This window comes from Microplitis mediator, chromosome 7 (genome assembly GCF_029852145.1).
Source record: "Microplitis mediator isolate UGA2020A chromosome 7, iyMicMedi2.1, whole genome shotgun sequence".
In the NCBI taxonomy this organism is placed as follows: Eukaryota; Metazoa; Arthropoda; class Insecta; order Hymenoptera; family Braconidae; genus Microplitis; species Microplitis mediator.
This window is the reverse complement of record NC_079975.1, coordinates 11,398,242-11,470,330: the sequence shown is the minus strand read 5'-3', so window position 1 is coordinate 11,470,330 and position 72,089 is coordinate 11,398,242. Positions and strand designations below refer to the sequence as shown.

Here is a 72,089-nt window from a genome sequence, read left to right as displayed (position 1 = left end):
CGAACATATAATGTATCGTTGGCGTTAAATTAAATTCCACCACCATTTTTTTTTTTTTTTAGATCAATTTTCTTACAGTACTGCTTATAGGGTTATACTCAATAATCCGATCGTGAATAACTAGACAGTAAGCAGTTGTATTAGGTGGAAACGGAATAGCTGACTCAAATTCTAAACGTATGTCTACTGGTCCAGACTTGATCGCTTCGTTTTGCTTAGAGCAGTCAATAACGCACAGTGGCGCGTTATCCAAAAATGTTTTCTTTGCCAGCAGGGGTTCGGCTTCTTTATCGTAATATGAAGACTGAAAATTCGTATACATGCTATACAATAGCGCATACTGATTTTGATCAATCATTAAATTAAGATCTCTATAAGGATAGCTCTGTGAATTTAAAAATAATTTTATATTCCTAATGCTACAGTGGTCAAATTGACTAGCATTTTTTCTCGCATCATTTTTCCTTGCTGATTGAAAACCAAGCACTAAATAGCGGGGTTTTTCAAGCTGAGTTGATGTTTTGACAGCCCAGATATGTCGCGGTGTTGCAGGTAAAAGTGGATATTCATACAACTCCCAAGTTCAAAAACTTATAGGAATAGATGGATCACCAGTAATATAATTTAACACTTGAATTCTTTCTTTATCGGATAATGTAACATATGGGACTATCCATTCAATTTTTTGTAGTGTAATTTTAACATTTTCAGCGGCGGCTCCTTCTGCAGGATTCTGTATGTATGCATTGATATCGGTATTTGAAATGGTTAAAACTAACTCTAGCTGAACATTTATAAGAATTTTTTGATAATCTTCAGCAAATCCACTCAGTAAATTCAGTGGTATCAAAATATCAAAATAACCAGCTGCGTTGGTTAATTGCGTATCGTCATTAGACAGCCAACCTACATTCTCTAGAGCACTTAATTCACTGGGGCTAAATGACAAATATCCTTTCATGAGACTTGTAATGCCAACATTTGTATTTCGATCAATTTCAACGCCATTCATAAATAAACGTAATTCTTTAATCATATGACAAATTCCCATGTTAACTAGTCTCGTAGTTTCAGCGACTGCAGTACCATCATTCTTCGTAAATTTACCAATTATATGTAATGAACTTTTACTTGGAAGTATGCATAAATTTTGATTTTGTATAGTAATACGAACTTCATCGTTATTATTTAATGTTGATGATGCATACGGTTGATGTGCATGTAATTCATAGTGCGCAACTGATTCATCGAATACAATTGGCCTCTGAATGTTTAAGATTGTCGCCGTCGCCGCCATGGTCGTGTACACTCGAAACAACAAAAGTAAATTTTTATTTTTTTAATTTTCCACGTAATTTTAATCCTAGGCTCCGGAGAAATTGAATGTTCTGATGTGTTAGCGGTTTGTAGGGTTTCCGGTGACTGATGTTCATTGGCCATGTTGATGACTTTTTATAGCCACTACCGCTTTTTGTCTCAAATACAATACCCATTATTATTATTATTAAAGAGATTTTACATGTAATCTTATAGTTATAGTTTCACCTCTAAAGTTTGCTAAATTTCCATCCTGATCTACTATCCGTAGTCTTAAATTATGTATAGCGTCTACGGAGACTGGAAGGTAAATGATGTGTGATGGTAATTCAACGATCTTAAATCCTGGTGGTACACCCGGGAAAAATTCATGGATAGTATGAACTTTACGTTCATTAATGTAGGCTCCAGAAGTGATATTACACTCGATTCTGAGAACGTTGAGTTTCAAAATTGTCACCGGTAAATTTGATAAGTGAGTTTTGTTTGGTTCAAGCATACGATTTGTAAAACCCAAAAGCCGACCAATAGAATCGTCAGGTATGAAATTTACAATCTGATCGCATTTGATTTCACTTCGTAATTCGTTGTTGTTTGCTTTTATGCTGATACTTAATTTTGGTAATGTCTTCTGTACATACTTTTCAATATCACCAATTTCATAACTTCCTGTAGGTATCACCACAACTCTCTCATCAACTGAACCAATAATTTCAAAACCCTTTTCAGTCCTTATCCGGGGTACCACATCTGATACATTAGTACCCTGCACATCTCTTTTTCTTTGCTTTTTAATAGGTGGTGAGATTACATTAAATTTATTAGCTCCCTCATCAATATTAGGTATTGAATTAAATGTTAATAATTCTATTAATCCTAGGACATAATTTTTTTTCGGTGCTAACTCAATTGGAGGAAAATAATTAGCCTCCAACACCGAGGATGTACCCGTCAACGTTAACGTGAATGACTCAGCCATGACTGATGTATTATATTCTGAATACCACTCATTTATAGTTGATCGTTTAAAAACTTAAGACAAAGATGACCGCAGATAATTGTATCAAACTCTTGATATCTTTTGTGGTTATATTTTACGCTACCAACACCGAGATATTCCATAAGATCCTTAGGTGGTTGTAGATTACCAAAACTATCAAAATAAATTACTTTATTACCTCTTTTCTTGTATGCCACCCAATGCGTTCCAGGTCTATTTTTATCATCAAGGTTTACAATAGCTGCTTCGTATTTATTAGGACCCGAGTTTGGTAAATCATTTCGCATGAAAACACCTCGAAAGTATGGAATTTTCATTTCTTTAGCATATCTCAATAAATCGATATTTGTGAGTGCCCGGTGCGGTAGCTTTACTTGTTTTTTTATCTACTTTTTTAACCCCTTTACCAACACGATATGGTCTTAAATATAAACCCATTCCGCGCCTGTAAGGCTTCAAGTATAATCCTTTACCCATAGCTATTTCTTCCATTTTGGAATTGTGACGTTTGCTCTCTTCTAACTGTTGTTTAGCAGCACTTGCATCATTAACGGCTTTCGCTATTCCTGCTGCACCACCAGCTAATGCTCCTGTAGCACTAAGACCAGCAAACAGAAGTATGAGGAATGGAAGTACTCCACCAATTTTTGATGGTACAGGCAATATACGAGGGAATCTAATATTTTTTTTTCCACCAGATTTTTTAACCTCTCGACGAGCACCTTGAAGAGCTGATTTGATTGGATTATCCCCTGGATGTATAGAATTTTTTGCTGCCGTTACAATTTTTCTCAATGCTACTTGAGGTTTTTTCACTCCCTTCCCCCTCTTTTTCACCCGTTTCCCCCTTCTCTTCATCCCCTTCCCCCTCTTCCCCCTCACCCCCTTTTTCTTTAAGCCCATTCCGAATCTTCGCTTCATTTTCATAATTTTATTTACACTCCAAGCGGCAGCTTTTTCACCAAAACTTGAGTCTCCCGCTTTTACACGTTGCCAGGCTTTTTCAGCAAGAATTTTATCAGCTGCGTGTCGTGCTGTTAAATTCTCACGATTCTGCGAGTACGCAATATCATGTTCTTTACATGCGGCGTCTAAAGGATTGATACCAGGATCACCACGAGCTAACCTTTCAGTCAACTTTGTACCTGGTCCACAGTACTGATACCCGGGTAGATGTAATTCAACGGGTAGCTTATTGATGATCCTGTTGACTAAGCCTTTACCACAAGTTTTTTTACGTCTGCACTCCATCATAGCAACATGATCACTAACTAAATTTATATAAAAGCTGCTACTTATATTTATATAACTGAGTCTGTGACATTATAGTGAACCATCAACATGGATTTAAAAAAACAAGAGGCTAAGCTACCGGTAATAAATTTTGATAAAATTTTTCAAGGTTCCGGGTTGGAAAATAAAAATAAAAGACATGGTGCATTATTGCCCAACAGCTTACGCGCAATATTTTGTGGACCTTCAAATTGTGGAAAAACAAATGCTTTACTTTCACTTATTATACAGCCCAATGGATTGAGATTTGAAAATATTTATCTCTACTCAAAATCGTTGAATCAACCAAAGTACAAGTTTTTGGAATCTATACTTAAACCAATCAACGGCATTGGATTTTACCCGTATAATGAGCATGCAGAAGTAATAAAACCCGAAGATGCAAAACTAAATTCACTAATGATCTTTGACGATGTAGCCTGTGAAAAACAAGATCATATTAGAGCATATTTTTGTATGGGTCGACACCGGAATATTGATAGTTTTTATCTCTGTCAAACGTACACCAGAATTCCTAAACATTTGATACGTGATAATGCTAACTTTTTAGTACTTTTTCGCCAAGATGAGATGAACTTAAAGCATATATATGATGATCATGTTAATACAGATATGTCATACAGCTTATTCAAAGATCTTTGTTCAACTTGTTGGAATAATGATAAGTATGGTTTTGTAGTTGTTGATAAAGATAGTGAAGTAAACAGTGGCCGGTATAGAAAAGGATTCGATTCTTATATCAGTATAAATCAATAAGAGAATAGTAATTATTATCATACGCAATGTAAACTTGAGTCTGTCAACATGAAGCGTGAGGAGATAATAAAGCAAAGGGATATATTGCGCAAAATATCTCAGGCTAGCGATGCTATCCGACAGAAACATAAAATGTTAAAGTTGGGTAAAGATACCGCTGAAAAGGCCATGAGTGAGATGTTTAAGCCAATAGTTACACCTTTGCAAAGTCTAGTAGACTCATCACCACCAACATCAAAACAAAAAATTAAAGAAGAGATCAAACAAGAGATCAAACAAGAGAACTCATCGTTAAAGGATTTATCTGAGCATGGCAACGATGATGATGATGATGATGGTCAGAGTTTATACGATAGTATAATTTCCCAAAATAATACAGGTGCAAGAAGCAAAAATCTTGATGACACACTTTTATCAAGAACACCTACTTCAACAAGTACGCCAGCTAAAACGGGTGATTTATCGAAAAGTTACATAAATAAATTCAATAGCTTCAGTAATGAAATAGATTCACGGTATGGTGTACGCAGAAAGTTTAATAAATTATTTATCGGTGATTCTAATATTGCATTTAAGGATAATAAAATTATGGTTCAAGATAAATCATATCCAATGACTTCTGGGCTATTAGAACTATTATTTAAAAAGTCACCCATTGACTCGCTTGTCACACAGAATGACCGAAAGAAATACTTTGAAATTCTTGAAAAAACTAATACCCACAGAAAACATTACAAAGCGGATGGTGAAATTTTTATCGATTCAACACCGAAATTTGATAATTATATTGCTGATTTTCTCGCTAAGCACAATTACTCATCATCTGGAGGGGGAATACCAAATTTAATGATAGCAAGAAAGAAGAAAACACCCATAGACTATGTATATTGGGATGATCCTAATGAACTGATTGATCGTCTTCGTCTTCTCATGGCTTCTCAAGCAGCTGGTAATCCGAGTCATACGAATGAAATAATTTCAATTATTGAAGAGTTACGAGAGGCTGAAATTATTTATTAAGCTCCCGTAAAAATATTTCGTGTTATTTGAATACTGACCATTGTTGCGGATAGACTTATACCATGAGTATTGATATTTTCGGACGTGCCTTACCATCGGGTGTAGGAATAGTTGGCCCACCAGGACGACCTGGCCAAGGATTCAAACTAACTGCTGATGGTAATTATGATATAAAAGACAAGAGATTGTGTCACATTGGCCATCCAATAGAAGATAAAGATGCCACATCTGTAAAATTTACACGTGAATTCGTCCAGAAAGAGCTGGTATTGATGTATGATATGATAACAAAAGACCAGGCAGAAGTCATTTCACATTTGCACGCTCAAGTGGTAACATTAGAAACTACTGTCAGTAATTTAGAAAAAAATTACCTAAAATTGAAAAAAGTTCTATATGACAATATTCAACGAGTCACAGAGTTAGAGGGAAACATATAGACTAGAAAAAATGGAAGATAAGAAATCGGTAATAGCTTATGAGCTTCACAAACAGGCTCGCAGAAATTATCATCGTCGTCATGTTGAGATCCGAGGATTGGATGAGACTTGGCAAGCGGATTTAGTAGAAATGATACCGTATTCAACATCCAATAAAGGTTATAAATACTTACTTACCGTCATAGATATCTTTTCAAAATTTTCTTGGGTAGTTCCTATCAAAAGTAAAAGTGGCGGTGATGTTACGGGAGCTATGAAATCTATCTTGCAACAAGGGCGGATCCCTAAAAATTTACACGTTGATCAGGGAAAAGAATTTTACAATAAAGAATTCAAGGATCTCATGAAGCGATATGGAATAAATTTATACTCCACGTTTAGCAACCTAAAGGCATCAATATGTGAACGTTTTAATCGAACGCTTAAAAATAAAATGTGGCGAGAATTTTCCGCACGTGGTAATTATAAGTGGATTGATATGCTGGAAGAATTGGTAAACTCTTATAACAATACCAAACATCGTACTATTAGAATGAAACCTGTTGATGTAACTGCTGAAAATGAAAAGCAGATAATGAAGAATATTTATAAACCTCTTCGAGTTGCGGCAAAAAAACGGAAGATTAAGTTTAAAGTTGGAGATAAAGTTAGAATAAGTAAATATAAACATGGTTTTGAAAAAGGATATACACCAAATTGGACGACTGAAATTTTTACTATTAAGACAGTGCAGAAAACTAATCCTACAACATATAAACTAGTGGATTATCAAGATCAACCAATTGAAGGTGGATTCTATGAGGAGGAGCTTAGCAAAGTAAAGTACCCCGATGTGTATTTAGTTGAAAAAATTATTAAAAAACGTGGAAACAAATTGTACGTTAAGTGGCTTGGTTTTGATAGTAAACACAACAGCTGGATTAATAAATCAGACCTGTAATATTTATGTACATGTTAAAATAAATAAATAGAAAAAATTTTAATATTCACAACACATTTTTATTTATAAACCTTAAGTACTTATTTCATAATAATAAATTTACAATTTCTAATTTTTCTAATCAATAATCATTTCATCATCATCATCATCATCATCATAATTAGTAGTTTTTGATTCTTTGTATCCCCAAGGTAAAGTGTCCGTTGAATCATCAATTAATTTTCTTTTATTATCATTCCAGCTTAATGCTAACTTAAATTGTTTAATAGTTTTTACTTCATGTTTACGGCTTCTTATTAAGTATTGATGTTTTGTTACATTAATATGTTCGAAAAGACAATTTTTGAAATCATCAAACGTGATAGTCCTTAAAGTTGAACCCTTCACACCCTTCGCTCTTTTTTTAGCTTGATTGTCATTAAAAATTTTAAACGCATATAGTTTTGCTCTTAAGCCAGTAAACTCTGACATTATTTTTCCATTGATTTCATCTTTCATCAGACCTACAACTTTTTTATTCTTCAAAGAAATACCGTAAACATTATTCTCTGGGTAATCTGAAGTATCAAATTTATGGATATCACGTTTGATGAAATCATAAATATTTGGAACCTTAAATTCATAAATTAAACTATCGGTGTCAGTGTACAATAATTTTGATTTATCATTTTCAAAGTTTTTTTTAACATAATTATAGTGAAAATCATAAATGAAAATCTTTGATAAATCGAGAATACAGAAACCAACGTAAATTGGCTTATTAAAGTATACATTTAAATTTTTCATTTCAATAATTACCATATTTTCATCGAAAATATTAAAACTATGGAAATTTGGTTTTGAAATTAAACTTTTAGCACCATATTTACCCGTCCATGAATTAACTAATCTGACATCTGTGTGCTTTCTAACATTTTCCATTGTCTTTCCGAAAACCGCGTTATTCATCAATTTATAAAAATTTTTCTCAAACACATTTCTTGCATTTTTTCTACAGTCAGTATTTTTGTCAATGTAAGGTTTTAACCATGCTGATTGTTTAAATTTTAAAACTCGATGAACTTTTACAAGCTCCATACCTAGCTCCAGACATTGCTGCAAGTTTCTAAAATGAATTATATATTTTTCTTTTGGATGTAAAGTTGTTGCTAATTTTGATCGTTTACTATCAGGAGGTACAAAATGTTCGGGACACAATGGTAAGTCTTTATGAAGATCATGTAATTCTATTGGATAATTCAAGTCCACCTCCAAAATAAATCCTTCACTTTCACTACAATTAAAAAGAGTTTCAATATTTTCCTGTGTGCATTGAAAATTTTCTACCCATTCAAATGATCCTTGCGGTAAAGACATACACATTGCAGCCCCATATAGATTGTTTACATCGAAATACATCAAATACGATTCATCTAAATTTGGATTAAAATCATTTCCCATAAAACGATTGTTAGCTCGAGCATAACGATTTACGCACTGCGATACACCACCTCTGATACCTTTTTCTATAAACAGAATCATTTCTGGGTCGTCTAATAATTCTAACTCGACGCCTGTGTGCTTCAACATAGCATCAAAAGCAAGTCCCGGAGCAGTATAATAATGTAAAGGGTCTAACTCATATGTTTCATAACAACTCACGGAAATTTTCAAATATGTCAGCTAATAACAAGACATCTGTTTTTAAATATAAGTCTGAATACTCGCCAAGTGTTTGAATACTGAATTTATTCCAAACTTGTTGAGCATGGTTGTAGTCCTCATCAGACACACTCTCATCATTAAGTTTAGAATAAAATAATTTTTTTTCGGGTAATTGTTTATCATCCAGTCTTTCTATTGAGTCGATATACTCATATGGAAATACACCTTTACGTGTAACTAATTTAAATTTCTCAAGATCAGGATAAAAATGATGTGTTATATTTTTATCATCATCACTAAGATATGATGCTAATTTTTCTATACAAGAAGCCATGAAACGAAATGAATCAATAAATCTTAACTCAACATTTGTATTTTCGATAGTTTTAGTAAAAGATATATATTTTTCTTTATTTACTGGTAAAATTGTAATTGCACCATTAAAAACCGATACTAAAGATTTAATTATGAAATGTGAATCATAACCAGATAGATTGTGAAATATTACCGGAATAGTGTGGGATTGCTTATAGTTTAAGTTACATGAATTGTGTGCAGGACCTCGATATTTTCCAGTAAAAGGACAATGGTCATAACATCTAATTTCATTGACAGATACAAATGGTTTACCGCATATGTGACAGTCTTTTGATGTTTTATGATAATTTTCTTCCACAGCACTAAGTGGATTCATTTTTTTAATATCATTTTTAATTATATTATGAAGTTTTCTACCTAAAATTTCCAAGTGTTGGACAAACCATTTAATGCAATCAGCAGAACGATTTATTTCAAATTTAGATAATGAATTATCATAACTACAGTGGATATAGAAAGCTACACTGTGCGGGACATGCTTTTGAACTTCATCAGACTCAGATTTAAGCGTACATTCAATATCAGCATAAACAACATAGGGTACTGAATCTTTAAATCTATAATTTTTAAATCGCATAATTTTCTCATCGTTTTCTGGTAATCTCATTCTAACCTTATTATTATTAAAACAATCTAGTCGATGCTTCATGTAAGCAGTTTCATGCTTAAAATGACAAATGCAACGATCACAAAAAAATAATTTAGCATGAGATCGACTTAACTGACTCTTAACTAAGCGCGACAAATTTTTTATCCAAGCGAAATGAAATATAGGTAAATAATTGCTAGGATTGTCACCAATGTCAATACTATTAGTAGTTTCCAACATTAACAAGTGAATTGTTGCTTTATCTGAATTGATATTATTATCGCTTAAATATAATGGAACAATATCGTTAGACTTATTTTTTTTTCTTTTAATAAAATGTGACTCTAAACCATAAACATTTATTGATAAATTGTTAAGTTTTTCAAAAGTACTTATATCTTTTAGTTTAATTGGAAATTGAATACCTCGATAATTTAACACTGTACTGAAATGAGGGTAAGATGATGTTCTTTCAGGATTGGCGGGCGTATGTGGATATATAGCGGCGTTGATACACCACAAAAAACAATACTCATCATTATTATTGATATTCAGCACCGCTTTTTTTTCCTTGAAAATGATTAGGAAGCTTGATGAATGTAGAATATCCAGCTTGCAAAGGCGCGTACCTTAAAATTTTTTTTAATTATAAGTCAGAGACAAAAAAAAGAAAAGATTTAGAACATACCTTGAAATGTTGATAGTTAGATTAATTATTTCATTTAAACTCCAACCTGAATCTTTTTCATTAAATTCTTCTACTTTCTGCAGCAAATTATCGTAGACATTATTATCAAACCAATCGTTAACTGATGTTGCGGGTAGAATTTTATCACTTTTGGTTTTAAATGATTTTGATTCTTCTATAATCGCATCACTTTTCATATTTTGAAAATTACTCAATAGTGTAGTACTCACTTTGAGGCTCCCTTCTTCATTTAAAATATTTTGAATTTTATCCAGCACAATATTTTTGGCATCTTTCAAAAATTCACGTAAATCAGTGTGACCGAGATTTACTACGCAGCCAGTTTTAATACGATTTTGGAAGGCATTTTCTAAGTCTTGCCATTGTATTAAATTTCTGTTGTTTAAATCACCACCACCAATAACTTGTCCACTTAACTGGATAAACCTTTCGTTGTACCAATACAAAAGTGAAATATTTGCTTGTACACACCGTTTCTCGTGAACACTAGATCGCGGATCAGACAATATTGAATTAAAATAATCAATATTATCAATACAAATGTTTGCCCATCTTAAAGATACTTCATTATTTACCGGTTCACTCTGACAAAGTTCATTATATGCTTCAGCTACTGTTGTTATCAAGTTTCTTATGGCCCGAGTAAGTGTTAAATCTTTGGCAGAATCCATGATGAAACTGATATCGATTCAAAAATATTCTAATACTATATGTGATTCCCCTAATTTTGCACGTTGCTTTTAACGCCATCTACTGAGGCAGAGGCTGACTAATCGTTGGTTAAAAACAAAAAAATGACCATTACGATAAGTTTTTTATTATTCAATAACGCCTGTATTACATGTTATCATATGATATCATCTGCGTCATGTAATATTATAAGGGCACCATCTATTCAACTATTAGCTCACTAGCTATATAGTTATTAAAAAAAGCGTGAAATTTTTTATTTATAGTATTATTAACATTATCAATATAAATGACATATACTATGCAGCAATATTTATTTTTCTGAGAATTAAATAAGAGTAATCATTGGTGAAGGTGATGATAGATACTAAGCAGAGAATAACAATATTTCCAACTCGAAGGACCTGATTGGTTGCGAAGTTTTCATGATATAATAAAAAATACTATTTTAGCTAAAATATTAGCATTAATTGATTAGTTTCTTCTTGTACATCTAATTGATACGGTGTTTTAAAATGGAAATTTTATTAGACGTGCAAGGTTTCAGAGGAGCTGAAAATAATTTCATTATCAAAGAACTCGCTTCTCTAACGCTGAAAAATACAATGAATGTTGAAGAAACATCACATGTATTGTTTAAACCACCTTACGCTTGGGAATTATTGTCTCAACGTTATCAGCGATTAAATGACTGGCTAACACATTACCATCATGGAATTACTTGGAATGCTGGTGATTTACCCTACAATAATTCGGATGCTGTAATAAAGTATATAACTAAGAATCACGAATATATTTACGTAAAAGGTGAAGAGAAAAAAAACTGGCTACGTCAAATTATTGGACCTAATAAGACTATTGTTAATTTAGAAAATTTGGGCTGTCCTAGAATCAAAAATAAAAAATTATCGATATGTGATGATCATAAAAAATTTAAATTAACTAGCAACTGTTGTTGTGCTTTGGAAAACGTTAAAATCCTGAAAAAATGGTATATAAAGAATTATATTGGAGAGCCGTCACTAGAAAGGTCTATAAAAATTTTTTATCAGTTGAAAAGAAATATTGAAGAAATGAAAGCGGAGGATATTAATATGTTGCCGAAAAATTTTATCATACAATTTGCTTCTGATAAAATCGATAAGGTTTGGGAAAAATTACCGATTGCTATGAAAAATGATAGAGACATAATCGGATACAGACTCTGTTATAATCATTGTAATCATACAGCAGTAGACTATGATGAACTTTTTAATGAAGTTCAGTTGATTAAAAATTGTAAAGAATGTAATAAAGAAATAATTTAAGAAATACGTATCTATAAACGAACGTTAAAGGAACATGCTTTTAATTTTAATCATCACTCTGTATATTTATTATTTTGATTTTATGGCCTTAGTTGTGACGCTATAGAATATATTCGAGTGAAGTCATTCAGCATCACTTTTCTGTTCTGTCTACAATTGAAACGATCGGTAAAAAAAACTAAAAGTGATTCCAAGTGAAGAAAAAATATTTTTTTTTTCAAAGTTGAAAATTATCTAATTAGTTGGTTATTTAGAGTGCGTAATTAGTGTGTGCTGATTTAAAGAGATTTTAAACAAAAAAAGTTCTAAGAAATTAAAATATTTATCATAAGTATTTCATATATTTTTTCAATCTTTTTATTAGAACATCAAATTAAAAATTATGGGGAATGCAATAATATATGAAGCCATATTTCCTCATGAATGGTTGCAAAATAGCAACATTAATGTCATAATCACTAATATTATTGAAGAACTAAAATCATTAGATGTTGACGAAAAATTTGACGGTGAACTTATTGTGTACAATAATTGTCCAACTATTTTAACGATTATAAATGAAAAACTATCATGGTGGTTTAAAATCCCTGGTGACATACAGCCAATCCCAACAAAATATTTTTTTACTGGTGATCTTTTATCAGAATCTTGGTCGGATCTTGAAGTCCAATATAGACATTCAATATCAACAATACAACGAAATGGTTTTTTTATTAACAGATTGCTCGAATATGATTGTGTGATACCATATTCATGGATGATGGGATATACCATTGAAGAACTGCAGCAAAGAATTAGCAGCCAACTATTCACATTTATTCTCAATGATATAGAAATAGATGGAGCCGCAATTACAATTAATGGTGTGTCTGCAAATTTGAAAATAATCCATGAAAAATTCTCATGGTGGTTTCGTTTTATTTATGATGAAACAACCGTACCATCGTTGAAAAGTTATTTCATGATAAGAGTTTTACGTGAAACATGGCCAGATACGTTGGGGAACCACGATGTTGAAGTGCAGCAATTAAATAATTTATTGACAATAGATGATCTAGAAGAAAGTGTTAGTATTGAGGTTGATGAGAGTGAGTTAGATGAAGATGATTTAAATCAATCTGAGCTTAATGTTGATGATAATAATTTAGATGAATTTGAGCAAAATCTTTATGAATTCGAGCAAGAACTCATTGAATTTGGTGAACAATTAGACGCGGCGGGATATGATATTGAGTGGTCTGATGATGAACAGTGATTTTTTTTCTTTTTTGGACATAAAGTAATTTTTTTATGTGAACTTCTAAAATGATTTTTTTAACCGATATAAGCTTAAAAGATTGTATTGAGATTATATATGTATATGTATACATACATATATATATATATATATATATATATATATATATATATATATATATATATATATATATATATATATATATATATATATGTATGCAATATAAACCAGAGTGTTTGGAGATATATAAACAATGTATCACCAGAACTTCAGTGACATTCAAAAATCTATTTAGTTGCTCTAGAGATTCAGTGCGCACAAATCGTTTTCAGTGGGTGCTTAAAAAATCGTAATATCATTTAAAACTATTTTTTTAAAATATTGGAGAAAAATGAATTTTGTCAATTTAAAGGAATATTTTAATTTATTATCGAATGGTGTAGACGTTGATGTAAGTACTTTTTAATATATGTCTTTTCTGAGTGAGCTCCATTTTACTATCATTAATTGAGTGATTGATTTTTTTTAATGTTTCTCTTGTTTTTGTTCTATCTTAGACTCTGATAATGATTACGAATACGATGGAATTTTTATTGTATGATCGGGCTGATCCATCAATTAGTTTGGAGCGATTCAAAAAAATTCATGAGGTGGTTGATTGTTTACCGGAAATTTTTATAAACATTGTATTTCAATTGGAAGAAAGTTGGGCTCATAGAGTGGCAATGAACGCTAGAGGAGCATTACCGGATGACATAATGCTTCTTCCTTTCGAAATCAAACGTCATCCTGAATATGATGAGTTTTGGGCTCGCGTCGATAATTTAATATTTCAAAAACAGAATAACATAACTGATAGACCTGTTTAATAAGTGAAAAAAATAATTATAATTATAAAATAATAAAGTAAAAATATGATATTTACATGCAAAATAATAATAATAATCAGAAAAAATATTTTCATACATTTTTTATAAATATAATAAATTTTTTATATAATAAAAAATAATAAAAATTGACAATTGTTTTTTATATATTTTTTTCAGTGTATTAAAGTATTTTATATTCATTTTTTTTTTAATTTTATCCGATTTCAGATGTTGTGATTGAAAATCTTGTGATTTTTATTCTAAGGTAAGTTAAATTATATTTTTAATTTTTAGTATTAAATCCATATATATACATCGAGATATCGATTATTGAAAGTACTTATGCTGGTCTTAAAGTATACTATATATATATATATATATATACTAAATTGTATGCACGCGCATTTAACTCGGGAGGATGACAGATTATTTATTTCGATTTGAAGCGTTAAGTGATATATTCTAGATGCAACGTTGTATGGACTTTTCTGAATATCTCCTTATATATATATATATATATATATATATATATATATATATATATATGTATTATTTTAAAACATTTCACTTTTTTTAAGTTTTTATACCATTCTTAAAATTAAGATGTTCAAGTTTTAGAAAAATTACATTTTTTTTTACTTTTTTTATATAATTAATTTTTTTACTACTTACCTTTTTGTTAAAATTTATATTTTTAATTACTAAATATTTATATATTTACTATTATTAATGACTAAATAAGTAAATACTAGAAACTTTGTCTATTTTCTAAAAAAATACTTTAAAAGTTGAAATTTTATACTTACCTACAGATCAGTTTTATAATCAGAGAAAAAATCAATGTTTGCGGGAAAAATATTATTTTAAGTTAAAATTAATTTAGAAAAATTTACTTTCTATTGAACCTATGAATGTTATATTCTTTTATTTATGTTTCTTCATAGATTTATAAAAAATGTATAAAAAATGTATTATATATATATATATATATATATATATATATACATATATATATATATATATATATATATATATATATATATATATATATATATGTATATATATATATATATATGTATACATTTATATATGTACATATATATATATATGCATGCATATAATATTTATGATTGAATGATGAACTCAAACTTATTGTATCGAGTTCCATAGTATTGAAGCTGGAGCTTCTGATTTTTCGCCAATTCATTCAACTTATCCAGCTCATCTTTATGTTCATTTAAGTGGATCACCGATCGATTTGGTAAGTAAATGTTGAATTCGTTACCGATGTTAACGACAATCTTTGGTCCATATTTAGTGGCGACATTTTTCAACTCTATTATTTGATATTTCTTCTCTAACTCCAATTCACACATCCTCTTCACCGGTAACAGTCCCTCAAGACTACCGATTTCGTTTAATTTTTTCAGATCCATTTTGACTATAAACGGAAATATTTTTTATATTTATGAAATAACTGATAGAAAAAAATTAACAAATTACGAACTTTTAAAACTTACTTGAAAAATAAGGTGCTTCGATTATAGATGTAGAAGAAAAAATAATTAAATGTAAAGACACTAATGATCTTATTACACAGTTGCTACGTTGAGTTTTTCGAAAATGTTTAAGGATTGTTATAAACTGTTGAAGAACTAAACAGCGAATGAAATTTTAGACTCAAAACGTCCTCTTCATCACCTACCCTACCCTTTCTACTGTACTATCAGCAATCATACTGCGTGCAATCTATGAGGGCAGCAAATTTTAACGATAAGAAACGAGATTTGCTTCAGAATCATCAGATGATAATTATTACAAGTTGGTAATTTATCATCCTGCGGTCAACCATACTAACATTCATACCGACACTTGAAAATCAATATCAAGTGTTGGTAACAGGAGATCGTCGGATAAAGACGTCGTGAAAAACTAGATGTCGCTTCTTCTCGCATATACTCGTACTACTAGTAATTTGAATATATATATTTTCATTAGGTATAGTGTACATGTGCATTTCGGTTGCTCACTATCGATTCTGGCCCGTATTTTGGAATCTTGACCAGAATAGAGAGAGTGAGCAGCTGACTGCATATATTTTTTCTATTTTACCGACTGATGGTAAAGATAAATCCTATCTTTCCAGCTACCGATAAAACAGCAAATCATCATATCAGCTGTATATAATAATTATTGCCCATCGGTTGGTAAAAAAGGAAACCCAGAATGGAAGAGTTTGAAAAAATAGTCGAGAGAAACTAGATGGCACTTCTTCACGTAGAAGTCACTTCTTCTCGCAGATACTCAAACTTTTGGTAGTTTGAATATATAGATTTTCGTTATATATAGTTTCCATATGAATTCCGGATACTCTCCTTAGATTCTGACTAGTTTTCTGTTACATTAGCTAGAATGAGAAGGAGAGCGTTCGGATTCATATAGTTTATTCTGTTTTACCGACTGAAGATAAAGATGAAGCCTAACCCACCAACAGCCGGTAAAACAGTTTGTCACTGCATATATCCACTGTCAATTGCTGATGTCCGGCGCCGATATAACATTCTGATATCCACCACTGATAGCACATTCTGATATCCACCGCTGATATCTCATGTTAACATCCCAGCCGCCGATAACACCATCTGCCGGCAAACAGCCGTCGGTAAAAGCGCGTGCACGCGGCCACTTACCGATGGTCGGTATAGTAGAATGCGATGTTATCGGGCGGGTGTAATCCCCCAAAATAACTACTCGTTTTGACAAATAATTTTTCACCAGTCGGTAAACGGCCATTTAGGGTTCGCATTTTAGACATGATAAAACGTGAGTAGCGCGCATGAGTTGAATAAAGATATTTAAGGACCTGAATGAATTTATTACTAATGCCTAGGTTTGCCAATTTATTCCAAAGCCGCTGGTGTGGAACCATGTCGAACGCACGTTTGAAGTCTACAAAGATCGCGTAAATATCTTTACCCTTGTGCTGAAGTTGAAGTTGAGTTGTGGCAATTAACGTGAAAACTGCGTTAGTACAACTTCTACCTTGCCTAAAGCCAAATTTCGACTCTGGGAGAATATTTTCGCCAATTCAAAATTTTTCTAGGCGTGTTTTTAGAATGGAGGTGAAAATCTTTGTAAAATGATCAACAAGCGCAATTCCTCTATAATTCTCCGAGACTCCCGGGTCCCCTTTTTTATAGATCATTGTTAGAACTATATTCGACCAATTCTCTGGGCATGTTTCTTCTTCCATGATTAAGTTAAAAAGGCCAACTAAGTACACTTTCCAGTTATCCGGTAATAACTTATAGGCTTCGTTTGGTATTTGATCTAGACCAGTTGCTTTACCTGCTTTTAGATTATTCAGGGTTTCTTCTAATTCAGGTAGTGTAAATTCGCCATCCAGACTTTCATCCCCGGGTATACCAGGTACAAAATCAGATGGAGGTTTTGCGATGTAGATGTGTCTGTAGTATTCATTCCACGTTTTTATAGGTGGTCGGGTTACCGAGCTGTTACATGGCCTGAACTTCTTTATAGCAGCCCAAAATTTTTTTGAATTTTTACGTCGTTGAACGCCTTTTCTATCTCTATTCTATATTCAGCTTTCTTATCTTTCACAAGTTCTTTAAATCGTTTTTTATAAATAATATAATTAGTTCTGTCTTCTTCTTTGAAGCACGAGTTAAAGCATTTTTTTAACAAATTGCACAGAGTTTTTTTAGAATTAATGTGCTGTAGGTCAAACCAAGGCGCATTTTGATTTTTTCTGCTTGAGCTCTTGTCCACAACGATGCCACTAGATACCGCAGCCTCAAATATCCCAGAAATTAGATTATTATACATTTCTTGTACATTTGATATATTTATTAGTGTGTTGTTATCATCTGAACTACTCAGATTACTTACAAATTTTTCTACTTAATTACTATCATTAAAACTCCACTTCTTTTTATTACATGTATCCCCAGATTCTTCAGGTCGTTTCAAATCCTCGTAATCATATCTGGATAAGGATAATTTAACAGGAAAGTGATCGGAGTCAGTTATTTCTTTGATTACTTCAAAGTCGTTCACTGCATAAAGATGATCAGCTTTAATCCACACCAAGTCAATAATGCTCAAGCCGGTACCGCAACAGAAAGTTGGCTTGGCAGGTCTATCACCCGGTGTTCTTCCATTAATTAGCGCAAATCCATTCTGGTTCATGAAATCCATGAGTCTTCTACCTCAAGAATTTGTTTCATTATCTGACATCATAATATCGAACATACAGACAGTGCCAAAAAGTGGTTCCATAGGCAGATTATCCTCAGCTCTAACCCAGGCGTTAGAGTCACCACCAATGATAAATACATTTATACTTTCATCTTGTACAATTTTATCTATAACATCTTGTAGATTCTTGAAAAATGATTCCATACAGGTGGTGGGCTTTAAATAAATATTACCAACTACTGTGGTCTGAGTTGAGAGTTTTGTTTTAGTAAACATCCATGACGGTGAGTTGTTGATGCATTCGACATTGTATTTTGCTATCACAGCCAGTCCCCCGCTTGGTCTTCCAGCAGACTCTTTTTTCTCAACATTCCTGTAGTACAATGAACACATTGATTGAATTTTAGGCGGCCCATTGAATAGCCAATTTTCTGATAGACATATCATATCATTATTGAGAGGTTTGCATGTTTAGGTTTCCACTATATTTAAATGGTGTATTACCGTACGAAGGACGGTGTGGCTCGATAAGTTATAGATCAAATTGAACGGAATATAGTATAGGGCCGGATAGCTCAACTGGTAGAGCACTCGGCGCGTTACCGAATTGGTCTGGGTTCGATTCCCAGTTCGGGCTATCTATATTTTTCTCAATTTATCTATAAATTGTCTTATTGAGAGGTTTGCATGTTTAGGTTTCCACTATATTTAAATGGTGTATTACCGTACGAAGGACGGTGTGGCTCGATAAGTTATAGATCAAATTGAACGGAATATAGTATAGGGCCGGATAGCTCAACTGGTAGAGCACTCGGCGCGTTACCGAATTGGTCTGGGTTCGATTCCCAGTTCGGGCTATCTATATTTTTCTCAATTTATCTATAAATTGTCTTATTGAGAGGTTTGCATGTTTAGGTTTCCACTATATTTAAATGGTGTATTACCGTACGAAGGACGGTGTGGCTCAATAAGTTATAGATCAAATTAAACGGAATATAGTATAGGGCCGGATAGCTCAACTGATAGAGCACTCGGCGCGTTACCGAATTGGTCTGGGTTCGATTCCCAGTTCGGGCTATCTATATTTTTCTCAATTTATCTATAAATTGTCTTATTGAGAGGTTTGCATGTTTAGGTTTCCACTATATTTAAATGGTGTATTACCGTACGAAGGACGGTGTGGCTCAATAAGTTATAGATCAAATTGAACGGAATATAGTATAGGGCCGGATAGCTCAACTGATAGAGCACTCGGCGCGTTACCGAATTGGTCTGGGTTCGATTCCCAGTTCGGGCTATCTATATTTTTCTCAATTTATCTATAAATTGTCTTATTGAGATGTTTGCATGTTTAGGTTTCCACTATATTTAAAAAAAAATTATTTAACTTATTGAATCTTCAATTTAGAATTGAGAAAGGTAGGAGCATTCGATCATTTCGAGTTGGGTCCGAACCCACGCTCTCAAAGACCGATACCTTTACGGTGCATAAGAGTACCCTACCTGGTAACCTTATGACCTGGATGAACCCTAAATCACCACCGTCCATCTTACGGCATCAAATTATTTCCTGTTTAATTTTTTATCTTATGGGGAGTGTAACCATGTATGTTCCAGAAAATTATTTGTAAGCAACTAGAATCCCGGGCATCGTTTATTAGTTTTTTTCTTGCCTTTCTGGGCTTGGAGCCACTTTGGTCTTATTTGTTAAGATTAGTTCACCTTTACTTCGGTCCCAGCTCCAAACATTGTTATTAACAATGATTTTTCCAAAGGCTACCTTTACTTTGCAGTTTTCTTGCTTTTTCTGCCTAGCAAAGTCTCTGATTTTTTTTTGCATACTTCTCTCCTCACTTGTCATGTCATTCTCAATGTAGATAATCGAGTTTACTAATGACTTACTTTTATTTTTCATAATTTTTTCTTTGACTGCGGCAGAATTTAATTTAACTATAATAATATTTTTGTCTTTCCTTGTGTAGCTTACTTCATCTATTAAGGTTGTATCAATTTGAAACTTCTGAGTGAGAAAGGAGCAAACCTTTTCTTTTTCGTCTCCATCTGTTCCAAGGCCTTTTATGATTATATTATTAGCAATCTCTTTTTTTCGCTGATATTCCAGAGATCGTTCCATCTTTGAAATCCGAACTAGAAGATTATTTCCATTAACAATAATGCCTGAGGACTCCTGTAAACTGGACAATAGGTTTTGCAATGCCCCAATTTTGATGTGAATGCTTTCATCTGTGTTTGAGATAATTTGTGCCTTACAATTATTTAATTCCCCCTCGAGGATGTTTAGCTTGTTCATAATCATTTGTTTATCATTATTTTTTTCAGTCTCTAGCTTTTCTATGGCTCCTTTTAATTCTTGAATTTCACCTCTAAGCGATGCCGTATCTTTTTCAATCCTTTCTTTGATTGAGTTCCCGAGATTAGTTGATTCTTCGCACATTCTCTTCAGTTCACGTATCACATCCGCAATTGTTGCCTCTTCATTACAAGACATATCGTTAGTCGTGCTGGAGTTCGTTGCTGTGTTAGATGTAGTACTTGGAGTACTAAACCGGAACATTATATCCTTGTTTACAAAAAACTTTTGAAAATCGTATTTAATAATATTGTGATGTGTGACAGCGTTAGATTCTTTAGTTTTTCTTTTCTTGGTCTTCGGCGAACTGTCAAAAAGTGGCGCCTTCTTTGGTCGGCCTTTCCTTTTCTTATTGTTTTCACTTTCTCTCTCTTGGACTTCACTGTTTATCCCTTCTTCTTTTGCTGAAGCTGGTAAACTAGTTTTTGCGTTGATTCTAGATTCTTGTGGTTCTATAGATTGAACTAAAGTTGGCGCTTTCTTTCGCTTATCTGATGCAAGCGACTGACTCATGCTTAGCTTACCAAACTTGGCAACCGTAGAAGATTCTAATGCCGAAACATAACCTCTTTGGTTATGCAGTTTTTCATCTAATGTATCTACTTAAATAACACATATCCCAACTTGTTTTAATAGTCAAAATGTATTAGCATGTATTGTTAACTAAATTTTCACTTCGGACTCAATTACATAATTTATCAACTTCGAAAAACTACACAAAACTGAGGACGAAATTTCTGATACGTCTGTTCACTTTACTAGCACAGTAGCGCTCCTCCCCCCATACCCAATTATAGTGACTAATGCTAATTAAAATTTTTTAATACTTATACCTTATAAGTTTGATAATTACGTACTTAACTGAATGCTCCTAAATTGTACAAAGAACTTGCATTTGCTTATACACTTGTATACCCTTATATACACTTATACATTACGTTTTCGTTTATTAGAGTAACCTTCAAGAGATATGACATCTAATACCTGCGAGAATCAATGATTTAGTAAGTAATAGAGCGTAACGTAGTTAATATTAATATGTTTTTATTAAACAGTTGAAAATTAGATTTTCTTTAGGATTTATTGGGGTTGAAATTCATGAGTATGAATTATAAATAAATAAATAAAAAAAAAATGTGAGCGGCTGAGGCAGCCGAGTGGTTCTCGTGTGGCTTGGGCGATCACCCAAGTTAAGCAGCATCGAGCATGATTGCTACTTGGATGGGTGACCGCTTAGCCACGCGTTGAACTCGATCGGAGGTCTCTGACCGTTAGGCGCGGGATTAGGATCTAGTGATTGGTAAAATGGGAATTTTATCGATCACTAGAGCCTCACCCAAACCGAACTGTACTGGCAATGGTTTTCTCTGTGGTTTCCCTTGCCCCTATACTCCCACAGCCAAGGTGGGGGGTAGGGTATCACCGTAATGGTACAGTACAGTATAAGCACAAGTCGGGCCACAGCCGCACAATGAAAGCAGAAAAAAAAAATAATGATCGTCGGGCAACATCACCAATCAGTAAATCGTAGCAGTAAAGGCACACTGAATAAAATGTCCCAAAAAAGGCAAAAAAAAGATAATAAATCATTCATTATACTTTTAATTATTACGAAATGATATTAATTCCTGTAACAGCGACTACATCCATGACAAAACAATTGACAATTTATGCAATCATTTCGAGAATTGCAACAGTGGCTTAATTTTTTATGAATTTGCATACGATTATGTCGAAGTTTCCAATTTGCCCGAGATTTGCCCGCATTACTCCGAGGATAAGGCCTTTTGGTTTGGTTTTTGGAGATGTACTGGAGGAGGTGCTGAGGAAGCGAGATCAATTACAAAGCTTTGTTCTGGGGGTAATAAAGAAGATTCAACGGCAATACTCTTTTCGCGCGAATGTTGTTGCTGTTCTAACGATGTAGAAGTAAAACCCGCTCCACAGTTTCTATCTCCACTTTCATACTGTGAATTGTTAGCAAGTGGCAATGATGTTGCAGGTCAGATCCTTGAACTCTGCTGATTGTGATCGTACAACATTTGAGCGGTTTGGTGTTATTGCTGGTCAAAAAATACTGGGTGCTGTTGTTCAAACAACATTTGAAAGTATCCGTACATCATCTGAGCTAAATGAGCCTCGTATTGCCGCGAATTAGAATTATTATTTATATTTCATGTGCCTTTTTGGGTGAATCGTTCTTGGGAATCTGTAAAAATTTAATAAGGAAAGAAATTTAGTGTATGACTTTCGCAAACTAAAACTTTTTTAGGGTTATCACGTTGCATGAATTGTTTTTTTTTTATAATATAAATTGATGATAAAGATACAAAATTTTTACCATTCGTAATCTTATTTATTAATATATTAACAACACTTACGGTCATCATCAGCCATTTTCTTGGAGTTTAGTTTAACCAGTAAAACGATTCACACAAAATGAAACTAAAAAAAAAATATTTTGCTGCTATTACGCCACTGTTGATGTTAACACTTGACGTCAAAAAAATAGAAAGAAAAATTCAAAAAAAGGAGTGTGCAAAAAAGCCGTCTGAGTGCAGCACCGGTGAAAATCCCGTATATATACGGGTGTATCTATTGATTCTCGACGAAAGTGTGCGCACTCAGGTCAACGATTTTGATGCCGATTTTTTCCTCAAAAGTACACCTTAAAAAAAGAAGATCCTGAAAATTTGGACCCGATATAATCAAATCTGGCCGCTGGAGAATTTTTTGAATTTTTAAAAAAGTCGATTTTTCACTGATTTTCGAATATTTGTATCTCAGCTTCTATATAACTTAAAGACTCCTGCCCAACGGCATTTTTCTCAGTAGACTCTCTACTTTTAAGACAAAAATAAGTATTTGGTCTAAACTCAAATAGGGCTTAGCTGACAGCCTCTAACTAACGAACTGTTTTGGTTAAATTTTACCTATTTGTAAAACACTAGTATACGTACAGTGTTCGAAGTTGACGATCGACCAGCAGCTAATGTCTTCTATTGGGGTATACTTTAGTAGAATCTATGCAATTTTTACTTCATTGCTTCTATTAAATAAAGTTATAGCCATCTGAAACCAATCAAATTTTAAAAAATTGCAGTTTTCAGATGGCTAGAACTTTTTTCTCGGAACTTCGATTTCCTTCAAACTTTCAGGAAAGTTGCTTTATTATGTTCCAAAAAAGCCCCGAAAATCGGGGCTAGGGAATCGAGCTTGTATTCAAGTTATGAATTTTTTAATATTGCCAAAATTGCGTTGTTGAATATAATATTTGCTGATATTTTCTTACATATCTATCGAATTATTCATATCTTATAGACAAGTGAATTATTCATATTCTCTGTACATAGATACAGCTGCTGTCAGTAACCATTTGAGTAACGTCTCAAGTAAAAATTTTACCCTCAAAAGCGCTATCGTTCTTATATTGTTTGAATTTGTTTCAAAAGTCGCGCTCGGGCTACTCTGTTACTCAATTTATCCGCTTCGTGGCTATTTTTTTTTATTTTATTTTTTTTTGACAGATAAGATCATATTCATTTTATTTATAAAACGTGTATTTATGAAGATATTTAAAAACAACTTTTTTATATCTTATCAATTGGGCATTTTAAGAATAACGAATGATGATAAGAACGTTTTTTCTTAAATGTAGACAAGTTCGTAACTCGTAACACATAAATTATTTATGCTTGTTACAGTTTCTATAATACTTGGAAAAATGTTATTTTCAAAATTTGTAATCCTTAAAACGCTCAATTCATAAGATCTAAAAAAGTTCTTTAAAAATATCTTCATAAATACACATTTTATTAAAGAAATGAACATGACCTTTTTTGTCAGGAATTTAATTTCCTACAAAATTGTAACTGTGGTTTTTCCCCCTGATCTGCATATTTCATGAGATATTTGAAAAAAACTGCGATTGTATCGAAAAATGAACTTTGATCGTCCTTTTTATTTAAAACGAAAAAACTAAATTCCTCACGTATTTTTTCACTAAAAAAAAGCTTTCTATGGAGTGCCAGAGAAAATTTAATTTTTTAAGACCACCCTAATAATTATATATAAATATTAGGGTGGCGCAAAAAAACCGACTATTTTTTTTTTTTCAATCTCGCATGAACATTTGTTGGTTTACGATGTTTTAAGAAGCCTCTCCACAAACCAGCTCGATAAAAAATTTTTAAGAGGTCGCTCACGAATTTTGAAAATATCGAAAATGATCGGAATTCGGATTTTTATTTAAAAAAATTTTTTTTTCTCGTGGCAGCAATAGTTTATATTTGTAAAATCATGACTATGCTGAAAATTTCAGCCCAAAATTTAAATATTTAAACGGCGCTCAAGAATTTTGAATATTAACTGATAATATGTAATTAATAGTTTGAATTAGTTTTTATAACTCAATTGTTGTCATTTCACTTAAATATAACTTTTGCATACCCAAAAATATACAGAACAGTCTTAAACAATGAAATTCGGTCAGTTTTGAATAAGCGAAAAAACCTACAAATTGAATTAAAAAATAAAAAAGTATGTAAATAACTTATTATTTCTATTTCTCGGGTTATATTTCCATTCATTGTCATGCAAATTGATGGTGAAAAAATCGAGAAGCTTTATTATTAATATTTAAGGGTCGCTCAAAAACGTCCAAGAGACTGCGCTCGGAAACATTCGAAATTCTTGAGCGCCGTTTAAATATTTAAATTTTGGGCTGAAATTTTCAGCATAGTCATGATTTTACAAATATAAACTATTGCTGCCACGAGAAAAAAAAAATTTTTTTAATAAAAATCCTACTTTCGATCATTTTCGATATTTTCAAAATTCGTGAGCGACCTCTTAAAAATTTTTTATCGAGCTGATTTGTGGAGAGGCTTCTTAAAACATCGTAAACCAACAAATGTTTATGCGAGATTGAAAAAAAAAAAATAGTCGGTTTTTTTGCGCCACCCTAATAAATATATATAATTATATAAATTCATATATAGTCTTAGATAACACTATATATATTTATATATAATTATATAAATCTTCCTAATTGAATAAATATAAAAATATCTATAATCATATATTTGAATATGTAATTTTATATAAATATATATAATTCTATTATTTTATATATAATAATACATATTTATACATTCTGTCTAAAATTTTTTATATAATTATATAAAATTTTATATAATTGAGTTTTAAGAAATTCTATCTAATGGGAATTTCTGAGTGAATATTAAGCTGTGCGGGTGGAATCATAACATTTTTTCAAATAATTTAGATATGATCGAATAATGTAAGATATTATTCGGAATAACTGATTTTACAATGATTTATAAAATTTTATAAAGTCTAAAAAATTTTTGGATTTACCGCATCCAGAAATGTTAGAAAGTATACAAACTTTTTTCAAATTTCTTAGAAATACATTAACAAGACTAAAAACAGGATGACAGCAAAAAAATTTTTAAGTTTCAACAAAGAATTAAGTTATAAAAAACTGAGATATAAAAATTAAGAAAATTTACGTTAAGTTTAAAAAATTTTAACTTCTAATTTTTTTTAATTTATCAAAAGAAGTCATTATCGCCCTGATATTAGTGGGTATACCGCTAATGGTCTCTTGACTCTATGAACAATAATATAATTTACTACAATGCTAATAACAAAATCAATCATTTATTGATGTCTTTAATTTTCTCAAGTTCATTTGAATTCAAATTAATACAATTAACACCTCTTGTTAAGTGTGTAATACAGCACTGTGGATAACACTCAGACTTTAGACTAGCAGGACCCGAGTTCAAGACAATGAGTCGGTAAAATTATTTTTTTTTTTTAGTCATGACAATTATTGTATATATTACTTTATAAAGTTATATATAATTATATATAACTATATAAAATTAGATCAAACCAAAACTCATATCTCCTTTTATTTAAGCAGTTATATAAAATTTTATATAATTATATATTAAATTTTTTTTCTCGGGTATATATACTATATAGAGTGTTTCGAATTTCCAATTATCTTAAATCTTTTTACATCTTATTTCTAGAATGAAAAATTACTGAATAGTATTCAAAATTTTGAGTCGCCTTATATCATTATGAATCATATTTTTAGAATTTAGAAGTATTTGAAAGTATTCGAAATTTTCAATCATCTTAAATCCTGTTAAATCATATTTTCAGGATTAAATAGTATTTAAAAGTATTCAACAGTTTAAATCATTTCAAATCCTGTTAAATCATGTTTTCAGGATTAAATAGTATTTAACAGAATTAAAAAACTTGAATCATGTTAAATCCTTCTGAATCATATTTTCAGGATTCAATAGCATCCATAAGGATATAAATTTTTTTAATCCTGTCAAATACTTTTTTTAATCAGGGTTTTTTGTATATAATTTTATACAATTGTATAAAATCTTTTTTCATCGGGTTTACGTAATAAAATTGACTTATAAGTGACATAATCTTGGTGATTCTATTTTATCGTCACATTTACATCACAATGTAATCTTTCGGATATGTTCATATTGTTACAGCACTCTTACATAAAAAATAGATATATTTATTTTACATCGAAACATTTCATCACATTTAGGTAAAAAATTTTACTTTAAAATGATGTACGTATTTTGACGGCATTGCGATAGTAAGGGTTGTGCATAAAAATTATGTATTTGTTATAATTAATATTTTTACATTAAATTTATGTAAAAAATAATATTTGATATTGAAACCCGCTGAGGTTTATGTCGAATCGGTGGAGTAACCTTTTTTTTTTATTTATATAAATTTACATCTGTATTTTCATTTGCTTATAAATAATTGAAATAATTATTTTTATTGTTATTGATATATTTACTTTATGATTAGACATTTTATTTGGTTTTTCTAATTTTTATTGTTATTATTCTTTTTTATTAAATTAAATACAAATAAATAACAATAAAATTAATTATAAAATAATTATTTACAAGCAGGCGGAAAAATTAATAGTGTCTGATGTAAGAACATGCAGTCGCTGCACAATAAATGTTTGGTAGTTCAGGAATCCACCGCTAAGATATTCATGGGCGCGCAAATTGTTCCTCCAAGGATACATATGATCCACCTTTTATCCCCCAATCGAATGCACATTCGAGGTAACTAGTCCAACGGGTACATTTTTGTCTAGCATCGACCCATATGGGACGATACTCAAAAAAAAAAATAATATTCCAGTATGGAGAAAAATAAACAAAAGTAAGAACTTGTAGATTTTAAAACATTTATTTAAAAAAATGTACTTTCGTATAAAAAAAGTATGTATGTTTGTCAGCTAATAAATCACATATTAATATCTCTTAGATTTTTTCTTTATGAATTTTTCTTTCAATATAGCAATTAAAATTTCTAGCACATAATAGTGCTTTATACGATTTAATAGAAAATGATGTCACTTAGAGGTCACTGTTATATAACCTTAACGTAAAATTAGTAATTTTTCATGACTTCTCTGTTATGTAGATATGATATTCACATAACATCACAGCTATTGGCAGGGAGCGCGACGAAAACGACATCTGATGGTTACAAAAAATCATGCTCGAGAATTATAAAAGATATATAAAATTAGTGTAAAAAACAAAAATTCGTTATAAAATTAAAATATAAAGTTTATAATGATATAAATGCAAAAGTGCACTTGTATTTTCGATAGAGAAAATTAAATTAAATATATTTCGATAAAAAAATTAAGTATAAAAAAATTTAATAAATAGTAAATACTATTATTTTCGAACAGAATAAAAGGTTAACCGATAAAATCAAAACAAATAATACGTGACAGCTACAATGATAAAAGTTTCAAAAATAGTAGAATAGTAAATTGAGTTTTTCAACAAAATTGAAAAAAATAATTTTATTTTGATTCATGATAATTTGCTTGTGAATCGTAACTAAGAAAGTTCTAACTTATAATGTTTTTTTAACTTTCCGTTACACGCGCTTTTTCCAGTGTCTCACTCGTACTCACGCCAACTCTATTAGGTTGAGTATTGTTGTGCGGGGAATCACCATATAGCGCGAGCAACGAATGGTTAAAAAATAATTTTTAAGCAATGATAAAAATCATTATCCAAATCGGATTTGAATCAATAAACTTTAAAATATTGGTTTAACCTCAAACAATGAGCAAAGGCAAACATTAACGACACAATAACTATTATGAACTATTTTTAAACTTAATTTTCACGTGTTTATTTTCAATGAGAGCATGATTCAACGAAATTGTGCCCACAGCGAGCGCTGCGATCGATTCAGTTGTCTCCACCATATACTAGACTCCCTGCCAATATCACCAATGTAACATGCACGTCACATTAACATCACATTTACGTTCATTATGTTACGTAACAATTTACGTAAATGAGTGTGAAATTGTGATATACATGTTATGAAGATGTGATGTACATGTGACTTACAATTTTACGTAACCGGAAGTTTTCATTCTATAAATGTGACATCCTTGTTACGTTGATGTGTGAACACACTGGAAATAGAGTTGATACATACAGACATCCGGACGTCCAAGTGAAATTTTTTTCAAACTCGTTTTTTCTTTAAAGTAGCAGAACCAATGTTCTTTAAAAAACATAAAATAAGTTTTCTCGTCTTTTCTTGATATACGTGTACTCATATTATCCTATCGATGAAATATCAACCAAAATAGAGTCATCTTAAAGCCAGAAAATTGCTTGACCTTGATGTGTTGAGAATAGAGCACTACCTCAACGCTTCGCTTATGAGGTGTGCAATTCGATTTTCCCATTTAAATAACATGAGAAAATTTTTTTTTTAGCTTTAAGTATTTTTAACCTTCTTAACAAATTAATAGATCAAATAGACTAAAAATACTTAAAGCTAAAAAAAAAAATCTGAGCGTCGGTTGACTCTGGGGCCAGCCCCAAAACTTCCCGCTGTTTTCGAGCTCAAGGAGCTTGAAAACATCACTGTGAATATATTTTCGAGCTCTTCGAGCTCGAAAATGCAATTACCTGGGATTATTTTTTTTTGAGCTTTTCAAGCTCTACCAAGTTTCGTATTTTGCTAAAGTTTGACAAGTTAAGAATCGAAAATTATTAATGAAGAAGCGGTTTTCAAATTTTTACTCTCGATTATGTTCAATGAAATAAATATATCGAGGCAGAAATCAATGTCAGTGATCAAAATCAAGATTTGAGTGAGTTTTGACTTAGGTCAAAGTAATAATATATGAAATGTCCGAGAAACATATCAAAAACTGGGTTTTCTCAATTTTTTGCTGATAATATGATTTAAACTAAAGAACAAGTTAGATGACATTCTATGATGATCGAAAGAGACTATAAAGAGGAATAGTTGGTATGATTTCAGACACATTTAGTACATTATATTTTGATTTATTCGGAAAAAATAACGTTTTATGTTATTTTTTTAACGTTTCAGCGCCGATATCTTTTGAACTAATGAACCGATTTTGACGTTTGACGTAGCAATCGGCGCGTTTTCTCGAATTCTAGAGCTGATATAATTTTGAAATCGATCCGTTCTGCCGTTTTGAAGATATTCGGAAAAACCCGTTTTTTACCATTTCTTTCTCCAACGATATCTCTCGAACAAATTGTTACGAAGTTGCTTCGTGCGCCTCCGCCATCATGTGATCCCAGGTAATATCACGTGGGACGGTGCGTCGGCACGTCTATATAAAGGAGCGCGATCAATCAAACATCAGTTTTGGAATTAGTTTTCGACGTTAGCTGTCTAGAATCCTTGTAATATTCTAGCCAGTCTAAATAAGGCTAAACCAGTCAATCCAGCAGTGCTGTATTACAATTAGTTAATCAGCAATAAAGTTAATACTTAGTTTAACTTTATTTCAGATTGATCCAATTTACATTTAGTTAAATTGAGAAAGCTCCCGTTATTAATTACGGTTATTAATTAATTTAACCGGTTTGTGTGTGTGAAGTGGCATTAATTAAGCCTTTTCTTTAATAAAGTTTTAATTAATATTATATATACCAGTGTCGAGTGAATTCATTCTGTTATCCTGCCCACCTTTATCGATAAGGCATAATAAGCGCACACTCATCCAGTTTACGATCCAGAAGAGGTATCCAGAAGGGTCAAGCCAGTCCAAGGTCATCAGGGACATCACCATCGCTCCGAACTACAGTCTAGGCTAAGTAATAGTGTTAGTTTAGATTTGTAAGGCCAGTTCGGGTATAAATTATAAAATAATATAAAATTAGAGTCTCATTGGGTCTGAGTAGCTAGGGTAACCCACGAAAAGGCTGTTAAAACATCTCGTACAGTTTTGAACGGCAACCCACCGTTTCAAAATTAACCGATTGAAATGGTTAAGGCGGCGATCGACGCGTTTTATCAAGTTCTAGAGCCGATTAGATTTTAAAGTTGATCGTTCAACTTGTTTCTGAGAAATCAATAAAAAACTAAAAAAAAAAAATTTTTTTTTTCCGTAATTCGCCAATAATTCCATGTCTACTTGATCAAATGTTCTGAAATTTTCAGGAAAATTGACGGCCAACAAGCTCTTTCGATTGCCACCTTAACCATCTAAATCGGTTCATTAGTTAAAAAGTTACAAAGTACACACACACACACACACACACGATACATACATATACTCGGACATCATTTTGAAAATAGTCAGAATAGCTTCCCGGGACCTCAAAACGTCAACATCTGATGAAAACTACACTTATCCAAAATATTAAAGGAACAAGAAAATTTTATAAATTTTTTAGTGATTTTTGGAAGGCTGTATTTTCGTGAAAAATGATCGTATCGAAAAAATTAAAAAAGCAAATTGTAGCTTGAAATCTCTAGTTTAAAGATCTTTCAGCAAAATATTTTTTTGAGCCACGGTCTTTGCGGAATCATAAGAAAAAGGTCGAGCCTTAAAATTTTTCTAAATTTTTTTGTTCTGTTTTTTAGGTCTACGGGGCCGGGAAAATTTAAAAAAAAAAACGAATTCATGGCTCGTTTAGGAAATTTATTCAGCTACAATTTGCTTTTATTTGTTTCTCTGTACGACAATTTGCTGCTGGGATATCAGCCTTCAAATGAAAAAGGATCCTTTTGTCTTTGATTCTCGATATCTCAGCAAGTAATGGTCACACAGTAATTTAAATGGCAGTTTAATAAACTTGAATAAATTCCCTACAAGCTCCATTTTCGATTTTTTCAAAAAAAAATTTTTTTTCATTCTTGATATCCATTTGAAAAACCCACAAAAAATGGCCATTTTCTGGTTTTTTAGTCAACTCATCGCTACTTTGCAAATATTGATGGAAAGGTCAATGATGCCAGGTAATTTTACAGCTTAATGTACCCCAAAAAACCCTAGAAATTTTCAGATTGATCCATTGAACCGTTTGTCCGGACCGATTGCTCAAAGTTTTACAAAACAATTAAAGGTACAAGTTTTGTTCCTTAATTTGTGTAATCATAACCAAAATGAAAAAATTAATTTGTTTTGGATTTTCTTTCATTTTTGTGTTAGTTATTCAGTAAATGTAAGGTAAAGAGGAAAAAAAAAAAAAATTTTCCAAAAAACGAGACCAAACAAGAATTTTTTTACATTTTTTTTTTACGTTTTATTCGGGGGGTTATTTTTTTTCGTTTTTCGAAAAAAAATTTTTCTTCTCTAAACATTTTTTGCTAAATTCACTCCTTCGAAAGTTATTCACGTTATTGAAATCGTTTTGACTCAAATTCAACCTTTAATAACTTTCGAAGGAGTAAATTTAGCAAAAAATGTCAAAAGACCTTTTTTGCAGAGCATTAAATTATCTTTAAAATTCTGTTATGGTCTTTATTAGATATTTATTGATTCGTCAGTTGCAAAATTGAAAAGTAAAAATGTTAAATCGAAAAAATATATCAATTTATTAAGCTTAATTAATCGGAAACGGCTTGATTGACGAAAATTTTCAATCAGACCTTTTCTGTAGGGATATTTACATAAGAATAAGTAAAAACGATTTTTTTTTACTTCAATCTTTTAGCAGTTCTGACGTAAAACATTAAATTATGAATTAAAATTAAAAATAGCAATGATAGACCTCGTAAAATTAATAGTAAGGGCTCAAACTTTTATGAAATTTTTTTTTTGTTATTCTGAATAATATTGTCGATATAGCTAAGAAAAAAAAATAGTCAATTTTGTTGGCCCAGTTTAAGGTCTATATATAATTAGATCTGATCAGACATGACTGATGTAAACTTATATATAGTTATACATGTCTATGTATGAATAGATCTGATCAGACTTCATTGATATGAAACCTATAAATATTTAATTATGTATATGGGTCTAATGTATATTACATAATATGACAAATATATATTACATTATATGACAATCTTTTATTATCAATTTCATTAAATTTTTATTTTGTCAAACCTGTGTAAAAAAAATTTCTCCCGGAGGGGTCCCGCCGGGATTCCGCATTTGGAACCTGCCGCTCATAAGACTGACCGGAACTTTAAGCGGAAGATTGGCGGAACCTTTTAAATTGGTAAAGAGCATATAACATAGCTATAAAATTCTAAAGAAAAAAGTGAGCATCTACTTTGAACCAACATTAGTAAATTCTGCTAACTTTTGTGATGTCTAAGATTTTGAATAGTGCCGCTAAAATTCCTGAAATCTTCCGATAAGAGTATTTTGGGTATTTTCAGGTAAAACTGCGAAATACAAAAAATACCAATACTGCCGCGTAAATTCCTCGAATCTTCTAAAAAGAGTTCGTAGGGTGCTTTCAGGTGAAACTCCGGAATACAAAAAATACCAATATTGCCGCGGCACAATTAGTATTTTTTTATTCCGCAGTTTCATCTGAAAGTACCCAAAATACTCTTATCGGTAGATTTCCGAAATGTTAGCGGCACTTTTGTCATTTTTTGTGTTCCGCAGATTTACCTGAAAGCATTCTACAATCTCCTTTCGGAAGATTCCAGGAATTTACGCGGCAGTATTGGTATTTTTAGTAGATTTCATAGGAATCTATCTTTTGCATTTGTCCTCATGGTGGAATTTTCAAAGAATTTTTCCATAATCTTTCTCAATTCATCGAGTAGGTTCCAAAAATACCATTGGTTCAAAAGTTTATATATGTATGTATACGTAATATAACGCGCCTTGTTGCGACAATAGCGGCCACAATTTTTAACAGATCTTAATGAAACTTGGTACACATGAAGCTTGGTTAAATTCGAAGATGAGGAAAATCGGTCAGCTAGTTTAGAAATGGTGCACATTTGAAATTCCAAAAAAAAACGAAAAATTCTACTTTTTTCGGTCTTTTTCGTAAATAACTTTTTGACGGGTATATATCTATATATATCTATCCTTATATCTATCCTTATAACGTAAAAAGAACTAGATAGCCGATAGAAAAAGATATATTTTCCTATTTTTTTTTGTTTTACGATAATTGTTCGACTTTTAATAAGGGTTCAAAGTCACATAATTGACTTATGTGTTATGGCGATAATGCCATTGTTTAATCTTTGAAAATTTTTGATGGGGGATTATAAAATTACATATACTTATTAAAAGTGGAACAATTATCGTAAGAAATCTGCTTCCATTTCGAATGCCGAATGGCCTTTTTTGTATTCCGCAGTTTCACCTGAAAATACCCAAAATACTCTTATCGGAAGGTTTCAGGAATTTTAGCGGCACTATTCAAAATCTTAGACTTCATAAAAGTTAGCAGAACTTACTAATTTTCGTTCAAAATAGATGCTAATATTTTTCTTAAGAATTTTATAGCTATGTTATATGCTCTTTACCAATTTAAAAGGTTCCGCTAATCTTTCGCTGAAAGTTCCGGTCAGTCTCATTAGCGGCAGGTTCCAAATGCGGGAACCCTCCGGGAGGAATTTTTTTTAAACAGAACTATCAATCAAACTTAAATCCCTAATACTTAAAAAATGTTCAAAGGTTTCGGCAGCAATTTAAAAGTATAAATCAATATCGATTTATATACGAATTTTTATAAGCTTATAGATAAATAGATTTGATTCCATGTATCTCATGAATTGTATTGTAAATTATGTACAAAACCAAATTCATCATTAGGTGCATTATTTACGTAGGATCTATCAATTTGATTATTTGAGTTAAGTAATGCCATAAACTTTTCTTAGTTATTCGCTCCGTGCACGACAGCAGCGCCCAGTTATATATGAACTAAAGGAAGATATTGAAGTACATTGAACATACAATTTGATAGGAGTTTGCATTATAAATTATAATTTTTTATCTTAAAAAAAATTCTATGAATATGAAAAGCAAGTGAAACGTTTAATAAATTGTTATTATATATTGTTATCAATTTAGCTAACAAAAACTAAGTATGATTAATAAATAAATACCAAATAAAATACTTGAAACTCAGTGAAAATTAGGTTATAACTGTTCAAGTTTTGCAAAACAATCATTCAAAATAAAAATTTCTCAAATAACTAATATTAATGTTTTTTCAACTAAATTCTTTTATATTTATAAAATACATTTTTATTTTCTTTATACTAGTTTCAAATAATGTATGGAACTAATTATAAGAACGGTCACAGACATCAGACAATTTTTTAAAGTATTAAGTAAATAAATAAATAAATAAATAAATAAATAAAATGGTTGCATGATACATAAAAAAATGTTGAACACCCCAAAATGCAAATTTTCTTAATTATTGTTTAAAAATAATAATATACTGTTTATAAAAAAACCTAGTAATTTTCTCATGTCTGCAATTTTTAGTGTAACTTTAATGACTGAAAAGGTTATGTTATGTTACACAAAAAAAAAGATTTCTCGGCCCAAAAATTTTTTACTCGCTCCAAGAAAATTTTTACTTGCCCTAACAAATTTTGCATTATGAATTAAAAACGAAAATTTTCTTGAGCCAAGAAAAATATTTTTTGAGCGAAAAAAAATGTCTTACACCAAGTAGTTTTTTCTAATCTTAAAAAAATTTTTGTTTTTATTTCACAATGCAAAATTTTCTTGCGCAAAGAAAACCTTTTTTTCTCTGTAGTACTTACGTTTCTCTTCTTACCGCAGCTATCCATTTTTTTCTTCGATTCGATTTCCATAAGGCAACCGGGAATGTATAAAATTTGCAATCATTTTTTTTTGCTCGAATGTTTGCTGTTTACAACACAACAACTTAGATGGCTCATTTCATTTTTTTTAATTAATAAAAAATAATAAATAAAAATTAACAAGTGTATTTAATACGCCAGAAGAATAACATATCCTCCCATAGTAGTGGAATTATCTGCTGGCGTCGATTTGGTTTCTCCTACCATGACTTCGCACGGAGCGAATAAGTGTATAACAGACTAGAGGATCAGACTACAATCCAGTGATCACCAAAGTTAAGCAGCATCGACGTGGGAAAATATTTGGACGGGTGACTTTGTAGTACAATAGTAGTTGACGGACAATAATTTTTTTTTTTTTAATTTAAATTCAACTGACATTTATATTGACGAAGACAATCAATCCTAATTTAATTACTTAATCATTAATTTACAGATATTCTAAATGAGATTGTAAAAATGACTATATTCGTTCATGCATGATTATATATAATCATTATCTGATAATGATTATCTGACCAATTTTTCGATTTGATCATATATCAGTGATTATATATAATTATATATAATTAGGCAAAATCATTTTTTTTTGACGTCAAATTAAAGTCATGTGTTCACTGAAGTAATATTATTTTTGTTATGAGTCAAGTAAGATCATTTTCTTGAACTAACATTCTTAATTTTCTCGATATCATTAAATACAATTAAATCCCACATTGAAAAGGTAGCCTTAAGGGCCAGTTTTCAAATTGGGATTATTTTTATCTGGGTTTAAATTATTATTGCTGGTCTGTCTATATATTATTCGTGTCCTAGCAATAATAATTTCAACCCGGATAAAAATAAACCTGGTTTGAAAAACTGGCCCTGAGGGTCACTTTTGAATCTTGGTACTTTCTAACTTGGTTTCAATTATAAAGTTACAGAAAATTCCCCGGATTGATGAACTGGCTCTCAACGATTAATTATAGAATTATTTCGGGCCAGTTTTTCAAACCGGGTTGATTTTTATCCGGGTTTTAATTAATATTGCTAGTATATCTATATATAAATAATATACAGATATACCAGCAATGATAATTAAATCCGGATTAAAAATAAATATGGTTAGAAAAACTGGCCCTTAGTGTATCTATACGTTAATAGATAAACCAGCAATAATAATTAAAACCCGAATATGTACATACATATGATCCGATAAGGTTCATATATGATTCAACTGTTTTGCAAAAAAACGGAAATACCTAAATCTCTCGAAAATCGGATTATCAAACAACAAAAGCTTTTGAAAATGGGTAATTCGGTACATATATATCTATTTTCATAAAATGGTGATAGTACAATTGGTATGTTTTCTAAATTATTATTGATAATACCAATACAAAATTGATCTCACACATATTTCACTGAATAATTATAATGGAATGTTTGATCTTTCTACTGAATATTCTAATTTCACCCTTATGAATATACTATTTTGGTTATGTTAAGCTATAAATTTTTGTGATTATTTAAAAATGTAAATCTCAACCAAAAAATCAATGCTTGCATAAATTGAACTTTTATTTTAAATGATAATAAAATATATTTTTTTGCTTATTTATCATAAATGTATCCTTTGTGAAAGAGATACTGGTTGTAGAATAATTTTTGGTGCAACCTGCCATCACAATAATTTTTTCTTAATTAAAAATTTTTTTTTCTCTACAGTTATTAAATTTGATCAAATATAGTGAACTGTCAGAAGATACTGAAGAACGGACATATGTTATCGCATGAAAATGGATTATTTTGCCTTGAATATTATTGATATTTTATAGACATTAATAAAAATGTTTAAATCACATTCATTCTTCCGTAAAAATTTTTGTCTTCAAATTATGGCATCAAATACACAACAAAAAAGCACTGCTTATCATCAATCTCCAAAAATTTAAGTATTGAATATGAAAGCAAAACTAATCATTTCTTAAATTCATTGAACTCACGAATTGAGGTACTCATACAATAAAATTAAGTGGTTTACTTTCTCATTTAAAGGGGGACCACTAGTGTGAAATTTTGAAAAAATCAATATTTTTTTGCATTTTTCAATAGTCCATACCTTCAAAAATAACGTACCATAATTTTAAATGCATATCTCAAATAGTTTTTTTGCGTTACAACCATCTGAAGTCCAGCTGCTTATCGGTTCTCGAAAATACATTTTTCAAAATTGCTGCAGTTATAACTCAAAGACAGATTATCCGATCGATTTGATTCAAGTTGCAGCTTCTTTTATATATGTTTCTACGGACTATAAACCTCCATTTTCCCGATTGAATGAAAAATGTAATTTTGGCGCGCCAAAAATCATCAAGTTTTTGCGCAAAATTTGAAATTTTTTTAAAAACTCCACCATTATGTTAAATATTAATTTTTTCTCAGCCCGAGGGTACGAAAAAAACCTTTAATTTAATAAATTTTTTGGTTTCTTCGATTTCATGCATTGTGGTGGTCGCTATCACTACATCAGTTGGGGGACTTTTTTTTTAAGCGTTGAGAGGTTGTGAATTTTTCGTTCACTCGCTCAATTTTTAATTTTTTGGTCTAAAAATTTTATTTTGTATTCATGATATATCCACAAGTATATCCTTGAAAGATAAAAACATTCCATGTAGTAGTTTTCGTTAAAAAAATTTCCAAAAATCATCTTTTTTCAGGAAATCATACTAGTGGTCTTCCTCAAATAGCTGTACTGAACTTATATTCATTTTCATTTCAAATATTTAATATTTTGCATATATACATATATATATCTATATATATATATATATATTTTTTTTTTTTATAGAACCAATAAAGTCAGTATAATTGATTGTATTTACAACATTGAAATAATTGAACCTTACTCTCAAACGATTAAATATTATACTCAAAATTTCAACAAAATTATCGATGCATTTATTTTTTAATTACATGTATTGAATTAATAATTTACCAAAAAATTATGAAAGAAATAACAAAGATCCAGAACCATGAAGACGTTCCTTCTACTGAAGAAAGTGTTAGAGGAAAGGAAAAAATAAATCAATCAGAGAAGCAACAAAAATATATATCAAAAAAAAAAAGGCTACATGGATGTCCTGGATGTCATTTAGATGCTCGAGAATGTTCTAGTCACTCAGGCAATCATTGTTTATATTGTATTTCTCGAACTGGAGGTAGTCATCAGTACTTAAATCATTTTCGAGAGTATAATGAAGAAAATTTTCAAGAATCCCCAGAAGTTGTTAATGAAGAACATAAACATAGCAGTGAGTGTGAGGTATCCCAAGCTAATGGATGTCGAAAGAACTACAGACAATGTGGCTATACACCTATTCTTCGTAAGTACTGTTGATGGTAGCATCATGTAACTAACTATGTCATAGCCCTGCTTAGAATATCTCATAGAATCCATTAGATTTTCATAAATTCTTATAGAAATTTTATAGGAATGAATGAGTTTTATGAGAAGTGCTATAGTTAAGTATAGGGCCTTTCCCTTATATATACAGCTATAAGAATCTATCGGATTTTTTAAGCAGGGAGACATTGGTTAGACTTTGAATGCAGGCAAACTTAGAGAGTGCGATACATAAACATCCAATTCAGTTCAGCGTCGGCTTCCGTAAACATACACGCATGAAACGACAATTATGTTGTAGTAAATAAATAAGACAAACACGACTAACATTTTAACCAAGGCATGCATTGAGAACTTATTAAATAGACTAGACGTTAGGCTTACTCGTTAGAGTACGTAGTCGCATCTGAGGTGCAGAGTTGGGATATCGCTAGAGACTTCAGCCTTACTCTACCTGTACTTTTTAGTTGGTGGTTGGGGCCTAAGTCCTGTTGCAGATGCTCATGTGCTTTTTTATATTTTAATATATTATGAGGTGAAATTTACGTGAGCCTGATTGAGGTGCCACCTATATTGTTTGGAATACTGACCGTGGACCTCTCAAGACCTAGGTGGAATGAGGTGAAAAAGATATGTTGTTCAGGGTTATAAATGATTTTAAGGACTTCCTAAAATAGCGCGACCAATCTGTGCAGTCAGACCTTCAGCTGCCCCGATACATCACATTATTATCTAGAGCGGGAACATTCCCTTCATACTCTCTCCGTTTATGCTCAATAAAATCTCAAATAAACAATTATCTGTTCACGAGGTTATAAGATGATAATTTATCCTTGGAGTTATTTGGACTTTGACATTTTAAAACTACTTATAGTCATAAAATTACTCGTGAAGAAAATATAATTCATTTCAATTAATTTAACAAAGTTGCTTTAGTTAAAGTTGGTTTCTTTCAACGCCTGCACTTTGCAAAGCCGTTGCCACAGTTATTTTGGCTACGGATAATACCCCTTTTTTCAAGCACAATACAATCAATATTATGATCAGAATATCGAAATAAACAGCTCTAGCTCATTATTAGCGTTTCACTGGGATCAATGTACTTCTCTGTGTGTAGGGTAAAACTCACAGCCACTGCGAGACTGTTTATAAAGAACTCTGATTATTGATTTTCTTCATACTTACTTGAAAGATTCTTCTATAGCACAAATTTCATGTCTTGGTCTACATACCACTTGGCCAAGAGGAAACATAGTTTCTTCTTTTGCTTTCCTAAGAAGTCACTTAGAAAAAGAAAGTGTAATTTAATTCATATAACAGAGCCATCGGTTCAAAGTTGGCTTCTTTCGATAAAATCAAGTGATCAACGGTGGATATTTTTTGAAGGTATCTTTAAAGAATATACACTATTAGCATGTGGGATCTAACAATACCTACGTGAACTTAACCTTTATTAACGAACATCTTTTCTATCTCAGAAAATAAAAAGACTTCGGTACAAGTGAGCTTTGAAAGGTCCACTTATAGCATCATTCCTCGATTACTGGTTAACAGACAGCTTCTAAAAAAATAGGAAGACGAATCGAACCCAGACCATATCAGTATCGCGCCGAGTGCTCTACCAGTTGAGCTATCCGGAACTAAACTATATTCTGTTCAATTTGATCGATAACTTATTGAGTCACACCGTCCATCGTACGGTAATACACCAATTTTTAAATATAGTGAAACCTAAACTTACAATTAACCTTCTCAATAACACAATTTATAGATAAATTGAGAAAAATATAGATAGCCCGAACTGGGAATCGAACCCAGATTGTAGTGTTGGACAATACCTTTAAAATCATAATTTTTACGATGTGGCATTGAAAATTTCATTTAGGAAATAATACTTCAGACAAATAACACAACGTCTTAAGCTCTTATTTGTAAGACTATAGTTGGAAATAGTTGCGTTTGGCTTGTTCAAGATCTGTCCAAGGCTCGAAAGTGACCTTGAGTTTTGGGTAGATCTTGAGCAAGCCATGCGCAAGTACCTATTGTAATTAACTGGCGCACGAAATGCGTCAGACACTGTTTCATTGTACGTATTTAAGATATATTTAATATTCTCGCCTATGATACCATGAGCAAGACCTACACAAATGTTGATATAGGTTTCTTGATACATGATCTTGCGGAAAACACATACATAAAATAAAAAGGCTAGCAGCAATGGGTCTTGCTCAAGATACTTATTCCAGAATTTTGCTTAAACACATGTTACTAGGGTGATTTTTCTCGATGTTTTATATAATTATCTTAGAAAATAATAGATGTTTGTAAGGCGGCAAGTTTCGAGGATTTACTTGAGTCGTTAGCACGGTTTTGTAGTTGATAAAAATACAGAAAAAGAATTTTATTAATTCATTATTTATATACAAAATGTTCAAATTCTTTATGGAATATTGTGTCAGTTTATACCTCGTTACTTGTAAATTCTGCAAGATGCTATATTATCAATCGACAATATAAATAGTTGTATTCCTGGTCGGTAATTAGGTAATTGGAGGATTTTATTCTCACGTCATCTGATGTGCAGGTTGGGGCGTAACAATGTTAGGTGATTAGCATAAAAATAGTTTTTTGGTCTTATGAACCTCTCTATAATGGTTATCACGTAGATATCTATATTACCTCTATAGATTAAACTCTGAAAAAGTTATCAGAACGATAACTTCATTTTGTGAGCTCTTAAAGACATTATCTTGATAAGTTTTGCACATTATGATAAGGCCCATTCTGGGACGGTACAGTATAGATACATTACTTTGAATGGATATTTTGTTCTAATATAAAGGTTTTAGCTGTGTATTGTTTGACTTTGCAAATTTCGTTATAGTAACAGCATTTGGGTTTGAAAAATCTGAAACTTCGTCACAAATTTTGGTATGATTCGAATCTGATTCATCGAGTATACTTTATTCTTACTTCTATTCGATTTTGAGAATAATCAATATATGAAAATGACTCAAAGTTTTGAGACCATTGGATTAATCAAAATGATTCACGCTTATAGTATACTTATTGTTCAGTCACGAGCTACCGAACTCGCAACTGACTTCAAGGTCAGCATAGTACCGGGTCCCTCACTATTTGGGCCCGGTACATACAATTTCTTGCTTATGGTTGTGTCAAGTCAGCATGAGAGCTTTGCTACCAGCCAACCAATTAGAAAAATTAGCGGCTAACTACTACCTGTTGATGCGCTGTTTAGCCAATGGGAAAATTCACTTATGCAGCCATGCTATACACGTCACCACCGAGCGGCAACGCAGGGAGAGGACGCCACCATGATTCACATTACACCTAATGCAGTCTAACATACTACCACGTGCTATCAAAACGCTTCGCTACTTCTAGATAATCTAATAATTATTCTTGTGTTATAATTCCGCTAAATTAACGTTAAAATATCTTCAACAATTAGCTAGTACATCAAAGCTACTATTTATTGAGTATATACAAAATTGTTGCTCGCGTATAATAAATTTATCATAAATTAATTATTGCGTTCTGAACCACTACCAACCACTTGCCGAGTTTATACGTGAGTTTTTTCATAGTCTCATTCGCTCTCACGTATAATTCTAGTCGCATTCGCTATTAAGTATTATTTTCTCACAGTTTCAGTGTACATATTGTAAATAAAACATCAAAATTATTAATTTTTAATTTTTGTGTAATTTTTAGTTGTTAAATTAAACCACACCTACACCAGAATCGCGCATTGCATTCGCTCATTTTACACTTACTACATTAATAACTTTAATAAAATTATACAAGGGGTACTGCTACCTTGGTCGTCCATTTTTAGGGCGCCACTGGAAGTATTAATGTTTTCCTAAGACCGGGTCTTAGTCTTTCAGGGTCGTAGTAAAATTCATTCGTAAGAGCGGGATGAGGAAGGATAATTTATAGTTAATTAATATTTTTTTTAAAATAACAATTTTAACTTAAATTTTTGAAGGGAAATACATTCAGTTCAAAAGTTTATAAATGTATGTATATATATATATATATATATATATATTAGGGTGGGTCAAAAAAATCGAATAATTTTTTTTTGACTTTATACTCTGAAAAATAGGTTCGTAGACACCTAAAAAGAATTCTCTCCAAGTATGAACTCTTAATTATAACGGGAAGGTCCTCCGCTTTGCGGGTTTCTATTTTTTTCGAATAATCAGATAAAAAAATTTATATCTCGCTTCCAACTGCTTGGAAAAATATTCCGTGGCATAGACTTTGTAAGAAATTGAACGCTCTACAAAAAAGGTCTCTTATGATTTTTTCAAAAACCTAACCGATTAAAAGATATTTCTAGTTGAAGTTTGGCTATTTTAAGGAAAATATTCGTTTTTATTATGAATTTTATAAGTCGATGAAAAAAAATTATTTCGGATTGCGGCACTCATGATTTTGTAGGAAATTTACTGCTCTACAAAAATGGTTTCTTATGATTTTTTGATTAAGTGGAGCCGTTACGAGATATTCATCGTCAAACATTAACGAATATCAATATTTCCAGTTTTTGATCAATAATTCGATAAATTTTAATTTAAACTATGAGTTTCAGGAAAATTTACATAAATTTGAGTTTCGATCGATAAAGAAATGTTATAAACAATTTTTTAACTTCCCGCTAAGAAAATTGTAAATTTTCAAAAATTCGGGAAGTTTTTGGTTTCGGTCCGATTTACGAAAATCGAATGTCCATCAGATGTCGACGTTTCGAGGTCCTAGGAAGCTATCCTGACTAATTTCACGATGATGTCCGAGTGTATGTATGTGTGTACGTACGTACGTACGTACGTACGTACGTACGTATGTATGTATGTAAATATTCATAACTCTTGAACGGATGAACCGATTTTGATCGTTAAGGTGTCATTCGACGCGACTTGTTAATGTCTTGAGGCCGTAGAAATTTGAACTTAATCGGTAGGGTGCGTTCAGAGATATTTCAAAAATAAAATTTTTTCAAAAATGTTTTATTTGGATAACTTCCAATTTGCTCGATGGATTGATTCCAAAATCTAATCAGCTCTAAAACTCTATAAGCCGCGTCGAATGCCACCTCAATCATCAAAATCGGTTCATTCGTTCAAGAGAAACCGTTGACGAAAGAATTCAAAAAAAATTTTTTCCTTGGTTTTTTTGAAATTTCTCAAAAACGGCTGAATAAATCAATTTCAAAATTCGACCAGCTTTAGAACTTGATAAAACGCGTCGATTGCCACCTCAACCATCAAAATCGGTTAATTCGTTCGCGAGATATCGTGGAAGAAAGAAATGCTAAAAAATGGTTTTTTACAAAACAATGGCATACAAAAGTATTTGCGAGCTCGAAGAGCTCGAAAATATATTCACAATAATGTTTTCGAGCTCAGCGGGAAGTTTTGGGGCTGGCCCGCAGGGTCAACTGACAGACCGATTTTTTAATATTGTTTTCAGTCTTGAGCTTGTTTGATTGCATTAAAACAAGAAATTAGAGCATTTTTTTCGACATATAGCCGATGATTAGTTTAATTTGAAGTGAATGACATATTTTTTTGTCAAATTTAATATGAAAAGTATTGAATCAAGTGAGAAACAACCAGTATTTAACTTTTTTATAGATAAATTTTTTATTGAATTATCAATTTGGAGAACTGAAAATGTACTGATAAAAAAGTAGACAACGAAGATAGTTAAGAAAAACAACATAGGTGGCGCTAGCGTTAGAGTACCAACAGAAGAAGTAATGTAATTCAGAACAAAAAGCCTCTCTCACAAAAAAATTTATGTATAATTGGTAGAATAAAATTTGAAAATACATACTAAACAACCGTAATAATATGAAATGCCAATGCAATTGACATTTTAAATTATTACAAATAAAGCTTACAAAAAATATCATTAGAACAAAAACTTCTTAGTGAATTTTTGAACAAATAACTCCTGTAGGAGTGACTTTTATGATAGAAATTTAAATTTATGTAAATTTTCCTGAAACTCATAGTTTAAATTAAAATTTATCGAATTATTGATCAAAAACTGGAAATATTGATATTCGTTAATGTTTGACGATGAATATCTCGTAACGGCTCCACTTAATCAAAAAATCATAAGAAACCATTTTTGTAGAGCAGTAAATTTCCTACAAAATCATGAGTGCCGCAATCCGAAATAATTTTTTTTCATCGACTTATAAAATTCATAATAAAAACGAATATTTTCCTTAAAATAGCCAAACTTCAACTAGAAATATCTTTTAATCGGTTAGGTTTTTGAAAAAATCATAAGAGACCTTTTTTGTAGAGCGTTCAATTTCTTACAAAGTCTATGCCACGGAATATTTTTCCAAGCAGTTGGAAGCGAGATATAAATTTTTTTATCTGATTATTCGAAAAAAATAGAAACCCGCAAAGCGGAGGACCTTCCCGTTATAATTAAGAGTTCATACTTGGAGAGAATTCTTTTTAGGTGTCTACGAACCTATTTTTCAGAGTATAAAGTCAAAAAAAAATTATTCGATTTTTTTGACCCACCCTAATATATATATATATATATATATATATACAATATAACGCGCCGTTCTCTAACGATAGCGTCCTCAATTCTAAACCGATCTTAATGAAACTTAGTATACTTATTCTATGGACGATTACCTTGGATGAGTTCGAAGATGAGCCAATTCGGCCAATAAGTTTAGAAGTTATAGTTCATCGAAATTTTGTAAAATTTTCATAAAAAATTTGTTTGCCACTTCAACTGAATGTAACTTCTAAACGGAAAGAGATAGTTAATTTTCGTTTGGTCCATATGAAAGCTCGTTCGATTGCCTACAATTTTGACTATACAGCTCATTGATTTGACCATTTTTTCTAGTAGATAAATGGTTTTGAACATTTACAAAATATTATAAAAACTAATTTTATGCAGGTTTTCACTTTGATTATAGCCACAATTTCAAACCGATCACCTTGAAACTTTGTATACGTATTCTGTGGGTGACTACCTTGTTCGAGTTTGAAAATGAGCTCAATCGGTCGATTAGTTTAGAAGTTATAGCATTTTAAATTTTCAAAATGTCTAAAATTCGTATTTTTACTTATTCTTCCTTCAATATCTTTTGAATGTGATAACTTATCGACTTTATATCAAATTCATCTGAAAGCTCTTCAAATAAGCTTTAATTTTCATGTCTATATATATATGCCTAGACCACTGAAATTACTCATTTTACCATTCATTCAATGAAATTTTGCTATTGCATCAGTCCTCCTACTTCTTAACACATTCATGGAGCTACTTAAATTTATATTTTCGCAGTGTGACACTTATAAAATCCAAACATCTCAATTCAGTGGGTACATACAATTTTGTTTTATCGACAGTGTATAAATGATATGATATATCAATAACAAGATTAACATTAGTTATGATGATAATATTCTCAATATCTACTCGTCGTTTGATATTCTAATAGGCTTTATATTTCAAATATTAGTACTAATTTTAAGTATGACACTTTGATGTATCACAATCAATTTTTAATCTTAGAATATTTCATTAGTAGATTTTATTGAAAGCAAATTATCGCCTTTGTCCTTATGGTAGAATTCTCGAGCATTAAAACCATAATCTATCATAATTTTTCGAATAGGGTCCGGAATACCATTGGTCCGATAGTTTGAATATATGTATACGTATCTTGAAATAACGTCAAATCAAAACATATAGTGCATTATCATCAAAAATTCTTCTGAAGCTCATTTCGTTAGCTTCAATTTTTGGCATTATACTTATAATATTTTGATTTTTTTTTGTTTTATCATCTCGAGAGTTTTTAAGAAAATGTAAAAAAAATTTTTATTTCATTATTAACTTTTATTTGAACTGTGAAAAAAAATTAAACAATGAGAAATCTACTTCCATTTCGGCTGCCGAATGGCCTTTTTTTTTGTATTAAATTAGTGATGAACTACTTCCCTGCGACACCCCACACAACACATCCTTCCATGCCGAAATCCTACCACCGATAGCAAGCACTGTCTGTAATCTACCCTTCAAGTACGACATAATCCAATTAATCACTGTATCACTAAAACCCATAGCTCTTAACTTAAGTATCAATATATCAAACACTACTGAGTCAAAGGTCTTACTAAAATCAAAGAAAACCGCTATTATTACCTTCGATTCATCCATACTTAACCTCACATCATCGCAAAATTTTATAATAGTATCCTGCATATTCAGACCTACCCGGGAAAGCCGTTTGAAACTGGTCAACTATCCCATTTACCAATAGAGAATCTAAGATCTGGTCATCGACGCATCTCTCAAGAGCTTTTGATAAAGTACAAAGTAATGAAATCGGTCTATAATTAGAGTACTCAGTCGGACTACGAACTTTTGGCAAAGGCAATACATTGGATTTCTTCCAAGCTGACGGAAAACTACCCTCTGAAAGCGACTAATTAAATAACATCGTTATATACGGCAGGAAGGAAGACATTAAAACCTCATAAGTTTTTATTTGAAAGCCATCCGTACCCACAGACCCGGAAGTTAATCTCACGCATGCTTGTCTAACAACAGCAGGAGTAAGTTTCTTGAAAGTAAACGAGTTATCACATTTTACCACACAAGCATTGAAGTATTTACTATCGATATTTTGCAACGGCGGACCGGCTGCCGAAACAAAGAAATCGTTTAAATTATCAAAATTGAGATTTAGTTCAGTAGTCGAATCTGTACGTTTTACCAAGCCTAAGTTACGGAAATCATTTTATAACGATCTTGCATTTTTGCAGTCCCGAAATTGACGATCAAAGTAACACTTCGTTGCATCAATTATTTTCCACTTAATCACTTTACGCATTTCCACATACTTCTTGAAGGCATTCCTGATCTTCTATATATCCTGTAGAGTTTTGACCGATGACGTTGAAGAACTTTAATATCCCATGTAATCCATGGCGCTGCCTTGTCACGAATCTCAATTTATCTTAATGGAGCTATCATCTCAATGACCTGGCCAATGTGACCATGAAGCAGATCATTCATATCATCAACTGACTCTGCATCTTCGACATTAGATAAATTCGAGTCGTTGAAAATATCCTGGAGACGATTGTCATTAATTAGAGTCCAATTCCTGCACTAAATTTTCTTCCGTCCTCGCAATGGGATAGCATAGTCATACTCTAAGAAGATGAGATCATGATCAGCTAAAAATGGTTCCGATGATTGTCATGACGATATAACAAAATCTTCATTGCTAACTAGTACGGCTATACAATTTAGCCGGTTAAGCCGGCTAAAAAAGTTAGCTAAGTTGATTAGCTAACTGACCGATCAGCGTGGCTAATTTAACCGGTTAACTAAATTAGCTCAGCTAATTAGCTAACGACTAACCGGCTAAACGGCTAATTTTTTTTTTTAAGGTATTTAATGATTTTTTATTAACAAACAGGCTCAAAAAATAATATTAATGTTTTTTTTAATAAATAAAACGACAATCGAATAATTTATTAGTTTAATTAATATTTTATAATTTTTTATTCATAAAAATGGCTTTTACAGTAATTGCTAAATTTTTTTTCTGTGATATCTCTATTTTGGTAGAGGAAAATTAATAAATTTGTGTTTTCGGGAAGCAAGCAGTTCCGTTTAGAACTTATAATATTTCCGATTGTGGAAAAAACTCTTTCAGAGGGTGTGCTTGATGCTGGAACAGCTAAAAATCTTCTCGACAGTCTAGCCAGTAGAAGAAACTTAAATATGGCTACCTCACAATTTAAAAGATAATCCAAGTCCTTTTCTCTTTTGTTTTTGTTGGCAACTACTGATGTCTTTTCGAAATTTCCGTTGATCATAATCTTTAAAAGGTAGCCATATCTCAAAGTTTTGAGAGAATGGTAAGCTTTGAAAGCGATAATTCAAATCACCAGAATGATGTATATGAAAGAGAAATCAATAGCTTCAAAATGGAGCCAAATATTGATCATGATGATAATCGTCTTCATTGGTTGCATTCAAAACGCCATAAGTTTCTTCTACTGGCTAGACTGTCGAGAAGATTTTTAGCTGTTCCAGCATCAAGCACACCCTCTGAAAGGGTTTTTTCCACAGTCGGAAATATTATAAGTTCTAAACGGAACTGCTTGCTTCCCGAAAACACAAATTTATTAATTTTCCTCTACCAAAATAGAGATATCACGTAAAATAATTTAGCAATTAATGTCAAAGCCATTTTTATAAATAAAAAAGTATAAAATATTAATTAAACTAATAAATTATTCTATCGTCGTTTTATATGTTAACAAAAACCCTTAATATTATTTTTTGAGCCTGTCTGTTAATAAAAAATCATTAAATGACTTAAAAAAAAATTAGCCGTTTAGCCGGTTAGTTGTTAGCTGAGGTAAGCTAGATTAACCGGTTAAACCGCCAGCTAATTAGCTAAGCTAATTTAGTTAACTGGTTAAATTAGCCAAGCTGATCGGTTAGTTAGCTAATTAACTTAGCTAACTTTTTTAGCCGGCTTAACCAGCTAAATTGTACTGCCCTACTAACTAGTCAGTGATCAATCCACGAGTGACCGCTCGCTGTATGATGAGTAGCTCTAAAGTCAACTAGATGTAAACCAAGACCACCACAAAACTCCAGGAGACTGTCTGATCTAGAATTCGTAACAAGCATATTGATATTAAGATTTCCAAGAAGTATGGTTTGCATTTAATGAAGCATGATGTCATCAAGATCATTCTCAAGAAGATTTAGTGATGAAGAAGTAGGTGAGTTATACACGACTTTAATGAAGATCTTTTGTCTCGTTGAATGCCAAATTTTGATGAGTAAATATTCTTGATTACTAGGAATGTAAACAGAACTTACAACAAACTTGGACGACAGAGAATTTCTGATGTAAAATGCAACACCTCCGCCATGCTTATTGGACCTACCATTTCTATAAAGTGCAAAAGATGGCATGTGAAACTGATCATCTGATATATTGAAATTCAGCCAAGTCTAACTTACAGCAATAACGTCAAAAGTATGAGTTCTAAAAAATTCTTCAAACAAGCTGAAATTGCAATTTAATGACCGAATATTGACATGGCAGACATTGACCGGTAATTGAGTGGTAGATGAAGGTATTCTATCTGGTCCAGAAGCCGGCCTTGGCGGAACGTGTAGTAGCTAGCGACGTGATTGTATTATCTTCTCAAGCATCTCTAATCCCGTTGATGGCAGTAATTTTAGCTGCGGCTTCTCTGAATCAATCCTGACAAACACCGAGGCAGCAGCTATCCAGACATTTTTTGCCAAAAGTTTTGGGTAGCTCTTCAGTATCTGCAGTCTGAATTTATAAAAAGCCGGTGATTGCCGACGATGCAGACGAACAGAGTTTTGACAATTGTTTATTGGTAATTAATGAATTACTTGGCACCCAACTCAAATAATTTGAACAAGGTTGCCATTTGTAAGTGTAGTCGGACTTCACTCCGTTGATCTCCGGTGGTGAAAAATCCATTACAAGCCTTATAAAAGTAATAGAGTCAACTACCTTTGACTATCACACACACACACACACACACACACACACACACACACACACATGAGTCCCCTGGACTTGATTACACATAGGTGACTATTCTTAACCTAACTCAACGCGGCCACCGAGACCTTCTTCGTAGCTAAAGCATTATGATTAGGTCACGTGGCTTCCTGGAACCTCTACGTGATTACAATTTATCACTTAATTCACTAAATTCCATAGTTACACTTTTACACGGACACACTCTTTTAACATAATTTTCTTTACTTTAATTCAACACTATTAATTCGTTTAATTTAATTTCCCATTTTGAAACTACTAATCAATGAAATAAGTAATCATTTACGAACGCTTCCGTTTCCATTATATCATTCGATTAATAAATCTGTTGAAGCTAATTTTACGCATTAATATTTCGATACCATACTTACAATATCTCAAGAATGAATTTACCATCTTCGACTCTATGGCGACTTTATCATTAATAAATTGCTTAATTACTTTTATTACTTATTTCATTTATTTGTTTAGTTTATTCTAACGTTAATAATTGATTAATTATGCCTCGATCGAAGACTTAGTTCAAATGAATATTTTCGGCGTGTGTTTTCCACTAACTACCTGGAGTGTTCTGGAAGAATTTTTCCGGCGCGTGGTTTACACGACATGCCTAGAAACTTTTATTGCGTAGTGAATCCGGCCTCCTTGCCTGGATTTAACGGAACTAAATTTGTCTAAGTCGGGGTATGATTTAATATTATACGATAATTAACACTACAATACTCCACGGACACAACGTATAACTGCGTGTTTAATTGATTAATATTCCGGTGTCCCGGCCTGGAATATTTTAGGAAATACCTATCTCGTTTTCCGTTGATTCTTCCTCCGTCGTTGTCCAATATGAGCTGTCCTGGTCCGTGTCTTGTTCTCATTTGTCCGTGGAGTTGGTTCTAGACAGTGTATGTCTCGTGTTCATTTCCTCGCGTTAACGTCTTTCTCATATCAAATTCTCCTTTTCCGAAATACTCAAACTCTCCTTCAACCTGCTATTCAGACGCAATTAGTCATAAGTTGATAAAGAATACCGGCTTCCTGCCGGGTATTTGACTTAAAGATGAATGTGATCGCTTGCTTCCATAATGAAAAGCCAATTGCAACTAAGTTAATTATCTGATGTACGGTAGTCAGCAGTCCTGCGTCTAGATGGTTACCCGATCCTGCTAACTCTCTCTGGTCTCCCTGCTGTCTTACGATTTTATCAATTTTATTCGATTGTCTTCGGCTGATATCGGAAAACTCCTTCTCTACTTAATTATAATTAGGCCTAGCGTACGAGTATTTTCAATTAGCGCGCCTGGCGACAAGTCGAAAAAATTAATTGAAGGCTCGTTTGGGTTTACAGGTAGGGTAAGTGACCATCAATTAAAAATCACGATGTTGGTAGATAACGTAACCCTGTTTATTCCGTCACAAAATATATGAGTTTTATGAAAATGTTAGTAGAATAACTTTTTAGCACTATACTGAATATCTAGTCAGTTAAATTATTATGAAAATTACAATTTAAGATAGCAAATGTACGTTTGTAAAAATATTCTCCTTAATTGGAGTAATTCCTAGTAAAGAGAAATTCATCCAATGTTTAAGTATCGTACAATCTAGATTTGGCGACAGTCCGTTCCTTAACAAAACAGAAAAATCTTATTCAACTGAAGAATTTATTTATCATCTTGATAGGTAAATCAATCGGTCATGAAAGTGATTCTACTACTGAAGCTGTTAAATATTCATGGTATGGTGGGGGATTCGATTGTCAACGATGTGGGCATAAAGTATATCAAGCCGAAATGAAGGTTTCAATATTACGATGATTTTATTTATCAACCTTACAAACAGATAGACTGACACACAACCATACACATTTGTCTATATCTATTGAAACAATGTGAATTGTCATCTTCGTCCTCAGCCTTGCGGTTCCCATTTTTCCCCGTCTGATTGCCGACTGAAACTATACAAGTCTCAGTGCAGTGGTCACGTCGACGCATGTCCGTAAGGGTGAAGTAGGAACAATCCCGAGGCTAGTCCTACGCCCTGAATTATCGGTCAATCACTTCGATCCTGAATCAATTAGCAATAAGACGTATAATTCAGTTCTACTGTCATATACTAGCAATTTATTTGCGACTTTGTTAATACGGACAATTACTTTGTAAATCGGGAAATTAACTAGCGTTATAGTTGTATTACTAACAATTCTCTTGCGTTTATACTATACTGTCCAAAGTTACTGATTATTATAAATAAAGTTAGTACAAGTAAATATTACTGTACGTTACCGGCGATATACTCGCAATATAAAATTATACTGTGCCACACATCTTTCTACATTATATCCAGCGCTTGCATTTCCCTGTAAGTGATTTTAATTATTATAATTGGCAATAAACTTGCATAATTGTCTGATTAATTTCTTTTATTCCATCTATCATTGTTCATCCTATCTATATCCTAAAATACTGGTAAAAGTATTAAACAAACCACAAGTATTATTAGTTAAGTCATACACAATAATTAGAAGTCTATAAGAATAATCTATAATTTATAATTAATAAGCCGTGAGGTAAGTTGATAAGTTTTTCTACATACGTTGCCAAGTTTGAGCAAGTGTGGGTTCTTACTTTGCAAGAACCCTAGCCCATTGCTCTGTCCCGGCAAAATAGAATTTTTGTAGAGGCCAGCCTAAGCCAGGGTTCAACCCGCGTATCCTGGTGGCTGCTGGTTAGAATCGCATACAGAAAAGCGATTTGTCTCACTATATATAGGGCATTCCACACCAAATCGGAGTTTTTCAACGTTGCATTTTTGATTTCTTCTATTCTCTGACATTTTCTTGTACCTATCAAAAAACCCTTTTTGGCCAAGATTGAGATTTTTCTGATCATCATTTCAAAAGATGTGAAATTAAAAAAAAAGCTGTTTTTACAATTTTTTGCTCATAACTTCAATAATAATGGTTCAAATTCAGCGTTTTATTTTTATCAAAATTTTTGTTTTTTTATACATTTTTCGGAAAAAAATACAAAAAAATTGCGCCAAGTGTATTTTTGTATGATTTTAAAAATTTAAAATTGTAATCGTAATTTGAAAGTGCTTGTGTCCTTAAATTTTTTCGTAATTTTTTTACGTTTAACTTCTATTAATTCTACAAATTTAAAGCCCCGGCCAATAGTGGGATCTGGACAGTTAATATTTTTTTTTCTAATGATAGAAATTAACTCAAAATTACACAAAAAAAAAGTAAATAACAGCAAATAATAGTTTCAATAGTGAATACGACCGAAAAAAAATTCTTCAAATTTTCAAAAATAAAAAAAAATAGTAACTGTCCGAATTCCACTATCGGCAGGGGCTTGAAATTTCTAGAATTAATAGAAGTTAAACGTAGAAGTAAAACGTAAAAAAATTTCGAAAAAATTCAAGGACACAAGCAGTTTTAAATTACGATTACAATTTTAAATTTTTAAAATCATATATAAATACACTTGGCATAATTTTTTTGTATTTTTTTCCGAAAAATGTATAAAAAAACAAAAATTTTGATAAAAATAAACCGCTGAATTTGAACCATTATTATTGAAGTTATGAGCAAAAAACTGTAAAAACAGTTTTTTTTTTAATTTCACATCTTTTGAAATGATGATCAGAAAAATCTCAAATTTTGCCAAAAAGGGTTTCTTTATAGGTACAAGAAAATTTCAAAAAATAGGGAAAATCAAAAATGCAAGGTTGAAAAACTGTCCAATTTTTCATGGAATGCCCCATATATCTATAAGCGAAATACCACTGACTCACTCGTCACGAGGCAATTTGGCATAGATATTCAATTCTCTACATAGACGCTCACTAAGAACGGATTTTATGAAACTTTTATTCAAAATGGGCTTTTGAGCAACTTACCGAATCCTCTCTTCTCATTGGTATCTACCAAACGCGCTTCTCTGATTGGCTTCTACCAGATGACGTAGTAACCGTTGCTATTCGCTCCGAGGCCATCGAGGCCAGTGCCAGTGGCGGCGGTTTTACGCACTGTGTGACGAATATTTTGACAGTTTCTCGTGCTGTTACATGCAAATGTGAGTAATTTGTTTTATAAAAAATGTGCGATTGTTGACCCGTAAATCATGGAATAAAAAAAAAATCTGTCTATCGGTTGATCCTGCGGGCCAGCCCTAAAACTTCCCGCTATTTTCGAGCTCCTTGAGCTCGAAAACATTGTTGTGAATACACTTTCAAGCTCCTCGAGCTCGAAAATACTTTTGCATGCCGTTGTTTTCGAAAAAAAAAACGTTTTTTATCATTTTTTCTTCCAACGATATCTCTCAATCGAAATGACCGATTGAGGCGGTTGAGGTGGCAATCGACGCGTTTTTTCGAGATCTAAAGCTGATCAGATTTTGGAATTGATTTTGAGACAAATCGCTTTTTGTCATCGCGATTTTCACCAGCAGCCACCGGAATTCACGGGTTGAACCCTGGCTTAGCCTGGCTTCTAACGAATTTTATTTTACCTGAACAGAGCAGTGGGCTGGAGTTCTCGCAAAGCAAAGACTCGCACTTATTCAAACTTGGCAATGTATGTTAAAACTTACTAACTTACCTCACGGCTTACAATTTATAGATTATTTTCTTATTGTAGATTGAATTATCGTTCATGACTTAATTAATCATACTGTTATTAAACTATTCAAGAATCTTACCAGTAAAATAGAATATGGATAGGATAAACAGATAATAGATAAAGTGAATGATTAACGATTGCAACGATTGTTTATTGCCAATTATAATAATAAAAATTACTTACAAGAATATGCAAGCGCTGGATATAATGTAGATAGCACAGTGTAGTCTTATGTTGCAAGTATATTGCTGGTAACGTACAGTAATATTTAATTAAACTCACTTTAGTTATAATAATTAATAAACTAGAACAGTAAGGGATGATCGCAACAGACTTGCTAGTAATACAAACTGTAACGCAAATTAATTGAATTTTTGAAAATTTCCAATTTTCTTAGCGGGAAGTTAAAAACTTTTATTGAATGTTCTGTTATTAATTGTAAGAATACGTCTGTTAATTCAGGTTATAAATATTATTTTTTTTCCACGGATAATCCACTATCATTCCATTAATGTAATGAATGACCGCGTATATGTGCTTGCATTTAGCAGCAGCTTGCGAAATACAAGTACAAGATGTTTTAATAACATTTCTGTTGTTGTCGAGCTAAAAAATATAAAAATTACAATTAATTATTCAGATGACATTAAATACTAAATGAATGATACAGTAAATTTAATAGTTAATGATAAGTGAAATAAATATTCAAAAAATATATTTGAATCTGATATACTTCTAATTTTATTTTGTATGGAGCACTGGTGACACTTGTTCGTCTTATTACACTAGCAGTTTTATTATTAAACAATCTGGTACATTAGTTTCTCCAACCATTTCTTAATCAACTTCAGCCAATTTTTTTCCATTTACAATTTTTTGCGGATTAAATTTTATTGAGTGAGCAATGTTTTAAAAGCCAGTTCTCATAATTTTTTTCATCGTGATGATAGGTTACATGACATAAAATATTAGTTGAGATGATAAAATAATTGGTTTTACACAATACTTTAAATTTAAAAAAAGTTTATTTATTTAGTTCTCAAAAATACATTTTTTTTTTATAAAAAATTATTATTTATTAAAAAATGAAATGTTTTTAACAGCACTATTTACTGAGTGTGTTGCGTAATCACAACTACATTTCAAATTTGAATGTAGTTGCACTTCGGCAAATAGAGGCAGCACCTACTGGGGCCTAGTGTCTGTCAATTCAAACTTGACTAGCGCAGTGCGGCGCATGCGCATTGAATGTTCCTGCCTCGTGTCGAGAACACCGACGCCATTATCATTCGTTTTACGTATATTCATGTACTAACACTTGTTATATTTGATCAATTCATTTTGCGCTCATCACGAGTAATTGAATAAAAGTAATTAATTAACCCTGATTAAAAAAGAGAATTAAAAAGGACAAAAAAGAATTAATTTTTCAATATTTTTAATCCTTTTTAATACTGCCAATCCTCTCTTAAATGGCCACGTTACATGGCTTAATCCTTTCTAATTTTCTTCTTTAACCAGGGAAAAGCGTTCAGTGATAATTAAGCTTTATAAAAATATAATTATTTTTATAATTGCAAGCATAAAAGCTCAATTAATAATTATCAAAGAACTAAACTAATTCAGCGATCATCAACCACGAGGTTATTCATCGGGAAAGAAAAAGGTGCATACTTCATTCAATAATTACTTATTACCAGTGCTCAAATAATTAAAGGACTCAATATTACAATTAATTAATTATCATTATGCTCAATATTTTTAAATAAATTAACAGTTATATTTCGCTCAGTAGCCTCTGCAATCATGCTACCACGAGTTCAACAAATAAATTAAATTCAGTGCAATTTAATATGCGCTCATTAACTTCATTTAATTCTGTGATCATTATTATTAAGACTCAATAATTAAATTATTATGTATCTAGTGGACTAACCCATGCAATTTTCGGCTTAAATGTTTAATTCAAGCCTTATTTTATTTTATTTTAGGGATACGTTTCGATGTAAGTTTTCCTTTAATTCTAAGTTAACTAAAAATGAGTTAATTTCATAAGTCGATGGATATAGAAAATGCAAATTGATACATACGATTTAGAATTTACAGCGTCCTTTTTCCAATTAAATTTTGAGGCTGATTGAAAATTTGTTACTGGGTTTGAAAGATAGAATATTCACTTATAAACTTCCTACCTTTGCTGTGATAATTCTCGTTGATAATTTTTCTTCTTGGGGGACTCTTTCGTAGTAGACCCTTGGACTCCTGAGGTTTGTTCCTTGGACTGGTTTGACGATTTCTCTTTCTCTTGTGCAAGCAATGATCAAGCGAGGAAGGGTGGTCAATATTAACTAACTTAATTTTAATTAATGAAGCACAAAAACAGTCTTTTACTTTGATTTTCCTTTTATTTAACTTTTAAACTTTAATCTTTTATAAACAAAAATGCCTCCATTTTTCTTAAAAGAAATTAGAGATGATACTCTTTAAAGGCTTTTATTTTTATGTTTAAACATTTGTTACACTTTAGTATACACTGATATTTTCTTATTCTTTATGTGGTTAATGTTGTGCTTTAATGGAACAAAATTCCTTTAATTTTCCTAAACGGAATTAGAGATGGTACTCTTTAAAGGTGATTTCTTTTATTTTTAAGCATGTAAATTCACTTTTAGTTACAATATTGGTTTTTAAATTTTGTTGCACTGAACAGTGCTATTAAACACTTAACTACTGACTCACAACCGATAACACTATTTTTTTTTTATTGAAATATTCTTTTTCTTTATAAACTTTTCTTCGCGATGCGATTTTATTTTTGCTTTCTTTGAGCGGTGTATTTTTTTTTTTTTTTGTATATATTTTTATATATCACTGCTATATAACTTTTTCTTTATTTTTTTAATTTTTTTTTGTTATAAATAAATAGTATATATATTTATTTTGTGGTTTGCTAATTTTATTTCCTGAATAAAATTGTACGCGATTTGTGAAAGATACTATGTACCGAATTATGACTCTTTGCTGAAAACTTTGAATTCAGCTAATGACCGGAATGCAAACCTGTGCTCGGTAGAGTAATTGCTTTGTTTTGTATATTTGTTATAAATATATAGTATATATATTTATTTAATTGGTTTTGATAATTTTATTTTCTGAATAAAATTATTTGAGAGATTTTTAAAAAGATACTATGTACCAAATTGCGACTCTTCGCTGAAACTAATCAACTGATAACCGAAAAGCAAACCGGTGCTCGGTAGAGTAATTTGCTCTTGAAAAATTTTGTAGGTGCAACCATGGGGGTCCGAGTTTGGGAAGGAGGGGGTTTTCAACGTCTTACATAGTAAGAGATGTCCCGTTGACGGAACTTCATTTAGCTCAATGTTAATTGTGGGTGTTGCTACGCATTAGAGTGACCGTAGTTATTACTAAGTGGGGACTAAGAATAAGGGAATAAAAGACGGGCGAAGAAATCTCTGCAATTGAACTACTCCTGGTTTCTTATGAGAAAATGGAATATTTATTCCTTTGGAGCGTTTAACATGAATTAAAAAAAAAGGTTGTGAAGTCGGACATAACAAAGGTTTTCAATAATTTACTTTGCTCGGTAACCTCTGATTTCATGTTACTTTTCATTATGACATTTTTACAGTCAAATCAGTGTTCAACTAAACTCAAATCAATTATTTAAATCAATTACTCGAACTCAATTACTCGAACTTAATTTTACAATTTGCATTCATTCAACTACGTATTCATGAGCTCAGACAATTAACAGTGTTTATCAATTAAATCAACGATTTAATTTTGTAACCCAGTGATATTTTTTGCTGTGACAATTAAAAATATTGTTATATGTTTAAATATGCGTATTTTTCCACCATCCTAACCACTAACCAGTCCTGGCATGCATTTATTTCATTATTATTACAACAGAGTGCTACTGTACTTTAATTCAAATAAACCCGTTCGGCATCCATGTCAGAAAGGCATCATTGTGTTATCTGACAATAGATATCTTTTAGAGGCCAGACAAATGATATCGTTTCGACAACTTTTTATGGATATCGGTTCATCGAGATCTAATAGATAACGTTATGATAACTTCTCTAGATGTCCTTATGAGGCCAAAATGATATCTTTTTGTTAACATTTGATCATAACCTAAATCTATCAGCTGACGTTTGGTATTTATATATTTTATGTTTAGTTTAGTTTAATCTACAAAATAGATATACGTGCAAAGATTGTTTGATAAAAAATGACCTTTCGAAAAACATTTAAAGAACTATCTATAAGTCAAAAAAATGGACGTTTACGAAAATTCTTAAATATTTCAATAAACAATTCTAACCTCTAGGAACCTCAGATTATTGAACCTCAATCATTACCCTGAATAAGAAAAGTAATTTAATCCATGCTAAGTGTATATCTGTATGTTAGTCGATTGAAATTATTTTTAAATTATTTCAAATTGATTTGAATTATTTCAAATAATTTTTCTTAATTAGGGTTCCAAACTTTGAAGTTAATGGCAAATGTCAATTGGATTATACTAAAAAGAATAGTAGAAATAATAAAAGCGATAATAGAAGTGACAATAATGATCATGGTGATAAACAAGTTGAAGTGAATTTGAAGATTATTATTATTATTATAATTATCATTGTTATTATGAGTATGATCATCAAAACTAAATTATTATTATTAATTATATTTAAATTATTATATAATTTTGAATGAATTACTTTTTTATCAATAATGAACAATGAAAACCGAAAAATTATTAAATATTAATTATTATTAAGTAACCTCAAACTCATATCTAATTAGAGATAACTTTATTACATCATTGGTCCGATATCTTTTAGACATCAGAAAATGTTATCTTTCTGATACCTTTTCGAAGAGATCTAAAAGATGTCAGTGGTGGCGCATAAGATATTAATTATTGGATTTTACGTAGCATTGAAATCCCATAAATGTCGAATCATATCTTAGAAAAAAATTGATTTTTTGTTTGACTAATATCTCAGAAAATATCAATCTGAGTAATTCGGTGCTAAGGGCATTTTTTGTAGAAAATTAAATTTCCTATGAAGTTGTCATTTGCATTTTTTCTGTAGGCCTTGTTGTTTATGAGATAATGAGAGAAAAAAACAAGAATTCTATGAAAACATTCGGTTCAGCGGTCCATACTACTCCATCCGTTTGAGTTACATCGCGACATTGGGCACTTTTGTAGAGCATTTATTTTTGAGAAAATCCCGGCTTTAAGCGAGATGATATCATAAAATACCGTGGAGTTATAGAAGTTTAAAAAATAAAAACCCAAGTTTATGTGTATTTTAAATGGGAAATCTTTACACGCTCTGGTCGAATACTTAATATTAATATTAAGAGCTCAAACTCTCAGGGAATTTTTCAGGGGGTATTTCCAACAAAATTTCGGGATGGAAGCAAAAAAAAAATAGTCGCAAAATAAAAAGCACCCTAATAATTATATATAAATATTAGGGTGCTTCATTACAGAGCAACATTTTTTTTTTTAGTGCATGAAGAAAAAATCATAGTTCAACACAAAAAAAAAAATTTTCGCGGAAGAAAAAAAATTCTATGTCGATTACAGACCTAGCTCATCGAAAAATTCGATTTTCCCATTTAAATAACACGGGAAAAAATTTTTTTTCAGCTTTAAGTATTGTTATCTTATTAAAAAAATCAATAGATCAAATAGACTAATACATATTTTTGTAGGAAATTGAACGCTCTACAAAAAAAGTCTCCTATCATTTTTCGATAAATTCATCTGTTTAAAAGTTATTTGAGCTCGAAGTAAAGTTGGAGATCTTTTTACTTTTTCGGCGAAACTATCAGTCTTATCACAAAATAGTGTAGAATTTTTTTTGTTTACAATTTTATTCTCTACAAATTACTATCAGTAAAATTTTTTTAAATTCCGCATTATTTATTTTCATTTTAATTTCAAGCTCTTAAAAAAGTGGTTCTGGTCGATTTCAAGAGCTTGACATTAAAATGGAAATAACTATAAAACGATGCTGGATTTCAAAAAACTTTACAAATAATAATTTGTAGAGAGTAAAATTTTCAACAAAAAAGATCCTACAACATTTTGTGATAAGTCTGATAGTTTCACCGGAATAGTAAAGAGATCTCCAACTTTACTTCGAGCTCCAATAACTTTTGAACAGATGGGTTTATCGAAAAATGATAGGAGACCATTTTTGTAGAGCGTTCAATTTTCTACAAAAATATGTATTAGTCCATTCGACCTATTGATTTGTTTAATGAGTTAACAATACTTAAAGCTAAAAAAAAAATTTTTCCCGTTTTATTTAAATGGGAAAATCGAATTTTTCGATGAGCCAGGTCTGTAATCGACATAGAATTTTTTTTCTTCCGCGAAATTTTTTTTTTTTGTGTTGAACTATGATTTTTTCCACAAGCACTTAAAAATAAAAAATGTTGCTCTGAAATGAAGCACCCTAATAAATATTGTAACGTAATTTTTCTTATGACTCAATTAAACCCAATACTTACTCAAAACTTTTTACTCAATAAAATTACTCCAAAAACTCAAAACTCAAATAACTCAAAATCGGGCTACGTTACACTTCGCCCACCAATCACCCCTCTCATCTCCTCCAGATCCTGACGGGCGCCAGCCGACTTTTATTTCTCCGGTATCGGCAACCGGTCTAAACGTACACGTAAATTAAAACCTATAAACTATACCCTTTGGAGATGAGAGACATGACCGGTGGTAGCGGCATGTCCTGGTGCGCTCAGTATGCTAGGTTGTGGAGAGAGGGTCGCGGTTCTTTCAATGCGAAAGAAGCCGATTAATTAACTAATCTAAAAGACATAAAATAACAAAACAAAACTAAATAAAATGTAATAAGGATAACGCGAGAGCGACGCGGAGGGCCCAAAAGACCCGCGGTCCAATACTCTCGGTCCATCACGCAAATAAATACCTGGGCAAGACATCGGGAACCTCTAGACGACGACGAATCACAAACTTAATACACTACTAAAAAGAAAGAGAAACTAAAATAAAATATAAATAAATAATGCGGTAATTTGCGACAACTATCACGACAGACGGCTCCAAGAGCACCATACCCAGAGCCACCGGCTCCAAAACAACGAAAGGTCTAGGGTGGCGGTCGAGGTCCACCGTGGCGACTCTCCGACTCACTACCGCTTACTTTCCGACTCCAAACTCGACTACTGGGTCGACTCGTACACGATCGACGCCAGGTCTCAACTTTTCTCTTCAACGGTACTCGCACAACTGTTTGACGATAATCTCCCACTCTAACTCGCTTACTCTACTCCATCTCTTTCCATCCTACATTCGCACTTCTCCATCCATTCTTACCTTCACAAACATACAAGCCGTGGACTCACGGGCCTTCCCGTAATGTCACTCCCCGTGATATCCGAAGTTAGCGAATTGTTGGCTTCCTCGAGCATCGCAAACGAGGCCTGCCATTCCCCCAATAACCGTACACGTACCCCAGCTAACTCCGGGTACCACCACGAAGAGGCGGCGACATCTCAGTCGCACCTCCGCGATCACCACGTCAATCCCGAGGGCTAAGCCTAGGCCTAGTCGTCATCACTGGTCGGGAGGCACGTTATATTGGCCACTATCTGCGACACAGCTAGACCTCCCCCGTTAAATCCACGCTTCATCACACAGACACTCCAAAACATACTCCGTACCATACACGTACTCTATAACACACTTAACTAATCATACACATTTATACCCCATATCCTCAACTCATTCTCTACTACACTCAACTCAACACACATACTCACTTTCTCTCTCACTATCACACCGACTTACACGTACTCCAACCTTCAACTCCATCCCTTCGGCAATGTAACTTCACAATATATATAATAAATATAATAATATAAATAAATAATATTACTAAGTTAGTAAAGATTTTAACGTAAACATTAAAAAACACAACAAGCGAAAACATGTGACTTTAGTCTGACGCCATCTTGAATACTATCACGCGCCGCCGCAGAACTTGATAAAACGCGTCGATCGCCGCCTTAACCACCTCAATCGATTAATTTGTTTGAGCGATATCATTGGAGAAAGAAAAGGTAAAAAACAGGTTTTTCTAAATATCTTCAAAACGGCAGGACGGATCGATTTCAAAATTATATCAGCTCTAGAATTCAAAAAAAAGCACTGATTGCCACCTCAAACGTCAAAATCGGTTCATTAGTTCAAAAGATATCAGCGCTGAAAAGTTAAAAAAATAACATTAAACGTTATTTTTTCCGGATAAATCAAAATATAATGTACTAAATGTGTCTGAAATTATACCAACTATTCCTCTTTATAGTCTCTTTCGATCATCATAGAATATCATCTAACTTGTTCTTTAGTTTAAATCATATTATCAGCAAAAAATTGAGAAAACCTTGTTGTCAATATGTTTCTCGAACATTTCATATATTATTGCTCTGACTTAAGTCAAAACTCACTCAAATCTTGATTTTGATCACTGACATTGATTTCTGCCTCGATACATTTATTTCATTGAACATTATTGAGAATAAAAATTTGATAACCGCTTCTTCATTAATAATTTTCGATTCTTAACTTGTCAAACTTTAGCAAAATACGGAACTTGGTAGAACTTGAAAAGCTCATAAAAAATAATCCCAAGTAATTAGATTTTTGAGTTCGAAGAGCTCGAAAATATATTCACAGTAAAGTTTTCAAGTTCCTTGAGCTCGAAAACAGCGGGAAGTTTTGGGGCTGGCCCGCAGGGTCAACCGACGCCTAGATTTTTTTGTTATGAAAAATGGCATTTGGCACATTACTACCAATAAGAAAAATGTCTGGCATTAATAATTTAGTTGTTTATAGTTTTCAAAAATTAGTGAAAAAAAAAAAATTCTTCCTAAAATTATTGGAAAATTCGATATTTCCACCTGCTCAAGTGTTATGCGCAGTAGGGAACGCAACGTCTACCGGCAGCCAGATGGCCGGCATGATAATCGAGAGAGCGTAAGAAAAGACATATCAAGAAATTAGCTTTCCTAAAATTCTCTCTTAAAAACGTTGGTAGCTCTTAGACTATCAATTTTGTTTCAAAAAATCGATTATTCTAGGGGTTGGTAGGGACGTAAAAAATAAAAATTGTCACGTTTTTTCACAAAGATACGTACAGATTCGAAATATGAAGTGAAAATCACCTACGACAAGAGGAAATAAATAGTGTAAATTTTTTGTAAAAAAACGATTTCGGTGGGGCTGTTCGGGGGCGTAAAATATTTCAGTTTTTACGTTTAAAGGGAAAAAGACCTACAGACCGGAAATTGTAAAAGAATGGTACCTTTGATACGAAAAATAAATATTGTAAATTTTTTCCAAATAATCTTTGCGGGGGCGTAAGAAATGAACATTTTCACGTTGTTCGGCGAAAGGACCTGCGGACTTGGAATTTGAAATGGAAATCACCTACGATGTTAGAAAATAAATAGTGTAAATTTTTTTGAAATAATCAACCTCCTTGGTGGTTTGCGAAGACGTTATAAATGAAACTTATCATGATTTCTGATCCAAAGACCCACAGACTGAAAATTCAAAATGAATTTTACGCTCGATATGAGGGATTCACGAGAGTGAACTCTTTTTATGAAATCGACTCCTATAGAGTTTGTTGAGGCGTAAATACTGTAAGTATTCACGTTTACCAGCCTAAAGACCTATAGAACTGAACCTAAAAATGAGTGTTATTTACGAATCAAGAAAATCAATAGCCTAATTATTTTTTAGAAGATTGACTCTTTCAGTGGTTTGTGAGGGCGTCAAAAATGTATTTTTCTTAATTTTGACAAAAGGCATAAGAATTGTAAATTTTGTATTCATATTGGTTGCAACATAAGAAAATTAATGGTGTCAACTTTTATTTTCAACGAAATAAAATTTATGTAGGTTTTTGAAAGAGTAAATTATAAATTTTTGTATGTCGACCGTAAGAGCTTCAATATTGAAATTTGAAATTACGATTTGTTACGATACAAGTAAATCAACAACAATACAATTATGAAGCTGAAGTTAGCGGCCAGGCAAAAAATTGATGGCCTCTACTTATTACGGCCGCTAGCTTCAGCTTCAGCGATACAACTATAAATTTTTTATTAAAACTTTACTCAAAAATCAATAGTGTTTTTTTTTATAAAGCTGATTGTTATAGGACTAGCTGGAGTATTAAAAATTGACTCTATCCTATGGGTTAACCACTTACGAATTTTTTCTACATAAAAAAGTTCAAAAAAATACGAATATCTACAAAGTTTGAAATTGGTAAATGCTAGGATATTAATATCAACAATCAAAACAAAATATCGAGTCACCGAACATTACAAAAGGCCTAGTGAAGCTGGCGGGTAACAGATAGTCTATATATATATATATATATATATATATATATATATATATATATATATATATATATATATATATATATATATATATATATATATATATATATATATATATATATATATATATATACAGTAGAATACTGTCTTGGTTGAAGTTTTTGTAGAGACAAAAAAATTGAGAATCGAAGGTGTCGGACTTCGAAAAAATATCGGTTTTATTGAAAAAACTGAAATATTTCATATATCGTGACTTCCGAAAAATATTTTGTATTTTTTTCTGAAAACTACATTTAAAAACACAAATTTTAGAAAAAAAAAGTGCCGAAAGATTAATTTTTGAGAAAGTTATAGCAATTTAAAAAAAAAGAGCGGTTTTTTTCAAAAATTCGTCTTTTTTTGGGTTGGGTAAAAAAATCTGAAAAAATTCAGAAAAATGTCTTTAGTAGGATAAAAAATGATAAAAAAGTTTCAGCGAAATCGAGGGGGTCGGGTCAAAACCTCGGTGGTTTGGCATGGAATGCCCCATATATATATATATATATATGGGAATTATCATCTTGGTCCTCAGCCTTGCGGTTCCCATTTTTTCCCGTCTCGTTGCCGTCTGAAACTACACAAGTCATAATGCCGTGGTCACATGAGTAATTATCACGTCGACGCATGTCTTCAAGGGTGCAGTGGGGACAGAGTCCCGAGGCTAGTCCTACGCCCAAAATTATCGGTCATTCACTTCGATCTTGGATCCTAAAGCGCGCATGTGCTAAATCGATTTCCAATTATCTCATAAGCGACTATTTGCTACAATTAATTAATAGTTCATAAGCGATTTACTTGCTATTTTATCTCTTGTAATTAAAAGTATAGTTAAGATTTAGTTAAGTGAATATTCTATTAACTAACGTTTATATTAAATATTGCGTATTATTATAAATAATAATATTAAGTGTAAGTTTAAATTATGTCACGCACCCACTCAACTTCGCTGGAACCGTTGCCGCCACAGAGCAGTCGATCCATATTGTTATTGTAAATTAATACTACGTACTATTGTCAGTAATTCAATGGTTATAATTGGCAGTAATAAACTTGTCCATTTTTATTTAATCATTGTGCCTGTATTCTGCCTTATCCTCTAATTTGACAATTTTAAGTTAATTATTTCTATAAACTAAATAAAATAGCCGAAAGGGAATTTAGTAGGAGTTTCATTGATTTTTGGTTTGATCAAGTGCGGGTTCTTCTCTTGCGAGAACCCATCTGCGTTGTCCAAGTGAATTATAAATTTTGTAGAGGCCAGCCTAAGCCAGGGTTCAACGCGCGAATTCTGGTGGCTGCTGGTTAAAAACGCGAGCATAAAAAGGGATTTGTCTCAATATATATATATATATATATATATATATATATATTAGGATGCGTCATTTCGGAGCAACTTTTTTTTTTAGCTTTAAGTATTTTTAAATCTTTCACAAATCAATAGATCGAATAAACTAGTACAAATTTTTGTAGGAAATTGAATGCTCTACAAAATGGTATCATATCATTTTTCGATAAATCCATCTGTTCAAAAGTTATTGGAGCTCGAAGTAAAGTTGGAGATAATTTTACTTTTTCGGCGAAACTATCAGACTTATCACAAAATGTTGTGAAATTTTTTTGTTGACAATTTTATTCTTTAGAAATTATGATCAGTGAAGTTTTTCAATTTCCGCATTGTTTTCTATTTATTTTCATTTTAATTTCAAGCTCTTAAAAAAGTGGTTCTGATCGAGTTTAACAGCTCAGCATTAAAATATAAATAACTAGAAAACAATGCGGAATTTGAAAAAACTTTACGTATAATAATTTGTAGAGAATAAAATTGTCAACAAAAAAGATTCTGCAACATTTTGTGATAAGTCTGATAGTTTTATTGGAAAAGTAAAATGATCTCCAACTTTACTTCAAGCTCCAATAACTTTTGAACAGATGGATTTATCGAAAAACGATAAGAGACCTTCTTTGTGGAACGTTCAATTTCCTAAAAAAATATTTATTAGTCGATTCGATCTATTGATTTGTTAAAGAATTAAAAATATTTAAAGCTAAAAAAAAAATTTTTTCCGTGTTATTTAAATGGGAAAATCGAATTTTTCAATCAGCTAGGTCTGCGGACAACATAGAATTTTTTTGGTTGAGCGAGAATTTGTTTTTTAAGTTGAACTATGATTTTTTCCACATGCACTTAAAATTCGCGGTAAAACGATGCGAGAACTCGCGGAATGCACGTGTTCGACGCTTCCCTTAAAAAGAGATTACGTCGGGGTCACCAATTTAGTGGTTGAGGTGATAATATAAATTATTAAAACCAACTAATTAATTTAAACAAACGTTTCATTTAAATAAACGATAGTAACACAGTAATTGTAAGTGCACAGTACAGGAAAAATGCTTGGATGCATGTATACAGTCCAGCGCTCTATTACTTATTGTCCTCACCAATGTGGTAGAAATGGATAAATGAAAAAATCGATGTTCGACGGAAACTGTCGAATTTGATCGATCGCGTCACCTAGTAGCAACGCCACAGAACTCCCTTTGTTTTTTTTTTTTTTTTAATTTAATACATGATAATTAAAGTAATGGAATATTTACAAATGATATGAATAAATAAATAATTAAATAGATGAATATAATAAAGTGGTGAATTATTACTTTGTAAAAAGAAAACTTTTATGCAAAAAAAAAAATTTTAATCGTGTAAATTTTTAAATATTAAACCGGACTCGGCGTTTTTGGGTCTCGGTTGCTGTGTTATTCGGCTGGGAGTTTGTTATTATCGTCGCCGTGTCGACTGAATTTGCCTCGTAGACCGGCTTTAATCTGTCCACAGAAATGGCGATTTGTCGTCCTCGAAATTGACGATAAAATATTTGTCGTGTCGGGTTATGACACGATATGGACCTTCGTACGGTGGCGAGAAAGATGGTCGAACTTGATCATTCCGTACCAGTACGTGGCTGCGAGTACTAAGGTTCCTAAAACAGAAAACAGAATACTTGCCGTGACGCGACCTTTCGGTCGGTACCAATAAATTGAAATGACGTTTTAATGTATTAATGATGTCATGAGGTGAAGTTTTGTTACTGGGAGTGAGTAACTCACCAGGTAAACGAATTGGCTCACCGTACACTAATTCAGCCGGCGTCGTCTGTATGTCGACTTTCCAGGCAGCGCGTAAGCCGAGCAAAACGGCTGGTAATGCGTCGTACCATGACTCTTGGTGACACAAAAGTGCTGCTTTTAACTGACGATGTAAACGTTCGACGAGACCATTGGCTTGCGGATGATACGGCGTAGTGTGTAGGTGTTTTATTCCGCACATTTTTAATAGCGACTGGAATAATGACGATTTAAATTGCGGACCTTGGTCCGAAGTTACGCGTTTCGGTACTCCGTGGCGTGAAATCCAGTGCAGCGATAGTGCGTGTGCTATCGTCTCTGCAATTCCATTGGATAACGGAACAGCCTCAGGAAACCTCGTGAATCGGTCGATGATAGTCAAGCATTGATTAACGTTTTTAAATACACTAGATCGATGTGTATGTGCTCGAATCGTTCAGTTTGAGGTTCAAAACTGGCATCGGCGATGACACCTGTCTCTGAATTTTATTTTTCTGGCAATCGATGCAGGATTTTGCCCATTTACGGCAGTCTTTATTAATCGACGGCCAGACGTATTGTTTAGAAATCATTTTCAATGATCCTTTGATTCCGGGATGAGCTAGCGAGTGCAGTGAATCAAACACCTTCTTTCTCAGCGGCTCTGAAACGTATGATTGTACCGTACCTGACGCAATGTCACAGTACAATGCTAAACCGTTGTCGAAATTGATTCGTCGAAGCTGCAACGCGGTTGTCTGTTAGATCAGTTGTTGAAGCTCGAGATCTTGCTTCTGTGCATCGACAAGTTCTTCCGATGTAATGGCAGTAGACACTGCTTCGACTCGTGACAATGTGTCAGCGACAAAATTGTCATTGCCCGACACATGTCTAATGTCAGTCGTAAATTGACTGATGAAATCCAAACGGCGGAATTGCCATGGTGAAGCTCTCTCGGTACGCTGTTTAAATGCGTGTTGAAGCAGTTTGTGATCTGTGTAGATCGTTACGTGTCTACCCTCGAAAATATGTCGGAAATGTCTCACGGCTTCGTAGATCGCGTGTAGGTGATGATCATAAGTCGACAATTTTTGGATCGACGGCTGTAATTTCCGGCTAAAGAAAGCCAGCGGCTGCCAGTCGTTGTTTATGCGTTGCTGGAGGACGGCACCGATCCCGATTTCTGATGCATCGGTAAAAATCGCTCAATCCACGTCAGTTCTTCGATGCACGAGATGTGTTGCATCAGCGAGAGATCGTTTAGCGGCATCAAAAGCGATTTGCAAATAAGCTGTCCAGTTGACAGGATGCGATCCTTTGATTTTTGGTCCTTCCAGTACTTTATTTAACCGCGCAAAAATTTCTGCAGCGTTCTTAATGAACTTTCTGTAGAAATGAATTGTGCCGAGGAATCCACGAAGTGCTTTAACAGTTTCTGGAGATTGGAGATTAACGATAGCCTCAACTTTTTCCGGCAATGGTTTAATGCAGTGCTCGTTGATTAAATGACCGAGAAATTTAACTTCGGTTTTGCCTAGCTGGCACTTCGGAACGTTTATTACTAGTCCATAATCACGAAGACGTTGAAATAATATCTTGAGGTGTTTTAAATGCTCCTCTTCGTCTTTGGATGCGACTAGTATATCGTCGATATATGGAAATACGAAATCCAGATCACGGGTGATTTCGTCGATAAATCTCTGGAACGTCTGTGCTGTATTTTTGAGTCCAAAAGTCATGTATGAAAACTCGAATAAGCCAAACGGAGTGATAATAGCTGTTTTTTCGACATCTTCTGGAGCTACTCGAAGTTGAAGGAAAGCTTTGGTAAAATCGACAACAGAGAAGATTCGTTTCCCGTGTAAATAAGCGGCAAAATCATCCATATATCGAAGTGCATATTTATCGATAAGAGCACGGTCGTTCAATGGGCGATAATCACCACATGGTCTCTACCACCGTCCTTTTTCTGGACCATGTGTAATGGCCATGACCAAGCACTCTGTGATGGCTGACAAATGCCTTGCTCAATCATTTTACGGAACTCGTCTTGAGCAATTTTTAAATTGTCCGGCGATAAGCGACGAGCTTTGCTAGAAACAGGTGGACCAGGTGTTGTACAAACATGAAGCACCGTTGAATGTTTCCTTTTCTTATTGTCGGACGGATCAGATCGTGTGATATCGGCGAACTCACGTAACAGTTTCATATAAACGGAACCATCATTCACAGCCTTGATTTTGTCCAATGCTGTTGTTGCGTGGAAATAACCGGATGATGTCAAACCTGTAATGCCGTCGCGTAAGCATTTGCGTTTGAGGTCGACTAGCAAATCAAAATGACTCAAAAAATCAGCCCCAAGTATCGGTTTGGTGACATCGGCAACAATAAAATTCCACGTGAAATCTCGACGCAGTCCGAGATTCACTGTTTGTAATGATAAACCATAGGTTTCGATAATCGTGCCATTTGCGGCATAAAGCTGATAACCTATGGGAGTTGTATGCGATTTCATCGAGCCGCGAGGAAAAACTGATAAATCAGAGCCAGTGTCCACGAGAAACTCGGTCCTAGTGACTCGATCTTTAATATATAATCGGCGTGAAATCGATTGAGAATCACTCTCCGCCGCTAGTGATTCTCGTTGGAATTTCCCTGCCATTTTCAGCCGGGTGCGCATGATCGAGCATTTTTACCATGCTTGTAATGATACCAGCAATAGTCGAATTTTCAACATTCCGAGGACGATGGTGTCGGTATGCTCTGGATCGTGTATTTGGAAGTTGCTTCTGAGCAAGCATTTCGCTATACTCGGCAGTCAACAGTGCAAGTTGCTTACGCAAAGCAGCGAGTTCCTCGGCGGCGGATGCGTACATTTT

At 32.3% G+C, this 72,089-nt stretch overlaps 3 protein-coding genes and 1 long non-coding RNA gene across 7 annotated transcripts; 2 read left to right on the top strand and 2 right to left on the bottom strand.

Annotated features, from left to right (window-relative positions):
- The first annotated feature begins 4,414 nt into the window (after positions 1–4,414).
- Positions 4,415–5,386, top strand: LOC130671161 (uncharacterized). The gene has a single exon (XM_057474883.1). The coding sequence runs from the start codon at positions 4,415–4,417 to the stop codon at positions 5,384–5,386; it is 972 nt and encodes a 323-aa protein (XP_057330866.1).
- Positions 5,387–37,198: 31,812 nt separating this feature from the next.
- LOC130671619 (uncharacterized) lies at positions 37,199–52,843 on the top strand. Of its 4 annotated transcripts, none has more exons than XR_008990541.1 (4): positions 37,199–37,301; positions 37,666–37,951; positions 38,789–39,323; positions 52,680–52,843. It is a non-coding gene; the product is annotated as an uncharacterized LOC130671619 (long non-coding RNA). The 4 variants fall into 4 exon arrangements; XR_008990542.1 differs by lacking the exon at positions 37,199–37,301 and adding an exon at positions 37,348–37,474; XR_008990540.1 differs by lacking the exon at positions 37,199–37,301 and adding an exon at positions 37,359–37,566.
- A 16,083-nt stretch (positions 52,844–68,926) lies between these two features.
- On the bottom strand, positions 68,927–69,433 carry LOC130671157 (uncharacterized). Its single transcript, XM_057474878.1, has one exon. It carries the CDS (start codon positions 69,431–69,433, stop codon positions 68,927–68,929), a length of 507 nt encoding a protein of 168 aa, XP_057330861.1.
- A 1,701-nt stretch (positions 69,434–71,134) lies between these two features.
- Positions 71,135–71,725, bottom strand: LOC130671153 (uncharacterized). Its single transcript, XM_057474873.1, has one exon. It carries the CDS (start codon positions 71,723–71,725, stop codon positions 71,135–71,137), a length of 591 nt encoding a protein of 196 aa, XP_057330856.1.
- Positions 71,726–72,089: the final 364 nt, after the last annotated feature.

Excerpts from the sequence above, each read along its gene's own strand:
- LOC130671161 (XM_057474883.1), top strand. The coding sequence starts at position 4,415 with ATGAAGCGTGAGGAGATAATAAAGCAAAGGGATATATTGCGCAAAATA.
- LOC130671157 (XM_057474878.1), bottom strand. The coding sequence starts at position 69,433 with ATGTGCGGAATAAAACACCTACACACTACGCCGTATCATCCGCAAGCC.
- LOC130671153 (XM_057474873.1), bottom strand. The coding sequence starts at position 71,725 with ATGAAATCGCATACAACTCCCATAGGTTATCAGCTTTATGCCGCAAAT.